This window comes from Hetaerina americana, unplaced genomic scaffold, assembly GCF_022747635.1.
Source record: "Hetaerina americana unplaced genomic scaffold, ioHetAmer1.1.p SCAF_14, whole genome shotgun sequence".
NCBI lineage: Eukaryota > Metazoa > Arthropoda > Insecta > Odonata > Calopterygidae > Hetaerina > Hetaerina americana.
This window is the reverse complement of record NW_027286514.1, coordinates 7,948,924-8,021,012: the sequence shown is the minus strand read 5'-3', so window position 1 is coordinate 8,021,012 and position 72,089 is coordinate 7,948,924. Positions and strand designations below refer to the sequence as shown.

Here is a 72,089-nt window from a genome sequence, read left to right as displayed (position 1 = left end):
TCTACTACGTGGATGTGCTGGAAAGACTCCGAAAAAGGGTCATCAGGATGAGAAAAAACATCTCGGCTACCTGGAAACTCTATCACGACAAAGCGGCTTGCCACAATGCGCTACAAGTCCTCATGTTCCTGGCCAAACTCCGGGCGCCAACGCTGCCCCAACCCCTATAGTCCTGACGTGGCCCCAGTAGACTTCTTTTTCCCCCTCGGATTTAGGCACCCCTGAAAGGAACCCATTTTTTAGAGTTTATCAGAATTTTTACCCATGCATTCGTTTGAGAAGTAGCGCTTATAACTTCGAATTGTACTCGCACTTCTCGTGTGTCTTGCGGTCTAGTGAAAATTCTTTTTCAAGTTCTCCCCGATAAGAGGTCAGATACATTGTGCCATTTGGCCCATAACACGAAGTAAGCCAAGTGAAGAGGTCACGACGATTTGGTTTTCCAGGACATGCCCATCAACGTGGATTATGAATAATTTAACAAGAAATTTCATTCCTACGCGCACTTCGTCCCCCGTTTCACACCACAAATAAGTCATAGACGCCTATCATATCTCTAATAGGGAAAGTTGTGCGGGATATGACGGAGGACACAGAAAACTTCTGGGGACTTTAAGGTGAAAGGAAAGGATTTTAACAGAGAGGAGAGGTTAAAAGAAGTGATTGCAGGATAAGTAGCTCCGCGTAAAAATTAATGAGGGGATCGGAGAAGGATATGGAAGGATACTTTGAGGCGGGGGTAGGGGTCAGGATTAGAACCATTGAAAGGAGATCCCGAAATGGAAGCTTCCAAGACTGCAATTCTGAAGGCATGGAACCAATCGCCTTACTACCCCTTTTATCTCCACCTTTCGTAGAAATTACAGTTTCATTTTGGCACTCCAATCTTCTTAACGTTTCCTATACTATCACAAACTCAAGAACGACTGGCGAAATCTTAGGGAGGTTGAAAAAAATATTCGGTTTTTGGTATTAAATCTGTTTTACCTTCTTCTTTATTAAATTCCTGTCAAACTCTTGTGAAAAATTGTTCATAAAACCTCCATTACTTTCTCAGTTAGAAAATAAATCCTAATCGCTCTTGAAATTTTATTGCCCCCCTATTTCCATCTCGAAAAAGGGGAAAAAGGTCTAAATTGGATAAAGTGATTCTTGTACGTGGGCGTTCTTGATGGGGGTTAAATGCATTCTATCCGCGCCATCAGTAGTGCAAAACGGGAAGAAATCAAGAATAATAAAATAAAGTGAATTTATTTGACTTGTGAAATGGTTAGCAAAATATTTATTGAGTCAAATAAGGTTCCATGATATTATAAATAGAAAATAGAGAAATGGTCAGTATCGTTTGCGATGGTGAATGCGAAAAGTTGGAATAATGCTCATGTTAAAATAACAAGCAATATAAAATTTTGGAAAATCAATTCAATAAATAACTTTAAACTATAAATGTTTGGCGTGTTCATAAATGAGGAGTGATAGAAGTAGAATTTATTATTAAGTACTATTTGTTCCTCTAATAAAATATAGATGAAAACCGATGCGGCTGCGCCTAGTTTTTTAGGTTGATATTTTTTCATTAGAAGTTTTTAAGCAGTGCATAAACGACAGCATACAGAATTAAACATGGGTATACTTATGTTTCAATTGAGAAAAAATTTGCAGATTTTTCTACTACTCCATCTACATTTACTGTCAAAGACCGAGAACTGAGGTATCGTTATCCTCTCTCCGATTTCCGACTTTCTTTTTCATTTGAGATTAGTTTAATGGTTCTTGACCTTTGGGATATCTGGTCTCTGGTTTTGATGCACTACATCATAATTTCATTTACGGAAATATGTTAATACCTTGGACCCAAATGTAAAATTATGTTGATCTGGGCTATATCAGTGAGCAATCCGTGATTATTTATTACATGAAAAATATCTGAGGTGAATATTCGTGCATACTCATTGAATTTTACAATAACATTAAACTGCGATATCCAATATATTTGTATCCTATTGATGTATTTGGGGTCCACGATATAAGAATAGTATGGGAAATATTTACCGCTGCCAGGGGTTACATTTTTAAATTATGATGACCATTAAATAGTGAAACCAGTTTTATAATGATAAAGTAAAGCATTTCATGTCAAAACCCATAAAATATATTTTACTCTGTGACCCAATGAAAGAATATTTGTGGGCCTTTTAACCATTTGCAGTAATAATTTGTAAAAACTCATTAAGATTATAATATAACTTCACTTGAATCCCCACACCGACTTCTATACCATAGGTTTCATTATAAAGGGGCCAAGGCATTGGGAAAAGTTTGGAGTTATTTATCATTACGTTATGATGAAATCAAATGGGTGAATCATTATGAATCTTTTGAATGATTGAATTAAGAGTCCCTTTAATGTAGTGGCTCCGCTGCTTGATTTTTAGACCTAGGTCCTCTTCAGGCCCAGATTCTAGACCCGGATTCCTCCTTTTTATTTGTGGAGTTATAAAACTTCACAGGAACTCAACCAAATAAAGAATTTAATGATTTATGTCAGCATATGTTCCAAAAAAAGTATTCCCTCTAAAAGTTGGGACATATTTATACCTGACCATGGCCGGTTGTCTTCAATCCATGTTTTATTTAGGATAAGTGTTAAAGATGGTCGATTATTGTGGCCAATAAATTATAGAGGCATTACCATTGAGTACCACTGTTTCTTGAGGTAGTGCAGTATTTTCTTTTTCTCATTCTCCCGTCAGATATATTATGTAAGGAGGTGTTTGAATAAAAATAATGGAAAATATCGGATATTATTGAAAAACAAGCATTGATAAAAATAAGAGGAATGTGCTCTAAAACATTCCTTATAAATATTTCCCAGTGGGTCATTTTTACTGTTTTTGTTGTCATAATTGTATCCCGTCCGTGTCAAGAATGAGTCTCTCGTCGTTTTGAAAAAATTCAACACTAAGTGATAATTGTATATGATTTTAAAATAATTATAATTTGGAATAAACACCCAAAATGGGAAATTTTACCGATTGAAATTCATTATTCGTTATCAGCAAGGTTTTCTTTTCAGTAAATAACTGGCACCATGACGAGAAATCCTTTCCTAGAATTACGAGTAAATTTATATTTTTTAGATACTCTTTTCACCGAAAAACGATGTTGCATTTACTATTTTATGAAAATTCAAACCAGTAATTGGCGCAGTTTTTATTGTATGTCTTATTCTTCCTATTTCAACAGGATATACCACTCTATCATCAAGGTATTTTTGTTCGTTATTCCATACTGCGGTTAAAAACAATACATCTTACGTTAACCCCGACCAATGGGATTGAATGATTATATTATTACATCTTAAGTTCAAGTGATGCAAGAATTATAGGGAATGGTCTGCCTTCTTAGTTAGACCCATATTTGGCTGGGCAACTTGTAAAAAAACTGTGCCTGTGGGAAGTTTTTTGTATTTTTTATCGTTTACTCATGACCATCCCATTGTGGAAAAAAAATCAACGGCAAAGTGATTGAAGGAAGGGGCTCAGTAATGGAAAATTGAGTTACACGAAAATTCAGAGTCGATGAAAAGTTTGTAGTCACTCAATTGTAGGACAAGTGATAGGACCTTCTAGCGTCACTCATAGAGGTATTGAGCCTTAACAGATACTCGAAAGGTGGTCCAAATAGGAAAAAAATACATTGATGCTTTGAGCCGTTTTATCGTGTAAAGAAGCAATTAATCAATGTGGGTCGTTGGACTACAGTAGTCATCAAGGGAAGGAATCTTATAGAACTTGATTCAAAACAAAAAGTGGACCTTTAAACTGATTTTCCACTTTTTGGGTGTAGGAAGTGTCAACAGTTGGTTTCAATACAAAGAAGCAGATGGGGCAAATACGTTTTTGTGAAAATATACGAATGGCTTCCTGAAGTTTCGGCTCTACTTGTCAAAAGCTAACATTGGTAAACCTGATACAGTAAGGATTGAAGGTATAAGAAAACTGGGAATGTAGACATGTCCCCATTTAAAAGAAGCAAATAATATAATCCACCGAGTGCGAACAGTAGTAGAAACAGATATTTGGATGGTTTGCAGAAATTGATAAAGTGCATTTTTAACGAATGATGGTCAGAATTCGGCAGTGTCTTTCATTTGAAATTGGGGTTTCCTCATTTCTGAAGGATAAAGCTTCCCAATGTACATGCAACATACAATCATGCATGTAAACTTCTTAACGCTCATTTTTAAGCTATTGTCGTGCTTAAGCTTATCCTTAGTCTGTGTTGCAAATCAGGCTTGTGGGTCTTGTTTCGACATTGACCATAGAATGATCATGTGATTGAACTTCCTCTCTTTCTTATGTCCCAAAAAATAGTTGTAATTGTGCTTTATGAAAGATGCTTAATACTGTTCTATTGAATCAAAGTTCCGATTTCATTCCATACTCGTCGAGGGTTGGCGCATTGAGGATGTGGTATTGAAATCTGAAAGAGGACATCCTAGAATATTCAATTCTTATATGTTTTATTTTTCATGCACCAAGGAAATAGGCATTTTCATGGAAACCAATTGTTAAGCCTTGCCCGAGTCGTCAGTCACTGACGGTGATAATTGAAGTTACTTCATCCAGATTCTCAGCTAAGAAAGAATGGGTTGATCTCTCATTTTTTTTTATTAGAAAATATTTTAAATTGACAGATAAATAAAAAATATTACTCACGGAACGTTTTGCTCTCTATTTTACTTTAAAAATTTTATTTGCGTGTAAATGAGTCGTTGAGTATTGAAAAACCTTTATCCCGGAGCTTGTATGTTCATAACTTCACCGGCAGGTTTTATACACTCGCGTTCAACACCATACTTAATTTATGCGTTGAGCGCCTTTAATATTTAAGTAATACATAGGTTTCGTTGCAATGGTTTGGTAATTTGTTCAGTTGACAGTGCAATGGAGGGAAAATTTCATTCACAAAGAATGGTGACAATATTTTATCTTTGGAAAAGTGTGAATGTCATAAGTCTAAAAGCTAATATGAAGTCATGAGGAACCGAAAAGATATTGTCACCGTCGTACTCTCCTTTGAAAATTTTCACCTGTATGCTGCAAATTTATTCTTTAAAATAAATAAATTTCTAATTTATATCGAGAAAATTGTGGTAAATTGTCTAATTAAGAATACAGTTAGTTATAATTGAAGACTATTGCCATTAGAGAAGTATAGACTGTCGTTTAGTAATTAAAAGAGCAAAAATAAGGTCATGGGGCAAGATTTGGAATATTTTTATTAGTTTTAGTCGGTTCAAAAAGTCGGTAGGAGGAGACCACGTGACGAGCCGCATCCGGAAAACGAATGCCATTTCCTTCTTCCCATGGCCCACCGCTTATGAATCTCGGGTTTTGGGGTTTGCCGGGCGGGCTTTATAAATTTTTTCCTTGGATGAACAACCTCTGTTCTTTTTCGTTGCTGGCGTATTACTCTTGCGTCAGGACGCGCGCGCCTTTCTTTATCTCCTGCCAACCCATCTGCATCGACCCCTACCTACCACTCCCGTCGTCACCCCTCAGCCCCTTATCTTCCCGTCTCCCACCCGAGAGCTCCACCGTAGTAAAAATTTCATCGCCTCCACCCCCCTTCTTTCTCCCCCTCACTCGCCGTGTGCCCTCGCAGCCATCCCTCTCGGTCCACCCGCTCTTCCCCCCCACGAAATCCCTCAACTTTCTCGCCTATCCTGCTTACATCCGACCCTCGGCGTAAAATATAGTTTCTTGCATATCTTAGCTCATCTGAACGTCATTCTTAAAGTTCCCCCTCGCCCTTCCTGCTTTGCTCTGCTTGGTTCTCTCATCACCTGCTCTCTGCTTTTACTTCTCCTTCCCTTTCGGTATCTGTGCCCTCTCTCTACGTTAAAATGCTCTCTTCCCACCCCATCTATCCCCCGTCCTCCGAGTCATTTTTACACTCCCGGACTTCTCATCTTCGTCCCTCACGTTTCTCCTCTAGTTATCCCGCCAACTTTCTTACTTTCCCCGTTTTTCTTCGCTTCAAAAATCCCAGCGAACGAAGGCAATTTATATTTCCTCACCTTGCCTTCTCATCACACGCTACTTTTTTGATTGTTTCTTATCTATTGTCTTTCTTTTTGCCAGTTATTTCTGCCAATATTCCTCATCCACTTTCATGCATTATTTTTTCTTTTCGTCTTCTGTTATTTTTGTATTTTCTTTTATTATGTATCAAAAGTGTGGAGTCAGAAGGCCATTTTAGTTAAAAAAACATTCCTGAATTGGACCAAACGGGTGGCAGGAAGAACAGCAGATATTAAAAAATTTCTTATTTCATTATCTTTTATCATAATACTATGGATATTGAAGAAATATGTCGACCATTTTGCTTATTTATTGATATCTTAATGAATAAAGTATTAAGAGCAACAGACTTAGTGAGTGTATTTGTGATTGGGAAAGCTTCTATAATTAAATATATTGTCCTGTTATTTTTCTAGAACATCAAGTGCTTTCTTGTAATTTTTTTATCAAGCCATTTACGTAGCTTACAATATATGCGAAATTTACCAGATAACAGCATATTTCCATGATTGTGCCTTTTCTGGTAGTTGCGCGTTTTGGCATAATTTTAATTAATATTCTATTAAAATATAAAATTTTAATTATCGCTACAAGCTTAAAATTTCATGTAACAGGTCTTGTAAAAAATGCTTGGGCTTTCGCTCCTAGTGCTTATTTGACCTCTCCATATTATATTTTTATAAGTTAGAGTTTCATTGAAAAACTTTGCCACCGAATTAAGTTCATTACTGTTTCGTCAATATTAGTTTGCCATAGTAAGCATCGTTCCTCCTTGTCTATGATTTCTTTATTTATCAAATTTTTAACATTTGAAGCAAGTTGTGATACTTATATTTAGTTTTTAGATTTAGATACTTTAGATACTTAGAGGTTTTCCATAGGTATTTCTATCTCTTTGATTCCAACTTTTATTTTTTTTCTCCTCCATATTGCCATTTATTATGTATTTTCAAAGGTTTATACTTGGCCTAATCGTATGATGAATTAAATAAACTATTTCCTTCCAGAAAATTGAATTGGTATTTTCATCCTAAAACACTGAAACTAGGATGTTTTCTTTCAAGAAGCACATCATTATATAAAAAAATACTATCCATTCGCAGTTAATTATTATTTACATGCTTCATACATCTTGAAATATATTTTGAAAGACCCATTCTTCCACACTGTAGTGTCATTTTTCATCTTCACTGAGTTTTTAATCCTGCCAGAATGAGGATACTTGATATATATATTTTTACGGCTGGAAGCTTTATTTGTCAAAAAGGCGTAATGCAGGGAAGGGCAATATGAGCATCTACGACTCATAAAGTGGTCACCGTCGGCAATCTGGGTTGCCCTCTAGAACGAACTGGAAGTGCTATCCCAAAAAAATAAATGTTTCCGCCTCTAGTAGGATCGAAATCGAACCAAAGCCTAATACTAATATATTGTCGGGATTAATACCATGCTCCACTCTCAAAATTGGCTCTGATTTATTGTTACCTTCAGAAAAAAATGTTCATTCGACCTTCTGCCCTTTAATGACCTCAATCTCGCCTCGGACAACGAGGTGGTCTTTTCGTGTGCACCTCCCTCCCTCCCAGACCTCTCCAGCTTATCCTCTCCGCCCAAATCCTTCCCTACTGATCTCATCCCCCTCCCGTTCGAAAGCTTTTCCCCGTCACCCTTCTGTTTTGTCACCCCTTTTCCCTGGGCCCCTTCCAGTTACCTCACGCTCCAAAATATGGCTCCTACCCTTCCCCCCATATTTAAAATCCTTTTTTTAAATCACCCTTCTATGCTTGGTTCTCAATCTCTTCCCGCATCAATACCGTTCCCCTCCAAAAGCCTCCTGATCCATTCTCGTTCACTCTCTCCCTGTCTCCTTTGCTCGTTTCCCTTCTTCTTCGTCACTTCCATCGAAGTCTCTCATCACACCCCATCTCCGTGCGCCCTTTCATTGCTCCTCCCTTCTGGTTCACGTCTTTCCGTTGTCTATATCGAGGCATGCAGCAGCTTTTGCATACGGAATGTTTCGAAACTCCCACCGCGACGTGTCTGGATGAACTCGCGAGTGTGTCCCACACCCCCGGCAGCGGTGCCGGAGGGTGTGATAGGTCGGGTGGGTGGCGGTGGAGGTGGGGTTAAAATGGTGTTTGTAGGGTGTGCACTTAAGTCGCGAAAAATTTCGCTACGTGACTCGAGAGACTTTTTGCCTCCTTGTGTATATGGTGCTGTCTCTCAGGTTGAACATTAACCTTTGATAGATCCCGGCGGCTCTCGCATCCGGGTCGCGTAAAAACCAGATGTCACTCTTAATATCGTGAAAATATTGAGTTTCTTTTTGATTCGTATCACGGTACACAGACCCTCGTAGCTTTTCGACACCACTTTTAAGGATCACTTGTGGTGTTTTCATTTCAAAATCTGTGTTTTGTTCAGAGCATGAATATTATATAAATTGAAAAAAAAAATCCATAAGCTAATTAAGTCAGCTAGATTTATGCCTGGAGGGTAACGAGCTTCGTGAGAAGTATTTTCTGCGAGAAAATCCTCCATCCGCAGGGCAATATATAATAGAACATGAAATAGTATTCGTAAAGATTTAGGGTAAACATTGACTCGAGAAAATATTTTCCCAGAGTGATTTCGGAAGTTGAAACGCATACACGCCAGGAGGTCTTTCTTATTTGCGTGCGCTCTCGATTTTTTTATCAGCCCATGTTGATTTATTCCTGTGATTTCTAATATGATACGCTCTCTTGTTTATAATCAGTACGTATAAATTTTCCGTTGATATAAAAATAGGTCATAAAATTTCCTTTACACCATTTGGTCACGAGATACGTACGTAAAATCAGTACGTACTGTTGCTGCGACTTTTCACCACCGTGCCCCTGAAATTCTCGAGGGGTCAGGTATTCAACTCAGCTAAAATAGGCGGAAATCTTTTGAGACTTGGAAAGATGATATCGTGAATTTTTATGCCACTATTAAAAGTGAATAGCTCCGCAAGTGAATAGCTCCGCAACCTGAGAATGATTATTACCAAGTATGTTCCATTTTTTACGTAGGGTACTAATGAGTGAACAATTATTTAGTTTCCTTATTCTTGTTTCCTATAAACTCAGGCAATATTTCTTGTCATTGAGTGCGCAGCACGCGTAATGCCATCGGTGAATTAAAACTTCCTATGATGTTGTTAATTTTTAGTCATAGTTTAAGAATATATATCATCCTCTTTAGCCTTCTGTTGCGTTCTATCCACACTTTATGTCATGATGGGTATCATTAATTAGATATAATCGACATGAACGAATTTCTGCTTGCTAAAGCAGTATTATTGCCCACGTTTTTTCTTAGAAAAGTATTTCCTCCGCATTAGATTAGACTTCCCTCGTCAACTTTTATTTAGGAGTGACTTACATTTGTAATGTTCTTGGAAAATGCAATGTGAATTATTTTCCCTGTAATAATGAAACATATACGTAGCTTTTGTTTCTGGAGTTCACCATCTAAATGCTAAAGGTCCAGTTAATACTTTTTTAATTGTACATAGTTGAAGGTTTCTCCCAGTTTTCATTCTATATTTGTCGAATCAGAGAATTTCTTAAAACAAATTAGTATTAATAGTATTCTATCGGCTTATTCAGGCCTTAGTTCGATGCAGCATAGGCAGAGTAATATTTCTAAATCCTACCTAACACAGGCTTAGGAATTGTATCATCCTTCACTTAAAATAAGTATTCTTATAGCTCTTCTTTTTATCCTACTTCCAATCCGTACAACATGCTGAATGTTTCCTTCTATTACTTAGTTGATAAATATTTTTCCCTATATCACGGTGTGCAGTATTTTAAAGCCATTCGATTTGTCTCACATTGTTTCCGTCCTTCTTTAAATTTCGTCAAACCAGCCTTTCCCTTTCCCTACCATGCTCAATGGTTTTTTTAGTTATTCGTTATATACAGTTTTTATTTTTCTACAGCCTTATCCTTCTCCATAACTCAAAATTCTCCAATTTGAGCTTGTCCTCTTGATCAAAGGACTTAGTCTCGGCGGTAAGCGAGACTATATCAAAGTAAATATAACAATTTCAGGTTTAACTAGGGGGAATTCTTCATGATGAGGATAGAGCAAAAACTTTGCTATTCCAAATAAAAGATTGAATGCATTGCACAACCATGGTTTTAATACTGCGCATAATCTTTCGATGAACTTTATAATGATGCGCAATATTGAAACCATGGTCGCGCAATATATTTAACCTTTTATGTGCAAAATAAAAGTTTTTATTTCGCTACCCTCATAATATCAAAGTAGTCCCAAGTCTATTTTGTATTTTCACTGTAGGTAGGTCTTTGCCATCAACTGCATACTCATTTAAAAATATTTTGTTTCTTTTAAGTTCTTCTAATTCCCTTACTGGTTTACCCATCTCATTCTAAAACAATGCTTAAAGAAATTCCAAGAAACTGCGAGAGATGCCACAACATTTGTTGCATTTGAAATGCTTGAAGTGGTTGACCGGTCTATCTACTCTATTTTACGTCCACTAATATATATTTTTAATTTGACCTGCTTTTTTGAGAACCTCATTACTTTTACTTTCCTGGCGATAGATTCTTAGTCCAGTCCTTTGACAGTCACTTGTTATTAGCTAAGCAAATGTTGCAGTGAATATTTTACTTCTTTTCACTGTCTCCTCCTTCACTCTTTTTCTCGTAGCAGTCAGTTTTACCATGTGGAGCCAAACTTATGGTTCATTACTACTAGCATTATGCTAATTTTCCCTCTGTTACCGACTTATCGAACGAAGTCTCCTGGCTAAATTTCCCAATAATAAATTCTACGAGTTAGTCCAACAAAACTTTTCCTTCCACATTTTCCCAACTTTTTAGCAACTATAAGGGGACATTATCTAGCTACATGTACCTTTTACATTGCTTCGTTCGTTTTAATTTTCTTTAATGCATTCTCTATCCTGGACTCAAATATGCCTGGATCTATCTAATATCAATTTATTGACTCTTTGTAGATGTAATGCCCTAATATCGGGCTCATATAGTTTCTCTATCTATTCCTCACCCGTTGTCTGGATTAATTTTCCCATTATACTAGTATTCTTCATGTCTTATCTATATGACGTGCAAGTGTTTCTTTTCCTACCTCTAAGTCAATGCTTCCAGTTTCCTGCAAAAATTTACATTTCACCCGTCTCATGATACTCTCCATAACTCCTGTACTGCTCTCAGCATCATGTTCATTTTGGCCTATTAGTTTTTCGCCTTATTTATATGTAGGTCTTGGTACATTTTTTGCCCTTATTCCATTATTTATGTCCTAAAGTTCTTTTTTTCTGTTTTTCTATTGATACCTTATCTCATCTATGTCTTCCTAATCAATTTTGCTGTTACCTTTCATATTTTTTTCTGTATCCTACTTTATGCCTTCTTTCAGATGTTGTAGCCTTTCATAGTACGTTCCCATTCTCTTAATCTCACTCAGAGTTTTTTCAGCTGCTGTCTCCAGTACTCCAGTTATTTTATTCAGGCTTAATATTATTCATATATTACATTGTCTCATCCGGCTTCCCCTTTTTATCCTCGTGAATTTTACGTAGCACGTCAAGAACGCTTAATTGTTTTCTGAGCCTGGATTCCATCCTGGAAAACCGGCCGAATTTCATACGCGTGTCTAAACCTTTTGGTTAACAATCAAGCCAATCGTTAATTGCCATTTTTGAGAATCAATACTTAATACATTTTCATAAGCAGTGATTAAGCTCGCATAATTTTTTATTCTGAAAAATATTCTGGTTAGGAACTTTATGTGCTTACTCGGTTTTGTATATTTAATGTTTTTCTTGTTCATTTTTAAAATATCGTTAATTTGTAAATATTTTTGTACCTCATGATATTAATCATTCCATTGCAGATATGCAGAATTTTTCGAAAAGTCGACGAAAACAGAATAAATCTCTGACAACAAGATTTTGTATCGTTCAATCAACAAAAATAATGAACGGCCTTTGGACAGTTTTTCCCATACTTGTATTATTAACAAATTTCCTCTTTGATAAGTGTAAGTTAATTGCACACATTCCGTAATTTAAGTTTCCGTAAAATTTGTCATAATATTGGAGAATATTATTTCTAATTTAGAGATATTAGGCTAAATTGTGCCATCGTCGCTTCAAACATCGTAAATATGCATAATAAAAAATAATATCAGATGAGTGAATAGCGTAAATAAAGCTCTACTCGGAGGATAATAAATCTGATCAACTTTCATGGCTTCGTTTTAAATTTCTTGAGAACAAGCCGGATCGAATTTTTCATTAAAATACTTCTCCTCATTCAAACGACATAGTTTTTTCATTGTGCATATTTAGTCGTCTCTTTTTATCCTCCTCATTTTTTTCCGTCTTCTTCTGTGATTGGAAATATGTAAATTTATTCTCCCTTAAGAAGTCCTTATTCGCTGCTGCTACAGCATAATGGGCTGAGTAACCAATCGTAGTAGGGTACCGTGACAACTTTAAATAATTTTTTAAATAAATTCCGAAGTCAGTGTTCCCCTGTTTTACTTGAATAACTTGTCTGGTATAAATATAAACTTTCTTCAGCATATAGACTAAAATTTAGATATATTCTAATATGAAAGCGTTGTTGTATAAGAATGGATTACACTGAATTTCACTTAAAGAATTTTGATATGACAAACAGCTTTCACATGATTGAAAGATATTTTTGATGATATTGATTCTCTTTTAAATCTTAATGCTAATACAGTTGCGCTTCATTTACGGCAGAACGTCGATCTCACAAGCTCTCATATGGCCGTCGTTTATAGTTCTGAAGTTTTCAAGTGCGTTTCATTGAAATGGAAAGTATGAGGTCTCTACAATGTTGAATTTTGGAGCTTTGTTTTCTGCATCATGATGGTCGTACCAGGATGGGCTAAACAAGTAATTTCAGCGGTAAATGATTGCCTGAAGAAGGAGTATATTTAGATTCTGAAAATGTGCTATTTTTACGTGAAAAAGCGAGACCATTAATTATGCTAAGGCGTCACTAAGCTTTCGAGAGATTGCAGCCCACTAGTGCTGTTGATAATGAAACGTTTAAAGCTTACAATCTATCAAACTAAATGGCAATTATCCCATATGACAACATTTTTAAACGTATTTCATGTCCATTTGTCGGGGAACTCTGGGAAAGTTGGGATTACGCGGGGCTTTCGAAAATATGGAAAAAAGTCTAATATTCTAGTTCATTGGGAATATTACCGTTGTCACTTAACTGTTTTCAATTTGAAGGATTCCAAAATATGTATTTATACAACTGGTGTTTATTTTTGGGTTGGCTTTTCGGTTCAAATGACAGTAAACAAAACCGTTTTATTGTTTCTAAAGATAAATAATTAATAATTTATTATTTATCCCCATGATTTTTGACGGTATAAATATGGGAATATAAATTCCTAAGGCATGCAAACCAAACCCAGCGTCTGTTGTATTGGGCAGCGTTGAAAATGTTTGTCCGGTTTTCACTGTTTTCAATTCCAGCATCGCTATTCACAATTCCAGGTGAGGTGCAGTAACTAATACACAGTGTTGTAAAGATATTTATGAAAAATTATTAAAAGACTTGTCTAGAGTGACCCTTTGCGTAAAAGAAATTTTCAAATTTCTATTTTATTCAAAAAAAAGTCTCAAAATGTGTGGATTTTATCACCAACAATATATTATCGAGTTGAGAAAATTATTCAAATTTATAATTTACCCATTGGGGCCTATTTCCATGCGTCACTTCGTATCACCAGAAAAAGTGATCATACTTTCCAATATCTATGCAATATGTTTTGAAGCCCGTGCTTCCACTAGCAAGCATTAGACTTGGCCTAAGTCATTCTTGAACATAAACTTTAACAATGATTTACCGGGTAGGTTATTAATTTCGTTATTCTATTCACCACGCGTGTGTGGTACCTAATATAATTCATTTTACCACTCCTCCTGGCGGCTAAAAATAGAAAATTATCGTTGATATTTTTTCGTATCATTTTATTATATTATATATTTTTTTCAGTTTTTCTGAAACAAGGAATTTCATTCCTTTGAAAAGTTTAGCAAGTGTAGCTGTATTATTCAGAAAGGATTTACGAGTTCATATTGGAGCAAAAAATATACAATTATTGTATTTCGCATGATTTTTATTAGAATTTCATCCTTATAATTTTTTTCTGCGATAGCTTTACCGAAAATATACTTGTATTAAAAAAATTAGTAATTACAAAGAAGAAGAAAAATTATATTAGAGAAAAATTGTTCTCATGAATAAATTATTCCAGAATGTGAAGAATTATTATCAATATTTTCAAGTAAAATCTAATTATTGTGCTAATTATTGTGGCTGTATTAATGCGTGTGACTATGGATTAATAATGAGGAGGTTAATAAACCGTCTATATTTCAAAAGAATCAATTGAATTACATTTAGTTCTAAAAGGGGAAAACAGCGACAGGTTCACCTTCGAAGTATTACGGCCCCGGTAAATCGTGGGCCTATTTAATCTCATAGGTCGAAATTCATGTTTTTCTAAATACTTTTTTGTGCAGCATGGGCTTTAAATGGTTCTTGTTTGGTTTTTCTATATAAATTGTGGGGAAATGTACACTCACAGCCCTTGAATTTAGCAGGGAAAGCATACTCACTCGATTCATATAATACAGGGGTAATGTATACCAGCGAACGTTGTGTTTTTCGACATTTTATTCGGGGTATGGGAAATGTAGATCGGAAAGCGAGTGTTGGTTATTTTTTCAAATAAAATGGTCATTGTTTAAGTAAAACGATGGAAACGTTAATCTTTTACTAGCCAGGGTTCGATTGTCTGCTGCAGAGATCGAGTACATATCTTCTCAACCCTAATTGCCACTATCAGAATTCAAAGGAGGAAGTTGCTCTCCTGAAGTATCTCTCCTATTCGCGGAAATGTTGCGCCATCACGTGAGTAAGGTTAGTAATATTTTAAGCGATAAACTAACCAGGTTTGAACGCATATTCCTGGACAAAAGTTGTTCACGAGGGCCTAAATATCAACGTAGATGTCCACTTATGCAGCAGTTTATAGTGTACTTGATACTACATGAGTGTTTAAGTACTTGCATACCAAGTTAGAAAGAGTAGGTGTGACGGACCAACGGACCCCGTTGTGTTCGTCAATTTTCAATGTATATTTTCTTTTCCTTTCGACGTTATAAATATTTTTATTGAAGTATGTTGGAGAAGCTCATGAACAGCATATCAGAATTTGGGATATTTAAGATAGTTGAAGGAACTGAATTATTCTCGGTAAATTTCATAAGGAATTTAGAACTTCCTTAGTTTTTTCTTTCATGTCAGAAGTTATTCAAAACCAAGTCCTGTTAAGAGTTTCTCTGAAAAATCATGTCATTACGATAAGTAAACCATGAGATTGCTGGTCTCTACGTTTTTCTAGTGGGAAGGAGAGGAAGGAATATAGAGCTCCATAGGGTAATTATGGGATTTTGAGGATCCTTCCGTCTTCCGGGAGGGTGTATAATGCGTCGTTAACCTCCGGGCGGAATAATGGTGTGCAGTCGAGTCCGAACGGCATGCTTAAGCAAATACGCTCCTCGCACCTATTTCCGCCCTCCATTCAAAGCTTTAACGTGCTCCCTTTTCTTTCGCACACTCGTTCCAAGTCTTCCCTTTCCTCCCGTTCGCGTCCTCTCTTAAAACAAACTCTTTCCATGCCTTCCAAACTCCTCCCATTTCCAAGTAACCGCACATCCTTTAGACCGATCCTCTCTTTCTCTCTTCCTATCCACACAGGACGATACGCGTTGGTCCTTGACCCCTTTTGTTAAGTCCCGAAATTTCCCTGAAAGGTCAGCATTGGGCACTATCTCGGCTCTCAGAGTTGTTGGTGCCTGCCGAAAAAGGAAATTGGTTTTCTGGAGACACCGCGAAGTGAATGCATGTTCCCCCTTGTGTTTTCTGTATGAAGAGACGGAAATGAAAGAGAGGAATTGCAGGGGAAATAATATAAGTCTGAATAGCCCTTTAGTTCAAGGTTGAGCTTTTTAGTAGAAACATTTATTTGATTTATTCTTCCAATAAGCTATTCAGGCAGCATTTGATGTTTATTCTGGTGTTAATAAGATAATGCAGGAAATAGTATCTCTTCCAAACAAGTGTGGTGGGATATGAAACCTGATGAATGCGCACGAGTATCTCATGCACAACAGAAACAAGAGTATCCCTCCGGATGGAAATTTCTTTACTTTTTCTCTTTCTGTTGTTTCGATAATTTTGGTACTCAGCGAGGTCTTCCCATTTTTAAATTAAAAAGTTCCCGATGTATGAATAAATAAATAAATAAATATATACATATATATATACTATATATATATATATGTATATATATATATATATGTATATATATATATATATATATATATATATATATATATATATATATATATATATATATAGTATACTCACCCTCACCCATATATACCCTCCCCACCCACGCACCCCTCATTTCTATATCCTTCCAAAGATTCACAAGCCTGGGAATCCCGGTCGTCCGATTTTATCCTCCCGTCACTCCCCAACTGAAAGAATCTCTGCATTTGTAGACCACTATCTCCAACCGATAGTCCATTCCCTACCGTCACACACCAAAGATTCTTACCATTTCCTGGAAAGGCTAAAATCAACCTCCCTCCCTCCAGATACTGAGATCATTATGGTCACCATAGATGCAACATCCCTATACACATCGATTCCCCACTCAGAAGGTCTCTCCGCTCTCAAACATTACCTCTCCCAACGCCCTGAGCCACACATACCCAGCACAGATTTTCTCCTTAGTCTTTCCGAGTTCATCCTCACCCGCAACTCCTTTTCCTTTAACGACAAATTCTTCTTACAAATCAAGGGCTGTGCCATGGTAGCAGGTTCAGCCCTTCCTATGCAAACCTCTTTCTTGGTCTCGCAGAGAAGAAATTCCTGTCAAAACAACCACTGAAACCTCTATTGTGGCTCAGATACATCGATGATATCTTCCTCCTCTGGCCACATGGCACCGATTCCCTGAAAGCTTTCATTTCCGACTTCAATGCTTCGTCCTCTATTTCCTTCAGTTCTACAGTTTCCTCCTCCCAAATCACCTTCCTGGATGTAAATGTTACATTAAGAAACCAAACATTTCACACCTCTGTACATATTAAACCCACAAACAAACAGCAATACTTACACTACAATAGTTGCCACCCATATCACACAAAACGCTCCATTCCTTAGTCCCTATCCACAAGAGGACACAGAATTTGTAGTGACCCTGATTCCCTTGATTATTTCCTTTCAAGTCTACACTGTTCCCTCCTCAAAAGAGGTTATCCCGAATCCCTCCTGAACAAAAGAATCCGAAAACATGCGTACACTCCCAAACCTTCCTCCACCGCGGAACCCCACCCTCTCTCAATTTGCACAACATACTTCCCGGGCTTAGAATCTATACGATCAATCCTGAAAGACCTCTACCCTATCCTAAAAAATCATAATGCCACCGCCAACCTTTTTCCCAAATGCCCCTCAGTTACTTTCAAACGCCCCGCCAACCTATCCGATCTCCTCAAATCAACAAATCCACTCCTTAAATCCCCAACCCGCCCTAAAACCACTCCAACGCCATGCAATAAACCCAGATGTAAAACATGCCCTATTTTCAAAACCAAAATCCCATCCCTCTCCCACCCGCTTTTTAACTCTCTCCCACCAATTCCCTCCTCTACTTGCACTTCTAGCAATGTAGTGTACCTTCTGAAGTGCCAACTTTGCCCTGCCTATTATATTGGGCAAACCACCACACCCCTCAATATCAGAATCAACAACCACCGAGCCTCATGCAAAAACTCTTCCTTAATTGACATGCTCCCTATCCCCAAACACGCCTCCGAACACAACACTCCATTTGATAAATGCTATAGTGTATCCATCTTAGCATCCCTCCCACCCTCTGATCCTCCTCTGAAACTGAAAACACTAGAGCAATCCTTCATCTGGCTTTTGGAGTCCTGGAACTGGCCAGGAATCAACATTAGGCACTAATTACCCTGCTTTAATTATATTTTCATCCCCCTTCCACCCCCATCACCTTCTACATTTTCCCCACCCTTCTAACGCTGCCCCTCCAAACCCGTCCCTTCGGAATTCCCTCCCCACCTTCCCCTTCCATCCATCGCTCCAGCCCTCGTATTCCCTTCAGTTCTGTCCCTCTCTTCCTTGATAAAGGTGGCAACGACCACCGAAAATTCGAAAAATAGTGAGTCTCTTTTTTTGTGTGTTTCTGTGTTTTTGTCTGTGTCCACTAGTGCTAAGTGTTATATATATATATATATATATATATATATATATATATATATATATATATATATATATATATATATACATATATAAATATATACATATATACATATATACATTCACATGGAAATAGATATAAGGAAAAGGGATAGGAACACGTATAAAGGTCGATCATAGAACATGATGGGGAAGGCGGCATCGAACAGACCACGAGCGCAAGAATATTTATTTCCTTGACCGGGACTTGAACAGTGGTTCTTTCGACTTGCCGAGCCATCGAGCCGAGCCTGTCGAGGAAAAGTAATTTACATTGAGTTCTACGGGGGCTGTATGCAACCAAGTGCTAAGCTTTTTAATCAAGCCGGACATGGCTCATATTATTAACGTTAGGTTTCATAAAAAGTACGTGGAAACTACTCTTTAGCTCTAAATAGTTTTCAAGCAAACGTGATCCGATTACAGTGGGAAAGTAAGATTTTCTCCTAATCGTGAAGGACACCATGGAAACATATGAAAGGTTTATTTATGCCTTTTTTTCCTCTGAGAGATTTGTCGGGGATTGCGGAATCCTGGAAGATTTTGCTTCTTTGGAATCCGTCACTATTGAAACGCTGAAAGTTAACAAGAACTTGCCTGCGGAAAGGACCCGTTTTCACGGGAACCATCGCACCCTTCATATCTCACTCCTCGTAAATGACACTCCCGACCTCTTGGTCGGTCCGTTTTTCCTTTAGAGCCCTCCATCTCTCATCAGAACTCCTTCAATCTTCTCATCTCCACCATTCCTTGGCCTTTCTCCCGTATCTCCTCACTCCTCCCCCAATTCCCACCCCATTTCCTTCTCTGTCCCTGTCATCCTCCCACCTCCTCCGCCAAAAACTTCCACTTCTTTCTTAAGGCACCGTTTCGTCAAAAACCTTTCCTATCTCCCCCGTCCCACCTATTTCGCCAATATCTCTCTTTTGGCCCATTGCGACGCTTGCCACCTCCGCAGATTCGATGGACATAGTTAGGGGCAGTAGGCGGATCGCTACTTACTTCCGCACTAGGGAGGGAATGTTTTATTTATTCCCGGGGAAGGGATTCCTTTTGCTTCAATACTTTCCCAATCTTCGGCACCTGAGAGTTTCGTAAAGTTTTTACCTTCGAGGTTCTATTTTGTTCATTGAATTGCGCAATTTTACTTCTAAAACCGCAGATTCTCGCTTAATAGTGGCCAAACTTTTTATGAATTGAGGGACTATAATGATTTGCAAAAAAACCTAATTGATTATTCATTTTACTATTCTTAACTTTTTCTTTTGAACTAAAAAATCTAAAATGCCAACGATAAAGAGCCTATTAAGTTTGAAAAATAAAATTAGGAAAATATGACGTGATGTTTTAATGAATAGCTATGAATGCTATTTTATGTATAACTTCCATGATTACAAAATTTTGCCAGGCCTAGGCTACATACTTATTATAATTTATTCTAAAATAATTGTAACCAGTCATTAAATTATTTATCAAATACCATTTCTCATAGATGAACCTGTATAATGGCAGGTATAATCAATTACAAAGTTCCAATAATTTACGTTACTGTGAAACGTTGACAATTCAAAGTTCGACGCTACAGTTAACCGTTTACCTCAAAATCAATGCTATTTATTGTTGATGGAAACTGAAATATATTTTTCATGATAGCTGAACATGGATACAATATTTTGAATAAAAATCGCTCTCTCCACACACGTAAGTGCACCGATACCTTAGAATTTCTTTTACTTACGATAGCAAGAATCGGCTAGAGTCATGCGACTTGCCATTTGCAGTGCTAAAAATTTTAAATATGAAATTCTTTGGAAAGTTACCTTTCCAATCACAAATATATCTCAATGTACGTCTCTTGAAAATCCTGGGTTTTCTCACCCTATAAAGGCAATTTCCCACCGCCCATCAGATTTCGGCTGGATTGCCGACGTAGAGGCAAGCGGTCGGCGGTGGATAGAGGCGGCGGAAGAGGTTCAAGAGGTAAGGGAAGAAGGAGGTGGAAAGGAAGAGAGAGAGAGAGTGGGAGAAAGGCAGATATGCCAGCCCTCGGGGATATACGGAGGATGAGAAGTGGAGAGGATTCGGGCTCCAGATCATTCCGGGGAAATGAGTAAATACTTGCCCAGCCCCGGGGAGCTGAGGGGAGATGGCGAGAGTGCAGGGTGGGGACTTGGGGGGAGGAGGGCGGTGTTAAATATCCTTCCTCCCCGCCGCGAGTGGATCCAAGTGGTGTACAAATGCCAAAAGTCGTAGCATTGTTGTTATCGATCCTTTGATGGCATCAAGGTCAATATTGGAGGAGCAGGAAAGGGTTGCTATCGAGGATTGACTCACCGTAATGGATTCTTTTCATGCAAACCAAAAAGCAAGCACCTCATACCCAAGCTTGTAGGCTCTGTATTTGCTGTTGATTCTCATTAGTTAAGATATCAAAATGAATCTCTGTTGAGACACAAAATTTAATCATTTATTATAGATAAAAAATACTGTTTCTGGCGTGACTTGGTGGAAAATCTTCATATTGAAATTGAAAAATAAACAACTTGGCTTTCCCACAAAGAAATATTTTTATATTTATGAACTAGATGATACACAGTGACGAAACCCAGGTCGTAAGTAAAAACTTTTTATCTGGAAAAGCCAAGTTGTTTATTTTTCAACTTCAACGTAAATTATAGAACATTACGGCGTATTGGCGTTCTCAATTCTACAATTTTGCTCCACTATAGAATTATGTTGCTATATTTATTTGAGGAAAAATTCCAGAATTCTTAGATAAGTTTAGTAATTAAAATTATGAATTCTTAAAGGTTATCATTGCTTCGATAGAACCAAAATCTTTGGAAATATAATAGCTGCGTTGGTCAAATTTAAATGTTATCATACCTCAACCATGCGTGATCTGGATATGGGCTCATCCATTGATTTCTGATTAAATAGATTGATTAAAATCATTCTCCATTATATAGTCTATTATTCGCGTCAATTCCATTCTGTTGAGGTTAATGCAGAAACTATTAATGTGTATAATGTTCGGCAAACGCTCGAGTGAATGACATCTTAAACTCTCAGGTAAAAATTAAATTTCCGGTTCGCTCAAGCGAGTTTAAAGGATAACTGCAACAGTCCTCTAATTCACCTTATATGCATTTTAACTGCAGTGATACTTTCTCGAATTTGAAATTAGGACGTGTGACTTTCGCAGCCCGTTCATATATTATACGAGGGACCCTTTCCGCATTCCTCCCTGCTCCCAGGCTGCCACCTAGTCGCTTCGAAAAGCATAGTTTTGGCACTTGAAAAGAACCTTTTAGCCTTACGCATACTGGTCTGTGATTTAGACCGGATACGTGCTTTGAGAATCGACTTTTGGAATTAATTGAGCATTCATTTTATCCAAATGGGAAACAAATAATCGATATAATTCAATCATGTTTTTACACTACGTCGGAAACTGTTTAAATTGCTTTCTCTGAAAACGTTTCCAACATGCATAATTGGTTATTTATAACCTACTATTTGATTGTTTGCTCAGTTGGAACCGTTTCGTGGCATTTTAAATTTCATTAGAAAATGTCATTGAATTGAGAACTTATTGTATTCTTTTTATTGCCCACCAAAGATTAATTTATCATGAGATATTAAAACTAATAATTTCTGTTCACACTAAGGATCATATTGATATTCGACCAATCTAAAATGTGTTCTATTTTATTCACGAACGCAGGAATGGTGAAATCATTGCCGAGTTATTAAAATTCACGGGTCGTGATACGTTTTTGTTTGCCTGGTGACGAAACATCGCTGAATTGGAAAGGAACACGAGTACATGAAATGAAAAACATTGTTCTTTTTCTTATTTGTGATATTGCATGCATGGTCATGATTATTTTCATTTGAAAACACCTAGGCCCAATTTCAGTTTGAATCGCATTTCAATTTGAGTATTTTTTTCTGAAGGAGAAGGTAATTGCCATTTTCTGATATATTTGTTGTTTCAAATCAAAGTGATAACGAAAACAGCCGCAGAATTTATCACCAAAATTAATCATCGATTCTATAACTAGATCGTTATGGGCAATACGACCACTTTATGTGGAGATCAAAACATCAGTCATCACTCACATTCTTCGAAATTCGGTAAAAGCTAGATGTGTTGAAAAAGTATCGGATATTGGTTTAATGTTTATGCAATGTGTAATGATAATTAATGTGATGTATTTAAGTAAACGTGCCGATCACAAATCGACTGGCAGCCACCGGCCTTCACACTTAATTCCTGGTGAGACAAACCTAAAGGAAAAGGGTGAATCACGGAAAAATATAAACAGAAATCCATGGTTATAAATTCTATAAAAACCATTTAAATAAATTGTCTTTTATTTGAAATCGATATTTTAACCATTAATTTAATATTCACCGTGAATATGTAAGTTAAGAAAAATATACAGTAGAACTTACCCTAGACAACTGAAATTACTTTTTATAAAAATAAAATGTTTATACGAAGACCATGCGCATGGACCTTGAAATGGATCCTATTTCCTAATGGCAGTTATTATACAAAAAGAAACGAAAATGCTTTTTCTCATTCCAAAGGGAAAACTCAGTAAAAATTCATTAGTGATCCATAAATGAGCCCGCGGTTTGCATGGAAGTCTATAGAAAGGAATAAAGTGATCTTTGGCGGGTAACGGTTCTTTCAATGGATGTCAAGGAGAACGATATTTCAAAATTATTTGATTTTTCACTCAGCAAATACTCTATTTTTTGTATTTTTACTAAATCTGTTTCTTCTGTATCGTTATGATAAGCATGTTTGCAATGTAGTTACCACAAGACGACCAAATTACGTTTTGAGGACTGTATGACAAATATTAGCGGAAAATATAGAAAATGCTATCGGTAACTCCTTTGAAGTGAGTGTAAAAGTATACATTTTTTCTTGTTTTTTGTTTTCCCATGTCCATTTAGTTTTCTTACAGACATTCTGTCTTGCTGGAAGTGACCAGTGGAGCTGTCGATTAGAGGTTGACATTGTGTCAGAGTGAGTTAGTGGAATAGGCGATAATTCAAAAACTGTGCATTCAAAGGGTAGAATCCAAAAATCGTGTTGTGCGCGGTGAAGAAGGGGAGTGAAAAGCCTTTTCTTCTATTCTAGGTCTTTATAGTAGTAAGCCTTTAGGGAAAATCTTGATGCATATTTTAACGAAATACGGCGGGAACTAGAAGCTGGAGCTGAGCTATATTTTTATTTTGACGAGATACTATGATGAAAGACATAATTCTAAGTACTCATTTTGAATGAAAATACTTGGTTACGTGTTGAATTTTTTAAATGAAATGAATAAAGTAATTATCTAAATATTATGATTAATACCGGGTATGATAAGGGAGTTAGGAAGCCAATTAAGTGTTCAGGAATAATGAGGAAAGTGAAAAAAATTTAATTAAGTTCTAATTGAGAAAGCGTTTCAGAATTGCGCGATTTTTGCCGCATTATATGAGTGCCTAATAATCCTATTTCTATTCGCTTGAATTTTAATTCTAATTTTTTAAAAATAAATTAGACTCTGTCTAAGGCGTTCCAGGTTGAAATATTTCATACTAGGCGTCAGTGAGGGAAAACTAACGCGGTAGATTCCGTTAGAATTTTCATTTTTCACGGCCATGGTTTCGTCACATCAAATGATGTTGTTAACTTGAAAACATGGTCGTGAAAATTAAAAATTCTAGTGAAATCTGCGGTTAACAAAGTTAGTTTTCCCTCATTGACGCGTTGAATGAATGTTCAAGTCGTTTAATACAGCCCATGTTTAATAACCATTTAAGAGTTAAGAGTTTATTCTTATTGATATATATATATGGAAAATGCCAGGTGACTCAGGAAGGTATCAGCTAGATTATATCCTGGTTAGACACAGGTTTAGGAACAGTGTGATAAATTCGCACAGCTTCCCGGGAGCGGATGCGGACTCAGACCACAATTTAGTTGTTATGAAATGTAGCGTACGTTTCAAAAAGATAAGGAAGGGGCGGCGAGTTAGAAAATGGAATGTAGAAGCATTAAATGGGTTGAAAAGGAAGGAATACAAACAGGCGGTGGAGAAAATCATGGAGGATGATAAAGGGCTTAGCACTATCGAAGAAAAATGGGAAATGATCAAGAAAGGGTTGTCTAAAGCCGCAAAAGACACTATTGGAACCGTTAACGCTAAAAGGACTAGGAAACCATGGACACGGATGAGATGATTACAAAGATGGATGAGCGGCGAAAATGGAAGAATATAAATACAGAATTAGGCAAAATGAAGTACAAAGAATTGAACAATAAATTGAGGCGGGCAACAAATTAAGCAAAAGAAGCATGGTGGAAGACGCAGTGCGAGGATATGGAAAGTCTGCAGAGGAAGGGTGAAATCGGTGCGCTGTACAGCAAAGTTAAATCGTTATCGGGAAGTAAGAAAGGAATAGCTATGCTAACAGTTAGAGATAAGGCGGGTAAGTTAATAGTTGACGCAGGAAAGATCCAAGAGAGATGGAAGGAGTATATAGAAGAACTGTATAGTAAAGAACTCAGACCAACACAGTTAGACATTGAAAAAGAAAATGACGTAGAGGAAGACAGCTTAGGTCCAGGCATACTAGACAATGAGATAGAAAGGGCATTAAGGGAGATGAAACTAAATAAGGCCGTGGGGGTAGATAACATTCCCGTGGAACTTTTAAAATGCTTAGGAAAATGTGGGAGGAAGAGGCTATATGGGCTGATCCGTAGCATTTATGAGGAGGGAATCTGGCCGGAAGACTTTGTGAGATCAGTTTTAGTTCCGATTCCGAAAAAGGTAAAGGCCACGTCATGTGAGGACTATAGGACAATTAGTTTGATATCCCACGCAGCTAAAGTTGTTCTCAGGATCATAAACAAAAGGATAGAGGGTAGGGCAAATAATTACTTAAGGGAAGTTTAGTTTGGGTTTAGGAAGGGGAGAGGTACGCGTGATGCCATTGCAGTAATGAGATTATTAATCGAGAGGAATATAGAACACAACCAGGAGGTATTTGCCTGTTTCGTAGATTTCGAAAAAGCGTTTGATAGAGTGAATTGGGAAAAACTAATGAGTATATTGCAGAAAATAGGAATAGATTGGAGGGAAAGGAGGCTAATCCGCAACCTGTACATGTCTCAGACTGCTCAGGTGCGGGTGGGAAACGGGGAGTCAGGATGGGCAGTGTTAGGAAGGGGTGTAAGGCAGGGTTGCCCATTATCACCGTTGCTGTTCAGCCTGTATGCAGAGGAAAAGATCAAAGAGGCATGGGAAGAACTAGAGATAGGAATGAAAGTGGGCGGGGAATTCGTAAAATCAGTTAGGTTTGCTGATGACCAAGCTTTAGTTTGTCAGTCAGCCAAGGGCCTGCAAGCATTGCTGAGTGAATTGGAAATTCAGTGCGACAGGTATGGGATGAGAATCAACATTAATAAAACAAAGGTTATGCGATTTTCTAGAAAGAAAAATGCTAAGCTTAACATTAAAATAGGAGGGCAAAAACTAGAGCAGGTAGAACAGTTTACGTATCTCGGTAGTGTTTTGGACCAACACGGTCAAAGTAGTAGGGACGTAAGGAGAAGAATTGCGCTAGGCAAAGAGGCTTTCACGAGGAGGAGGGAGTTGATGACGGGGACTTTGAGTAAGGATGTTAAGAAAAGACTCGTAAAAACTTTGATATGGAGCGTAGCTATGTACGGCGCGGAAACGTGGTCATTGAAGCAGGAGGATAGACGTAGCCTGGAGGCTTTTGAAATGTGGGTGTGGAGAAGAATGGAGAAGGTGAAATGGACAGAGAAGAAAACAAATGAGGAAGTACTTGGTATGGTGGGCGAAGAGAGGGGTTTGTTGGGAGCAATCCTATGGAGGCAGGAAAAGTGGATGAAGGGGGTGTTGACCGGCAGTGGGATGTTGAAGACTGTGATAGAGGGTAGAATGTTGGGCAAAAGAGGAAAGGGAAGGAACAGGATAGGGATGTTGGACGGGATGAAGGGCGGAAGAAAGTACTCAGAGATGAAGAGGGACCTGGTGTAGAGTAGAATTTAGGGTTGTGTTTTGTTAGTAGTCACAAAATATTTGTTTGGTAGTTGTGTCCATCGAAAAACCTACCTTAACCGGTAGATTACCTTAAAATATATATATATATATATATATATATATATATATATATATATATATATATATATATATATATATATATATATATTATTTAGTATAGTTTTCATTGGACTATCATTATGCTCTCACGGAACAATATGATGGCATTAAAAATGTACATGACGATTGCAGTCCGGCTAAAACTCCTGTTTCTTTCGCAGTCATTCATTTGGAAATAAAAAAGTAATGCTTTATTAAACAAATAAGTTTTGAGTATACTGCATAAGATTTTTTCTAGAGTTAATATTTTCGCTGAAATGTTGGCGTTAATGGATCTCCATCTGGCTATACATTTTTGCATTCTCGTTTTGCATTTTGCAACGAACGGTGATATTTTGCACAAAAGAATTAATTGAGAAATACCATTTCATGCATACTATATATGTATGCATGTATATGGTCACCTTCTACTTTTTAATCGTAATTCAAGAAGAGAAAATACGAGAGCGACCTAGATACGGAACTTTCGATACACGCCTGAATGTAAATGGATAACTTACATAATATATAAATGATATCATATCAGAAAATTTTCATCCAAATGATTTAAAAAGAATAAACATGGATATCTTTGATATAATTCCCATTAAAAATAACTTTTTTAATCATTGCCTCACAATGAAGTGTACTTTTGACAACACGTTAAATTCCAATAGAACTGAGAAAGAGATACTCTGAATATTTTATTTCGATCGTGGTATATTATAGAGGCAAAATACGGATGGAAAATAAAGAGTACATCAAAATTTTTTAAAATATGATTGTGGTGAAGAAGGGATGAGGTTAAGTGGAGTGATGGACTGAGAGATGAGAAAGTGCTGATGAGAACTGGAGAGTGGAGATAACCGCTGAGAGAAATGAAAAGGAGGAAGACATCTTTGTTGAGGAATGAATCACGCCAAAATATCTTGCTGAAAAGGAAGTGATAAATTGAAGGAAAGAGAGGAAGGGGATCAAAAAGGATTGAAATACTTGATGGGATAAGATATGGAAAGAGTTACAGGAAAATGAAAGAAGATCCTCTAATCCAAGTGCGATGTAGGTCATCCAGTTGAAACCTGTCAGAAGGTGGTTCCACTTAAGAGATAGATATATAGAGGAATAAAACTTAGTGCTTCATAAAAATATTAGCTTACATAATATTAAACAAGTTTCCATTATTTACAGATTCTATTAATACTTTACGACGTGTTACTTTGTCTTGAAATGGGAAGTAACTTGAACGTGCACCATAATGTGAACATTTATAAAAAAATGCTAACACTCGCACGATCCAAGATCCCTTTTTAGAAAAGCTAAAAGCTGTTGACTCTACTTCCGATGGCTATATACGCCCGGAAAGAGCAGCCATTTTTGTATTTCATGCTTTTATATAGAGTGTTTTCGTATTTTTTTGTAAATATTCGCATTAATAGAAAAGATCTCTTTGAAAATAAGATGTTTAATATTATATGTGTATGGAATTGCCTTCTTCTGTGATTTCTGTCTGAATATCGCATTAATTCACCAGTATGACTTAGCAAATTCTACGGTATTTAGTTATTCATCATGTCAGCAAAATATCAAAATAGTACCCCCAAAACATTTTGAATTGACTTAAACTCACGGTTTGGGATCCTTTTTAAAGTGGACATTTTTCTTGGTGTGAGATTTCTGCTAACGGTGAACATATAGGACGAGATAGGGTCCCTTCAACCATTAGACAACGAAATAGAATAACATTTCGGAACTATATAATGATTTTGCAAACCCCAGTTCGCACTGATGTTAAAAGGAGTGGGGAGCCGGGAGATGACTATGTTAATCTTCACGTTTCGATGGTACCTATTTGCATCAACCTTTCCTAAGCATCTGCATATACTTGATAGTATCTCATTGGTAAATATAACTTTAAGTAATGTATTAAAAAATTAATACCAATGGTAGTACTTATTAAAATCCCAGAAACGTTTCCTGAATTATGCAACCTCTTGAGAAATTTAGCCTTTTTAGAGCCAAGCATAAAACATCCATCTCCAATTCACTAAATTAAAGGGTCACATCCAAAAGTGGTAGGACTGATTTTTTTACAAGAATTTTATTGACGATATACTTACTTCGACTTAATAATCGTCAAAGTATGCTCCTTGAGCTGCTACACACTTAGTATAACGTCGCTCCCATTCCCCGTACGCCCGCTGGAAATTTTCTTTCGGGATGCCGTTCATGACCCTCGCCGAAGCCTCTTAAACGGCCTTTATCGAGTCAAAACGTCATCCCTTGAGCTGTCTTTTCATCAGGCGGAAGAAGAAGAAGTCCGGTGGTGCCAGATCGGAAGAATAGGGCGGGTGCGGCAGCGTGGCAACGCCGTATTTGGCCAGGAGCTGTCTGACGACGAGCGCGCCATGGCAGAATTTTCGGCACCATCTTGGCGCACGGCCAAATCCTGTGAAATAATGCGTTGGACGTTGGATGCAGACAGACCCAACTGGTCTGCAATTTCTTCACTGTTTAAGCGTCGGTCTGTGTTCAGCAGTGTCCTCACTCTGTCCACATTCGTGTCGGTTCTTGCCGTCGACGGCCGTCCGGATCGATGGTCGTCTTCAACGAGCTCCCTACCCTCTTTGAACAACTTGTGCCACTCAAATACTGTGGAACGGCTTAAGGCAGTGTCCCCATAAGCCTGCTTGATCATATCGAGGGTCTCAGTTGCCGTCTTCCCGAGTTTCGCACAAAACTTCACGGAATAACGTTGCTCTAAATTCAGATTCATTTTTTTTTTCGACGCGGAAAAAAACTTGCTTCACTAAAAACGGTTTCCCCACTCAACGACAGCCCGCAGGCAACTAAGGCTGGTGTCGGTCTGTTGCTAAGAGCCCCCTCCACCTTACCCTGCCAGACAGACCCCCTCCACCGCTCCGTTCGCGCCAGAGAAAATCAGTCCTAGCACTCTTGGGTGCGACCCTGTACTCTTCAGTTCCTAATATTTGTACCAGCTCAAATACCCATAATTTTAGCCCCTATATTTTGAGCAAAACCGATTAGTTTCCCCTCCATAGTTCTTCAGCGTCACATACTTCTTTCGCCTTCGGATTTAAATACCTATTGTTTTGCTCTCTATAAACCTTCCTCTTCCTCAACTATCAGAATCCCATAGCCTTTTAATATCTCCTTTCCACTTGTCCTACCTCTATTTTTTTAATTAATATTAATTTTCTTTATCCAAGTCGTGTATTTATGCTTTACTATTTTCTCAAAATCGGTGGAAATTGATGAACCGAAATTTTAAATTTTCGAACGCCTAGTGTACACTCCTTTTTTATGGTGCTTAAATTACTGCCGTTCTTAGTTGAAATTTCATTATTCTCTATTCTGATTGGATTTATTAAAGTCTATATCTCACCCTACTTCTGTATGTCTTCTGTAATTAACTAGCTGAAATAACATCAGCATCTGAATGCCCATGGAAACACATCTGGAGAGCATTTCATCAGAAAAAATTAGTGCGTCGTCTATTTAGTTCGACCAATGTTCTCCTCTGTTTACTCAAATTCCGATTCACATTGCCCAAAATATCAGAAGATTACTATGGTAACCTAAACATATACTCAATCTCGTTGGCCAAAATCTTTGGCGTTCCTAATCACTGTCGAAGTAACGATATTGTGGATCCAATTAATAGCATTTGTAGTCAAGAATGGAAAACTACTTAACAATTTCATTTATGAGTTTATGAAACCAATTCCTAAAGAATGAATTTTATAATGGCATTTAAACACAGACCTTTTGCTTATCTGATCTTTGAAAGAAAGTTAAAAAAGAATAATAGTAGGATTGCTCATGTTGCTTCGTGTTTCGACCTCGTCTGGCAACCCAGAGGTCGCGGGATCGATTCTTGCCTTGGTGGGTTATCGCCTCTTCGAGTTAAGGTGCTTTTTATTGCCTTTAATGATATGTTATTAAAATAATTTCGTGGTAAAGGATAAAAAATAAGGTTCATTTTGGATTATTACTACTCAAAGAAAGTAAATAACCCTGACAAGGTTATAATCCAATCAGTAGAATTTTGCTAATTCCTAAAATATTTGAGGCAATATCCTCCTAAATAATCACGCCTTTTTGCCAACATGACATCTGTGTTGACCGGCATGGCTCTTCAAAAGGGATATTCTCTACTTCCTAATCTTATAGCACTTTTTCATAAAATCTGAGACATAATAACCTGGTTAACTGGAATAAACTATTTTCACATATTTTACAAAGGTATTTTATAGTGTGTTTGTACTCTTTTACAAAAACTCTCTGCTATACGTAAAACCCTCGCCTCTACCCCGTGTTGTCATACCTTTCCTCATCTAAAAATAGTTCTTACTCTATTTCAATTAATAACATCATTCTGATCATATCTTTGTACTCAGTTGTCTTATCGAAGGAGATCATCTGGCTCCAATAATTTTTACTTCAATATTCCGTGTCTCCGATCCGTAGAGTGCCATGCTCCACACGAACGTTTTGACGAACTGCTTCCTTGTTTGCAACATTATGTACTTTGAACATACTAGTTACTTCTTCTCAATGGACGCCTTCTTTGCTTGGGCTATTCTTCGCTTGCTGTCGGTCGAGCTTCTTCAATCCCAAGTTATACTGCTGCCCAAGTAGATGAAGGATTCCACTTGCTCTAGTTTCACTCCTCAAATTGTGATATTTGCATTCAGTTTCTCTCTTCCACACACAAGGATATTTGTTTTTTTCTTGTTGATGACCATATTTTATTCCCCCAGTTTTTAGTCCGCAGTATTCAGGTTTGCTTCCAGGTCCTCTAGCGTATCTGCTAATATTGCAATTTCGTCTGCGAACGTCAGAATGTTAATTACATCGCCATTCACCTTGACTCCTTTGATGCCCAATTTTTGTGCTTCTTTTATTGCCTCTCATAGATATATGTTGAATAGTGCTTGTGAGAGGTTGCATCCTTGTCGGACTCCTTTTTTTATTTTGGTTTATATTATCCTTCCGTTTTTCATTTGCATGGTTGTTTTCTCATTCTTGTAGAGATGATATATCATTCTTCTGTCGTTGTAGTCCTTTCCAAGCGCTTCTAGTATCTTGAACATTTTGTTCCATTCGATATTGTTGAGGCCCTTCTCCAAGTCCACGAATATCGCATATGATGGCTTGTTTACATGGATCAAATTTTCAGCCAGTACCCTCAAGCGGAGTATTGCTTCTCATGCTCCTCGGGTTTTCCTGAATCCGAATTGGTTTCCTGAAATATTTCCTTCTATCCTTCATCCTCTTATACAGCTAAATTTCTGAGTAAGGATTTCCGATGCTTGAGTCAACAGGATCAATGTTCTGTGTTCATCGTATTTATCTGTTCTAGGTTTCTACGGTATCGCAATCAATATACTCTTCTCGAAGTCCTCTGGTAGTCTTTGATGTATCTTTCGTTATTTCAAATAGGGTATCCTTTGCATTGGCCCCAAGTGCTTTGATAATTTCTCCGTTTATTTTTACTCCCGTTGCCGTCTTGTTCTTCAGGTCTCTCACGGCTCGGTCGAATACACTTCTCAATATCTCCGGGTTCCGTTCGTGTTCTTCTATCACGCTTTCTCCTTTAAGTGAGTCACCTTCAAGTGGTTTCGGACCCTTGATAGAGATCTTCAATGCATTTCTGTGCCCAACGTCTTCATCGTCGGTCGGTATCTTTACATTAGCATCTTGGACGTTCTGGGGTTTTGTTTTTCCCACTCCGAATTCTGTCTTTACGAATGTATCAGCAGTCTCACTGTTTCCCTTACTTAAACTGTCATTTGTTTTCTCGCAGTAGTTTTATATATACTCTTTCTTGGCCTTCTTGCATTCTCGTATGGCCTGGTTCCGTAAATTCGTGTGAAGAGATTCATCAGTTTCATTTCTTCGATTTTTGTATGTTAGTCGCTTTTATTTTTTCTATCTTTCTGTCAATGTTCTTGGTGAACTTTTGTCTTGCCTGCTTTTCCTTTAACATTGTTGTGTTTCACCTGGGTTTCTGTGTCACTTTCTTAATTTTTTTGTTCCGCAGTTGGCTGTCCATTACCACCAGGTTGTGGTCGCTATTTATATCTGCACCGGGGTAGCTCTTGAATTGCTTAACTTGGTTTCTGTATCTCGATATCACGACGACGTAAATAATTTGGTATCTTGCCCTATTCCCTGGCATCTACAGGCGTATTATCTTCTCCGAAGTTGCTAGAAGAGGGTGTTTGCCACTATCATGGTCTTCTCGATGAAGAATTCCATCAGTCATTCTCCCGCGGGGTTCTGTTTTCCCAATACGAACTGTCCCGCGCTCCTTCCCTCTCGGTCCTCTCCAACAACACCGTTCCATCCTCCCATCACGATTAGGTTCTCCTTCCCTTTTGGTGCTCCTATAACCCTTTCCAGTTGTTCGTATATTTCTTCTATTTCCTCTTCTGCATGGCTGGATGTAGACATATAAACCTGCACTATCACTTTGTTTGTAGGCTCTCCCTCTAACCTTATAATCAGAATCCTCTCACTGTATTACCAGCACAATTTCACTCTTTTTGCCTGCTCCTTCTTGAATATGATGCCCACTCCTACAATTCTCCGTACGTCTCCTGAGTATATCACCCTGTATTCGTCGCTCCAGGTGCCTCCCAGCCCCAGCCAACTTAACCTCGCTCACTCCTAGGATGTCGATTCCCAATGTGTCCATCTCTATCTTATAGGGTTATCATATACAGGGTGCGGTGGTTATCTACAGACAATTTGAATTTCCCGCCATGTTTTAGGTCCACTGGAAGTCGCGATTGGCGTTCTTGAAAGCTATATGCATCTAGTAAATTGTCATAACCTCAAAAAGGCCGAGATGCGAAATACATTCGAAGAGCCGCTATTATCGAAAGTGTTCACGCTGGGCGTTTACCCAGTGAAATTGTTAGATTCTTCGGGTAACCCAAATCAACTGTTTACGATATTGTGGCTAAGTATGATGCTTCGCAGAAATCTGGGGTAGGTTTCGCTGATCCGGCGAGGAAACCCCATTCGAGGAAACGCGTGGCACGAAGTACGCGTGGCTATTACCTCCTCGAATGTTTTACTCCTGTCTACATCTCTGCCTTTCTCATACATCTTTTTTTCATTTCACAGTATTGATTATAAGACATTATCAGTTATGTATTTATTATTAATATTCTTTTTATTAATTGATTACTTTGTAACCTCTATTTCGATAAAACAGCGTTTAAAATGTTTCTACAATTAGATTCTTGCCTACATTACTGATTTCTTATTTCTTTACTGAATTTACTCATTTGTTTCCGTACGCACCGTCTCAGGTTCCGATGGGATTAAAGTCATGTTTGCAATATGCACTGTCACTTTACAAAAAATGGACCTCAACAGATTTACCCTTTGTCATTGGCTCTGAAATAGTTCTTCAATGCTAAATCTTTTTATCTATTTACTGGTCGATTCGTTCTAGGAATAGAAGTATTATGCGTGATTGGCCAGGTTCACGTTTATCAATGTAGCAGCCACCTAACACTGTACCGCTGGATTACAAACCGAGGTTCAGTAAGTAGTATTGCATTGCTAATTCATCTGAATAGGATGTGGGCATTCCATGTAGGCAGCTGATCAGATAGACTTTTAAATACTACCTATGTGTCCATTGCTCTGTTCTCTTCTAATGACCGCTGGAGGAGTGATTTCGATTAAAAAGATATTTACGTGTTAAGGGTGCGTAGTTTGGACACAATGGTTGTGGTCGACACACAATGTGAAGTAGTTTTGTTGCTTTAGTTTTTTTTTTTGTTTCAGTAGTGATTTATGGGATATCATAAAAATGAAGGAACTGTCCTAGCTGCCTATTTTGAAACATTTTCGCAAATTGATTAAATTTAAGCACATCTGTCTTTAGATATCAATGGAAATGGGAACTCAACCATCCATTCCATGCCATAGATATTTAATTTTACTCTAATAACGAAATTAATTTCAATAAATACGCTTTAAATCTTTTTATTTTATTTTTAATGGTACATAATAGCTTCATTAAAAAAATAAAGTAAGTTGAATTGTATATAATAATCATAAGAATAAGTGATTTTGGATATAACCACATTCTCTGCCATCGAAGTCTCATATTTTAAGAGTAGTTGGAATAAAACTTTCACAGAGAGCTCAATAACATACAGCCGGATTTTCTGTACTTCGGATGTGCATATTATTATAATTAATCTTATTATTATTTAAGAATTACGTTGCAATTAGGCGATTTTCCTGGTGGCAACGGTCAAGTTTGGTCAAAGATCACTCTTACAACGAAAAATACATACATACACGCACTAGAAAAACAGATAAGAGAAAAAATATTCTTACATACAATGACACTTCCACATCACGTACAAAATGCCGTCCACATCACATACAAACAATATTTTAATAACTGCAATGAAGTTTATTACCCAGTGGCTGCTTTACATTTATACTTAAAACTTCTCCTAAAATTGGATGGAAAGGGCTCAAACAAACCTCCAGGCAGCTGGTTCCAATCAATAATAGTTCTATTTAAAAAAGAGTATTTTTTCTTATGTTTTTTGCGTCCTTATTTTTATTTTGAAACTATGGCCGTTTTTTCCCTTAAAGTTAGGTTTTCTATCTCTTCCCATAAATATTCCCCCGCTTCGTCCTTTTCAACAATTCTATACATCGCGCCTAACCTACTCCTTTTTCTTCTATTTTTCCAACTCTCCCATTTCAGTGTATCTCTCATTTTTGTAACACTAACTGTTCTTTTGTACCTTCCGAGTGCATATCTTGCTGCCTTTCTTGGATCTTTTTCTATCTATTTAATATGTCCCACCTCATATGGACCCCATACTATAAGGTGGTATTCTAGGATAGGGATCCAATGCAATGCTTTAAATGTCTTGCGTGTCAAATTATCTACTTGGACTCCCCACCCAAGATCCCTAGTTAAGTAAATGCCTAAATATTTGCATTGACCACTACATGGGATTCTTTCTCCAAAGAGGGTGTAAATTTCCTTTTCTGCATTCTTTTTATTTGAAAAATGTATATGCTTACTCTACTTATATCAATGCCCATATTATTATTTGTAACCCAGTCACCAAGGCGATCGATGTCATTTTGTAGTATTACGCGGTCATTTACTTCCTCGTCTGTATATAATGGAGTCATCAGCTAAGAGTCTTATTTGGGAATGTAAATTGTTTGGTAGATCGTTTACGTAAATTAGGAAGAGGAATGGCCCTAGAACACTGCCTTATGGAACTCCTGCTAAAACGCTTGCCTCATTTGAAAATGTATCCCTTAATTTTAATTTTTGAGTTCTGCCTCTGAGAAAATTTTTTATCCATTGTTTAACCCTCAAATCCAATGGTAACGAATCCAACTTTAACAATAATTTATCGTGAGGCACTCGGTCGAAAGCTGCCGAAAAATCAACGATTACTTCATTAACATCCTTTCCTTCATCTATTGCGTCGCTGATATATTGGCTAAATCCCAAAAGCTGCGTTTCACACGAGTATCCCGTTCTAAACCCATGTTGGTGCTTGAATAGCCATTTATCTCTTGTCCATCATTCCCGAATGTAGTCAGCGATTCTTTTTTCCATTGTTTTGCAAACAACTGAGGTTATGCTTACCGGTCTATAATTGTTGGCAATTGTGTTATCCCCTTTCTTGAAAATTGGTGTAATATTTCCTTTTTTCCAATCATCGGGTAAGGCAGAATTATTTAAAGTTACTTCGAATAGAATACTCAGGTACAAAGCTATCGCGGTGTCACCCAGTTTTAGAATGTCAATATTGATATATTTTCCGGTCCCACTGACTAATTTTTCCTCATCTTCCTAATTTTTTTCACTAAATACGAGTCCTCCCCGATAATACCGTTTGTCGAAGGCAGTGAGATATTTGGTGTTGTTATGCTGGTGAAGTTCTCTGTCGTTTCTGAGCTATTTAAGCAAGCCTTATTTTCCTTTTTGTTTTCTATTCCCCGAAAAACATCCGTAAAGCAGGAGTTGAACATATTTGCTATTTCTATAGTGTCTGTTACAATGCCATTTTCCTTAGTTTTTAATATACTATATTCACGCGTTCCCTGTTGTCTTTACTCGTTCTCATGTATCTATAAAATTTCGTTGCACTGTCTTTCGAAATTGCATTATTAAGAAAATTTTCCTTTGCCTTCTTCTTTTCCCTATTTAGCTTCCGGGCCAAGATGTGGTAATGGTGTGGCATTTCTTTACTTTCATTCTTTAATCTGTGTGCTTTTCTTACCGCTCTCTTGAGTTTTTAATATGGTTTTGTTGTAGTACTCCGGAGCCGTGATCTGTTTCAAATTTTTTATGGTTAAATACTTCATTTTCCCTTGCCAAGAATTATTTCTTTGAATGTTTCCCATATTTTCTCCACGGACACTCCACTACCTGCCCATCCAGGAAACTTGCCCCTTAAAAATTCCTGAAACCCTTCCCTATCTGCCCAGGCATATTGCCAAATTCTCTTTTCAATCCCCATACCTTCTTTTGTTGATCTATACCAGTCCATTTGAACAAACACTGCTGCGTGATCACTTATTCTCGGAAAGACATCCATACTAATTATAGGCTTTGGAGGTCTAAGTAGAAAAACGTCGAGGGTATTTTCTACCCTAGTGGGCTTATTTACTACCTGGGTAAACCCTCCTTCGTTAATGAGGCAATTTACCAGGTCTTGTGCCTGCCCGCCACCCGCTGTTTTTCCCCCCACCCTATTACGAACGTGAGTGACTGTGGGAACGATAATTATTGAATTAAAACTTATTTTCACCCAAAGTATTACAGATACAGTATTTAAGTTCAATGCACACCTCGTTAAAACTATCATGTTCCATATATTAGCGCATGAAGCGTTGCTCCTGGGAACTATACTTTCGAAAATTTCGGTGCTACATGTTTGAGTATTTGTACAACATAGGACTCTAACAGATATTTGTGAATTCAGGTAAATAATGAAAATACTTCAATACCATATAGAGATTTTGCGCAGAAACTAGTGGTTTTGCGAGTAATTGTGGAATTGCCCTATTTTATTAACCAATGCTGATAATGTTAAATGCTGTTGGTAACTGTCCATAGTTAAAAAAATGTGTTGCCTCCGGCGTAACTTTATGGAATTTGCATAATATATTGAAATAAAATGAAGTTATTGAAATTAAGTCAGTAATTTCGTTTAATTTAAAAATGCCCATAGTGGATTATTAGAAATGGTGGATGCTGCGGAACCCGGTTTACATTTTGTTACGCTAGCCCCTTGACCTCTCAATTCATTCTGTTTAGTTCCTTTTATTATAACGCTTTCAGCACGATCATTCTGGAAGTTTACAACGCGTGCGCTATACCTGTCTCTTTATCTAGTCTCTGCGAAAAGTGATTTGAGCCATTTGTTTATCTTTTGTTCAACTCTTCTGGTTGATGTTTGTATCTAAACGCCTCTGATTCCTTGCATTGTTATACATGAGACTATAATAAGGCAATGTTGCAGAACGTGGACAATTTTTGAGATTAAAATAAAAAGAATAATGCGATGACTTACAGCAATGGCATCATTTTCCCTCAAGTTTGGAGGAAACTAACATATTGCAAATTCTGGAAACACCAAGATGAGTCGAGCTGGCTGGAAACATCTGCGATCGAAAATTGCGAAGGAAAATGGCATTTTGAGTAGCAAATGCGATAAGGTACCGGAAAGAATGAATGTTTACGCTTATGATCATGCTACTGTTTTGTATTGCCCTTCGCCCTTTCACAGATAACTTCCTTGTCCTTCAAAATAAGTTGATATTATTGCTTTCGTATAGAATTCATGGTATTCTCTTTCCCTATTCGCTAATGCTCCGGAACTAGAATGAGCCTCCTCCACTTTTTTTCGTTGTTTATTTTTCCGCTGATAGATGTCGGTAAAAACGTGGTTGTACTAATTGCTAAGGAAATTATGACTAAAATTTTGTTTCCTTTTGACACATGGATTATTTTAATGCCATCATGCTCATTGTTATGTATTTCCATCAAATACTTCAAAGACTAATGAATGTATTATGATGAATCATTATTTTTCAGCACTATAAACTTCTTCAATATTTTTAGAATCATTGGCTAATTTTTTTGGAGTTAGCTCTCATAAGTTGCAAAAATTCCCAAAAGCATTCCTTAACTGAATGTTTAATTTGTATTCATTTTCATTTAATGGAACGCCTTAATTATTTTCTGTGGCGATTTTGTTTTATTATTATGTTTCAATTGTATTTTTGTGGGGACCTACCTCTGCTAGATAGATCAGCTTAACATTACTCTGCATCAAATATGTTTGCATTCCTTCACATTGTTTCTTTCTTTTCGGTGATTACCCTTCCGACTCTTTTAATTACATATCAAAATATATGGTGATTTAGTTATGCTGTTTTTCAGTAAATTCATTCAAGACCCTTCTTCTTCTATTCGTATGGCTCTCGATAGCTATACTTATGACTCATTTAATACATAGTAATTTATTCTGTGGTAGTCTTAATTTGATTTCAAATATTTTTTGATCGTAGTCTTCTCTATCTCCTCATAATATTTGACTACGGGCGAGCCAATGGCAATCGCTCTCTCTCTAATAGACTTAGTTGTCGTAAGCTACATATATGTGGAGTTTGATTCTATAAGGGAGACTAATTTTCCATAAGCCTAATTGAATTTTGTTCTGTCTATACGCCAACAAAAATTAGCTTTACTCATGGGCATAGAATTACAAAAGCACTGTGTCGTAAGATAAAGGGACCTGATATTCTTATTATTTCCCTCTACATGATGACAATAGCTTTTGGTTTTCAGCGATACTGTTTACCGTCAGAGAGGGTTTTGTTTTTAAGTGCTGCCTGGCATTCATTCCCATTCTCTCTTCAGAATTGGCATGCTACCCTTTTGGAAAGGGCAATTCTTGTGCAAGCGCCGCAGTTACAATTTCCCCTCCTCTCTCTATCCCTCGTCGACACGCACCCTGCTATTTTTCTCCCATTTCTTTCCCCCTCCTTATTTTCTCACCCGCCTACCCTTTCCTCCCACAAGAGAGCACTCTCCAAGCTCCTCCACTCCTTCCCCTAGCGCCACACCCGCTCCGACCCATCTACCATTGTGCTCAAACAGTCCACCCTTCCACCTCCTCCGCAACATCCCGCCCTCCCCTCCTTCCCCTACCATCCCCGCCTCACCGGACCCACCAGATCCAATACAGACCAGTCACCCAGAAGTCCCCGAAGGATACAAGGCGTCCGATAATTAAATTTGAGGCTTTTTAAAGGGCCTTCCCCGGTCCCGTCCTCCACGAGTATGGGAGACCCTCGTGGCAACTGGGGGCATTTGGTGAAGACCATTCTTCTACCACAGCCACCACCCATCCAGCCCCTACTCCTCCCAGACCACTATTTCCTATTTCACTTTCCCCTCTGTCTCCCGTTCTTTTCCTTCGCCATTCGTTACGCCCAACGCCTCCCTTCCTCCCTCATCGCCGATATATAATTGCATGTATCACGCACATGCATACACACATCAAATGCATGGAAAGATGTGATAAGCGCTTTAAAAATATCTTGAGGATACGCGACACAGGGAACCGTTGTAGAGAAACAGGGAACAAAAGGATAAATTTATAAATTTTCTCAGAAAATATATGGTAGAGACCGCGTATGTATATATAAATATACACACGCGGTATTATTTATATATATATATATATATATATATATATATATATATATATATATATATGCATATATATATATAGTACAATACACAGTAACACATAATATAGAAACACAAAAAAAGAGAACACTCACACGTATTTTCTTGATATTTCGACGGAAACAATCCGTCTTCCTCTGAAGATATAGAAGTACTTCACTTCGATATTCTTCTTCGAATTTACTTCTATATCTTCAGAGGAAGACGGATTGTTTCCGTCGAAATATCAAGAAAATACGTGTGTGTTCTCTTTTTTTGTGTTTCTATATTATGTGTTACTGTGTATTGTACTATTCGGCACTTCCGTGTTACGTCTATGAAAGCATATATATATATATATATATATATATATATATATATATATATATATATATATAGTATGTGTATATATTATACATATATATAATACATTAAGTTTACATTTTTTATTATCATACATATTTTATATGATAGTACATTTAAACATATGTATGCATGTGTGTATGTATATATAGATGTATACACACACTTACATATCCTGGAAACGCGTAAATTTACTTATCTATTTTGTTCCTTCTTGTCCTTCCTTCCTGTACATATACACTTCCTATGGGTAATAGGGAAAAGGGAGATAACTACAGATAAAGATGAACACATGTGTGGTGGGGAAGTTGGGAGTGTGTAGATTCGTAGCTGAACAAAGTCTACTTGACTGGGATTTGAACCGCGGACTTTAGCATTACCGGGTCGACTCTTCACCAACTAAGCTTAGGGCAAAGGTAAATACCACTGAAATCTATGAGAGTTTTATACATCCAAGTGCTCCCATTCTTCGATCTAGAGATGGCATTTGAGTTTTTCACCCACTACTAAAGGAATAGATGGGCACACAGGAGAGAAGGATAATAGAGGGAGAAATCATTCAGTGGCATAAAGGGTCGATGCAGTATGTTTAAAGGTATGCTTAGCCAGCAGACGGAAATAAGCCCTATTGACAAAGAACTCATGCAAAAATGAAAACCCACCAGTGGTGAAAAAATTCATAGAGAAAAATAGATATAAGGAAAAGAAATGGAAACATATTGAACTCCTCTGCTTGACTGGATCTTAAAACTTGGACTTACAACTTAGCAATGTGTGCGTTTCTACATGCATGTGTAATTCTATTCCTTTTTAATATGAATCCTTTCCCACATGAATAGTTGTGTGCATGTGCTAACATACATACAGTTAATCTCGTAAGTACTTCGCATCCCCCACGGGTTCACTTATTAGTTTAAACGGAAAATAAATAATAAAGGGATTTCGTGAAAACCATGGTAACAGAATGGAGGCACGGTTATCAGCAGAAAAAGAAGAGGATACTAAAGAATTCAGAATTGGAAAATTATTCTTCTAGTGATTAATTTGGTCTTCCTGTTCCCAAAATGTAAGCCTAAATAAAAACAGAAAGACGAAGTAAGGGCATTCATGAATTATTTTGACATTTTGATGTCCAGGCCGCAATTTTCAGATACGTATTTGTTTATTTATATGTGTATCTGTGCCTTTTTCTCATGTCTCCCGTTTTTCTGCCTCCTTCCTTCAGTCGTATTGACCTCGGAAGAGGGAGGAAGGGTTGGAGGGGCGAAGAATGAGTTCGAGGCGAATCGCTGGAAGTATTTTGCGGATAGGGGGATGCTGGGACATGTTACATCTCCCGGCGGACTTCCCGGTCTTCGAGACCCTGGGAGAAAGATCAGGGAATATATCCAAGGAGTTGGGTGGGTGGGAGAGGCTGTGATGGAGAGTGGACGAGGGGAACGGCCAAAGGGGTACTGGGACGAAGAGAAAGAGGGACAGAGAGAGTGAGACCAAGAAATGGTAAGAAAGCTCGGGATTGGTGTTAGTAATTGAGGGAGCATGGCGGCTGAAAGAGAAGGAGAAAGGAACAAGACATGTGGTGTTTTGCTTTTGCCAGAATGGATGGTGGATTCATTGGAATCGTAAGTCGAGGAATAGAGGATGGCAACGAACAAAAGAAAAATAAAAACATAAGGGGAGATGAATTATTCAATGTAGAAGAGCAAAAACGAGTCCCGGTGAGTGTTTTTTCTGCTGGAAGTAATCGTAGAGTGGATGCTGATAGGTAAAATCTGTGGTATTGGAAGCCGAAGTCACGAATGATTACGCTCGCATAATATGTGAATGAATAAATATGTGTTAAAATCTATCAGATTTATACGCAAAAATTTCGACTGTTATACTATAATGGTAAAATTTTCTTCACTTATTCGCGGTGCTTGAACATTTAGAAAAAATCCTACGGGTCACCTAAAAAAATATCTCCTTTAAACCCTGCTACGTTTTAACTCTAGCAACATGCGGATGATTGTGAAATTACTGTCACAGTCTGAGAAATCTCGTCGTAAATTTGCACCAATCGTGTTTTATGGTTTCTTTTAATGATAAGAATGGAATAAACTCACGTTTTTAAACAGAAAGAAGGCTCGCTGAATTCCAATCGGTAATTGGTCCATTCAAATTGTGCCCTTTTTTTCTTCAAAAATAGTTTTTCATCCCTAAATTCAGCGCGCGTAGGTCATCTTCCTCATCACTGTTTATATATCCTATTATTGTTTTGTAGCAGCTTACAACTCCATTATATTTTGTTCTCACCTTCCAATCCCTGAATTCCCTAGCAGCTCTATGCGTCGGTATTTTGTCTACTTCTCGAAGTTCATTATTTGCCATCATCTGAAATTATTCCAAAATTTTTCAAGTGCAATGTTCATTAAGCGTTCATGTATCAGGAAGTGTCCAATGCCCCTCTTAATCTTGCGTCTTTCATATCCTTTTCTCTTAACCAATTTCTCACCACAAGTACTCCTACGTTTTTGCTTTGTTCAGTTTTTCCATCTTTCTTTGATAGTACCAAATTCATTCATCGCCTCCAATTTTCTTATCTCTGCTGTTCCTATCTTCTACGTCTCACATCCATATAATAAGAGACTCTTTATATGAATACTAATAAATTATTTCCTGATGCTCTTGCTAGTATGCTATTTTTTTAGTATTCATTTCCCCTGCTAGGTAGCCTTCGTCGCCATGACTTTTACCTACTGCTTATCATACCTTTCGAGTTTTTTTGTTGTCAGTTTTCTTGCTACTTATGTAATGAAACTCTTGCACCAATGAAATTGAACAGTTAGTAAATCAAAAATCGACTCAATGTTGGTAAAAATTATTCGACGGAGTTATAATTAAGAACCTGAAGATGGTTTAAAATATTACGACTTTGAGATTTATACAATTTCTGCCGTTACGTTTTCAATATGGGTTCTAGAGTTTATTGATTCGATTTGCTACTCTGTCAGCATTCGATATATATAGAGAGAGACAGACCCCTGACGTCAAAATCGGAATGGGCGAGATCATTTCTGAGAAATAGTCCCAGGGAGTGAATAAATCGTCCTCCCTGAACAGAAGAGCACACCCGGGAGACGGCGGATTTAACGCCTCGCGAGTCAAATTCACGTGTAGCTCAAGTGGGGCAACGCATGGAGGAGAAAGAGAGGAAGAGAGGGATTCGTATTCTGGGGGCGTGATTTCTCAACATACAAGTGGGCGTAACGGGTCGGACGCGAGATGTGGGAAATCAAACCCTCGTCTTTGAGAGTTGACGGCGAGGCTGCGGGTTCACCCTTCTCATATTTCTCTCTATCTCTCTCTTATGAATATGTAGAGACCCCGATTGCGAACGAAGGAGGCTAGACGATCGCGAGAACTGCATGCTATTCAGCGGCGAAAAAGAGACAGTTGGCATGTGCTTATAAAAACGTCGGCGTTTGATCGAGCCAGGGAGTACCTCTGAATAATAGAATCATCGCATGCAACTATAATATAATTTTCATAACTAATCGGTGCTCTGACTGCATGCGTCATGAATTTAAATCCTTATATATTAATGGAGAGTACTGGTTTCGTGCTCGATTAAGTTTTTATCACATCATTTATATGCGGGCCTTACCACGTAAAGCTCAAATGATGTACACAAATTTCAACTAAATAATTTCAATTTTATGATTTACAAAGGTAAAGGAATACAAATTGGTAGAAATTCAACGCTTAGATGTTTTTGGAATTAATTCGAATTCATTGTTTAGGACAGCCATTGCGTTTGCTTTGGGATGTAGGAAAAAAATTGTGAGTAAAGTCAGGTATTAGAAGAAAAAGTCTGAAAAATCCTGAAAATACAAAGAATAAATGATCTGAAAGGAATAAGTATGTAATAAATAAATAATAAGCATGTAAAAGAATAAATACTAAGGATATATTTGCTTATGCGTTCACCTTTCCTTGGATCCTTCATGACCCAATGTATGCGTTGTCTTTAATGAAAGAGAGTGATCGAATATTGAAAGTAATATACCAGTTGATGCGATATTCTTAGATTTTAAAAAAGCTTTTGATAAAGTTCCTCATTGCAAATTACTCGCGAAGTTGGAAACTTATGGAATACGCGGGAGTATTATATGCTGGATTAGATAATTTTTAAAGATAGCGTTCAAACAGTCGTCCTGGACGGTGTATCATCCGATACCGTCAAAGCCACGTCGAGTGTACCACAGGGAAGTGTCATAAGCCCCATCTTGTTTCTTATTTACATAAATGACCTCAGTACCGTGGTTAATAGCAGGCCTAGTCTTTTTGCTGACGATGCGGTGATTTATGGGGACATTCGAAGCTGCGAAGACAGAGTCGCGTTAGCTAACGACCTAAATGTAATTCAGTCCTGGTGCGATATGTGGCAATTGGAATTAAATTTGTAAAAATGCGTAGTAATACATTTTTTGGAAAGGAGTAATTCCCTCTCATTTAGTTGCAAAGTGAAACAAACAGAAATCGTGAGGGTAGATTCCTTTAAATACTTGGGTGTATTAATTACTCACGATCTGTCCTGGGGAAAGCACATGCGAGAAATATGCGGTCGTGCTAATAAAAAATTGGGATTTGCAAAAAGAGTGCTGGGTAAATGTGACGAAAAGGTGAAGGAACGATGTTTTTCTGCCCTATTCAGGCCCTATGTAGACAATGCTGCCAGCATATGGGATCCTCAAGAGGAAAATTTGATTTCACAATTAGATCGGATTCAGTGGCGGGGGGCTAGATTTGTCAAAAATTGTTATGACCAACGCAGTAGCGTAACTACTTTGCTAGAAAATTTAGGCTGGGATTCCCTAAAACAGCGGCGTTTACAATATAGATTTAACTTATTAAAAGCATTTAAAGATGGGTCCTTTTCCGATGACACCAAGGACATAATTATAACTCCAACGTATTACGGGCGGAGGGTTCACGAATATAAGATTAGAGAGATTGACTGCAAGACTAACAGGTTTAAATGATCATTTTTTTCCAAGACAATAAGAGATCAGAATGCTTGTAATCGAAATCCTCCACTAGTCGGGTCGACATAATAAGTATTAACCTAAAAGGTAGCGACTGCGCATGGTTATACGAGTATATTTATATATTTTTTTTGCAGGTTCCCCCCACCTTTCCCCTTCCATTTGAAAAACCCTAACCCCCACATCCATTACCCTTTCCTCCTGGTGCTGCACCCCCTGCCACACACCTTTTCGGTGGCTCGCAGGGTATTGATATAGATGTAGATGAATATTGTAGGATTTAGAGTTGCGAGTGTAGCGAAAAATGGAGAAAACGATTTTAGCAGTAAAGATAAGCATTGAAGCTTTGATTGTGGTGGGTGAAGAGAGGAAGTTGCAGGGGAAAATCAAAATGGGGCAAAGAAAGAGGGTAGAAGAAATATTGAGGGACAGCGGGATGTTGAAAGTAATGATATGGGAGTAAGGATTTTGGGTAAGCGGAGGAAGAGAATAGGCTTTTTAGAGGTCATGATTCCAGGCAAATGTTAGAAAGAAATTATTTAGGCTCGTAACCCAGGGCAAGCAAAATGTACTTCTCGTGTTACGCAGAAGGTAACGATTAGGGATCCTTCAAGGGTCATCTTTAGTAAGTAGAATGCTTTGAATAGATCAATAATTCGTAATGGAAGGGCAACAGTTGGTACACCCTTTTAATTTTTTTCTGCCTATGAAATTGAGCCCTTTGAATTAGTGGTTGATTTTTGTAGGAATAGGTGAATTACTGCAAACAAAACTCAATGATTGTAAAATATACAATGCCCGATTTATTCATATTTTGAGTTCCCTCTTTTGTAGATCTGATTGGTTTCGAACGACGATATATTTACTATATAATCACGCAGATTGACATATAATTGCTCAGGGGACAACTTGTTGGATTTGTATCCGTAACGCTCTCAACAGAATCCTAATGCCCTTGCAAGTATGCTGCCCTTGCAGCTATTAATTCTTAGATATTTGCGCATTTTATATAGCAAATTAAATAATATCAACGACATCAGATTTTTTTAAATTTCTTAAAAAACCAGAATAGTACCAAATTTACGATTTTTTAGACAGTGAATTCGTACCTTATCCCTTTTACAGTAATTGTAAAATGGCAAGCGATAGTTCAGATTAAATATAAATGATTCGTGAATAGCGGTGGTTACATCTTCTTCAATTAATTGCTAAGTAAAATTACTCAAGGAATTTATGAAGCCTGTCTCGAATTTCTCAGTTTCGAGATCCTTGAACTAGCCGTCGGACAGATTGTATACCTTAATGACTCGGACGGCTTATTACCGACGTATTTTTAATTATGCCCAAAAGATGGTTGTCTGGGAATGTGATTTAATTGATCGATTCGAGCTGCCTTTACGACTGGAAGCAGCCTCTATAATCAGAAGCGACAAAATCTGATATCACGGCTTAATTTCATTTTATTATGGTGGTGTTTGCTTTCTCGGTCCGTCTGAGTTTTTTAGCGTTTTTTTTGCTCCCGGACGAATTTATCATTTTCGAGCATTTTGATTTTTCTTTTCTCATCCAATTTCCAGTCATCCTGAAAAATTTAATAATTTGAGGTACGTTTCGTTTGCTATGCTAATTTGTCTGCTCTGATAGAAATGGCATTTGCTCAGATACAGACTTAAACGTGCGAAAACCTCAACTAATAAATATATATGCCCAGCAAAAATTAAATAGTGAAACAAACCTATGCCTCTTGTATTAATTTAAAGTATACTGTTCATAGTAATGATTAAATCTATAATAAGATTTTTAAACAATGTATGCATTGATTTTTATTGTATTATGTTGTAAATATATAAAGTATTTAAGATAATATTGATGATATTTTTGACTGCCGAATACTTTAATATAAGCAATAATCAATAAGTATATATGTAATGTTTCTCTCCGGAATAGAGCGATTCTCAATGTACTTTGCATATAAAAGTTTGTTAGATATGAGAAATACAATGAACTATAGCTCAGATTTGGAAACTATTTAGCAGATGAAATTTAGTTGATACAGGGCTGTAATATGATGCAGGAATTTTTTAAAAGCTAAAGGTTTTAATAATTATCATAAGTCTTCTTCTTTTGCGTTTTAGTGCATTCGAGATTTATGAAGTGGGCTGGAAAGATCTTCAGTCCCGTTATATTTCCGGATGATTAAACGTTAGTCAAAAGTCTTAGATAAATATTTAAGTAATTGAACATAAATTAGAACATGTAGCAAGTTGGATATAGAGTTTTAAGTGTTGATTGTTATTAGATTATGGAACATATTAGAGTTGTAGGTGTATTACGTTGTAGCCGTAGTAGCAGTAATTATAGAACAGTAACAGGGACACAAAAAGAAGAACTATGTCAGGCAATGAAGGGTTCACGAAGATGGGAATAGACACCTTGAGTAAAGGTATCTTCAGAGGAAAAATAAAGATACCTAAAAGAATGGGGGGATACCCTATATAAAGATGAGAACAAACTTGATCATGGAGAATAATTTTGCTTGATGAGAATCTTGGGTCGTTGAGGCTCCAGTATAAGCGTGGGTTGAAGGCCCTCGGGATGCAGATGTGGAGAAGAATGGAGAGAAATAGGGCTCGATAGATTAGTGAAAAAGTTCATTGCTAACCATTCATTGTAATTTATAAACAAATAATTATGAGCTAAACTTAATATATAAATGATTTTGTCCACTTATTGAGTTGTTAGTGCTAATTTTCATCTCCAAAAGGGAAAACATAAACAGATGTGAAAACCATATAAAAATAAATTTTCTTTCTTACGCCGCTGAAGTAGTCGTTTTAGGTCATCAATTAGAGAGTGGTGAGCAAGGAAAATGATTGCTCAGGGAATAACCATTTTGAGTTCAGGAAGAGGAGAGGCACGCTTGACGTCATAGCATTAATTAACTCAGTAATGGAGGGGATCATAAGGAGTGCAATCAGGATACAGTTCCAAAGAAACTGCGGGAGATGCCGCAACAGTAACTTTTAACGGAGTCATCCGCTAATGTGCATTTTTAATGCAACAATTTCAGAGCGTAAAAATCATTCGCCTTGACTGGGACTCGAACCCAGATCCCTCAATATCCGGTCGAGTCCCAGTCAAGGCGAATGATTTTTACGCTCTGAAATTGTTGCATTAAAAACAGGATACAGTTGTCTGTTTCGTAGATAGAGGGTTATTTGACAGAATAAATTGGGTACAACTAATGAATGTAGCATAGAAGATTGGAGTGATTGATGACATCCGTAACCTACACATTTGTGTAACCCTAATTGTGTTCAGAATTGAATAGCAGATGGAGAGTAGGGATGGGCAGTTATAGGAACATCACGGGTATCATCCGTGGTATTCTATGCATACGTAAGGGAAATGGTAAAACCGTTTGGCAAGAATGATTAGTTGAGAATGGAAGCTTATGGAGAATTCCTTAAGTCAGTTATGCTGATCATTGGTTTATTTTTCCAGCTAATCCTTTGTTTAAAATCATTCCTGGGCAAATTAGAGAATCAGTATGACAGGTACTAGGTGAGAGACAGTGAATCAATGTAAGCAGATGAAAGGTTATGGGGTTTTTGAGAGAGGAAAACACGAGGATAAACGTTAAAATGGGAGAGCAAAAACTAAATTTGATGGAACAAATAAGCCTTCTAGGCAGGGTTTTGTACTAAGATTGTCATAGGAGGGACATGAGAAGTAGAATTGCCCTAAGCGAAGAATCCTTCACCAGGAGGAGGAAACTGATGACAAGGACGTTGGGTGAGGATGTTAAGAAACGGCTCAATAAAACTAGGATATGAAGCGCTGTTTCGCATGTCGCTTTAACATGGTATTTGAATCAATTTGATGGCCTAAATGGGAAGCTTATTTGGGTGTGGATGGAAAGGTTACGGTAGCCTGAGAGAAAAGTTATCGAAGAATTACAATGAAGGAGAGATGATTGTTGGAACAATGGGTACAGAAAAGGACGATGCAGAGTATCTGGATTGGTGATGGATAGAAAAAGTGAGTGAATGATAAATGAACATAAGACCAGCGGTGAGGGGGAGGAAAAGGTAAGCTTTTGGTATGGAATGAAGGGAAGGTGGAAGCACGAGGAATCGAAGAGGGGTTTATTTTAACGTCTGGCTTCTGGTTATGTTTCCTTAGAAGACTCTAAGAAATGTTTCGATGATCATCTTTGTCAATCCAAAACCTGCCTTAAATGGAAGACTACCAGTAAAAATAATGTAATTTTTAGTCATTCAATTAAAGTATCAAGTATTAAAATTCACTATATTAAAGGCCATTTTTTAGATTTATATTTTTATGCGAAATGCTTGAGTGGTAAAAGTATCATTGGTTTGGGCCGAGTATCGTTTCAGCAGGAGCTGTTGACAATTGATATTCTGTTTTTGACTTCAACAACGCTAGACATAACTTGTGGCTCTGCTTGCCTTCCTCTCGTCTCATCAAACCGTTATCTAAGGTATATGCCATGCAACACAAGGCTTAGAAATAGTCTATTTTTTCGTACACAATGGCCTGAAAATTTTATCAAACGATTATTGAGGGGATACAATCGATTGCGAAGAAGTTTTGATCAGTCACTGTTAATACAGAAGCTATCAAGGAGTTACCTCGTGCCCCATATCTCAATGAAGGAGTGTCGCTCCTCCGTAGATCGGTCGATTTGATGGTTGTCTCTCAGAGTAAAGGGAAGGTAACGCTTAGGCGGGCATTGGACTCTGCAGCGGCAGTTCCTATTCCCATCTCTAATAGGTACCAGGTGCTGTCGGAAGAGAGTGCTAGTTTATCTGTAGCCCCTAACAGTACTCCGAGGGCTCTGCCTACGGTAAGATGCCAGCGAACGGGAAGGTGCTCCTCCTTGCTTTCTGTAACAACGAATTAATTTTCAATTTTAACTTGATTTTAATTAGATGGTTTTCTATTACGTTAAGGAGCCTTTCATACAGAAAATTTTGGCCAATTTTGGTTTTTCATATATGTAACAGTAACCGAAGGGGGCTCCTATGCTCGGACATAGGAGCCCCCTTCGTCCACCTAAGGCCAACCCTCCGATCGTGCAGGATTCCCCTGAACCGATCTCGGGCTAAACGGCTAAAGCGGCGAGTAAGGTAGCGGATAGGATACTCGAACACTGTAGGCCTTTTTTAGGATGGAGGGCAGGTCATTTAGTGGGTCGGTAACATTTGGGGCTAGCGCATATAATATGATTAATAAAAATATAAAAGTAACCGACAACACGGGAATTGATGCTGAAAGGAATTTGACGCGCACTTCTCCACAAAACCGTCCTAAATAATCAGTCTGTCACAAATAGAGGTGTTATTCAAAACAAAAATAATCTAACTATCTTGGTAATAAATTGTAGCAGCCTCAAAAATAAAACAGCGCATCTAAAGCACATAATCCGAAGTTATTCCGCTGATATAGTATTAGATGCAGAGGGTTGGCTATGTAATGATATAAACGGCCAAGAAATTTTCCCAATATACGTCAAAGTTTACCGACACGATTGAAGTACAAGACCGAGAGGAGGAGTTTTCGTTGCCGTTAAAAGTAATTTGGAAGCAGGCGATTTGTATTTACAAATAATAACATAGAAAGTGTTTGGTGCACCTTACTGCGATCTAATCTACCCAAAATTAACGTATACTCTTTCTATAGACTTCCAAAATGAGAATTTATAACACTTCATACCGTCAATGAACAAATATTAAATTTACGCGTAAAAGTAATAACAGCATCAACATAATTGGTGGTGACTTTAACCTTCCTTGCTTTGATTGGGACAGCGATATCGTTAAATCTTGGACCCGCGATAGCAAATCTTGTAATTTCTTATTAAAATTGGTTCCAAGAAACTCGCTCCATCAAGCAGTACGCATGTCCACCCTTGAAAAGAATATTGGACCTATTTCTTACAAACACACCTTAACATATTATTAGTGTATCACTGACCGGGTCTTGAGAGTCCATAAATCAGTTAATACCAACTTGGGCGTATAAATAAAAAAAGATTGTTAAACCAAACAGAAAACTTTATAATTACCATAAAGTAGACTTTGAAACGTTTGTCAGTCAATTAAACTCTTCACTACCAGAGTTCAAAACGCGCTTAAGTCATGCCACCGTGGGAGAAACTTGGACTCAATTTGTCAATATTAGGCAAAAAGCCATCATATATTTCATCCTATAAAATACATTAAAGCAAATCGTGACCCCAGGTGGTACAATTAAGGCGCTAGAAAAGTCCTTCGAAAGCAGAGAATTTTACACTCTAAATTATAGAAAGTAGGCGGGAACAAATCATCCTCGGAGAATACACAGCTATTGCCAAAGTATAGATCCTCTAAAATTGAAACCAAAACACAATTACGTTGCGCCTTACTAGAATTTAAACGGAAAGTACTTTTCGAGTATTTTGACACTGACCTTAAAGCTTTCTGGTCATATGTTAGGGAAGTAAAAATTGGCTTGCTTAAGGGATCGTAGCTGACAGTGAGGGTAGAGCTTACGTTCTAAATTCATTCTTATAAAGCGTTTTCACGAACGATGTTGCCACCGCATATCTCAAAGAAACAAAACATACTCAACCTATGGAAAAAATAACAGTGGAACAACAAGGAATTCTAAAATTGCTCAAAGAGATTAAACCCAACAAATCCCTGGGTCCCAAAAATATACCAGCTAGGGTGATAAAACATTTAGCTCCTAATAGTGTCCCTTACCTTGAATTTATATTTAAGAAATCCCTCACAGAGTGATAAGTCCCTAAGAATTGGAAAAACGCGCAAATAACGCTTATTTTTGAAAGTGGAAACAGGGAGGACCCCAGTAATTGCAGACCTATATCTCTCACTTCTATCTGTTGCTAAATTTTAGAACACATAATTTTCAGTTCCATGATGAAATAGCTTGATAGCATTTACTTTTTAAGTAACAATCAACACGGATTCAGGAAACCCCGCTCATGCGAGACCCAATTACGATTATTCACACACGACTATCTTAACGGGTGAAAGAGGTAGGCAAGTGGATGCGATCTTTTTAGATTTTCAAAAGGCATTTGATAAGGTTCCCCATGGTAAACTTATTCATAAATTAAAGTTCGAGGGTATAAACAAGGGCGCAATAAATTGGATTGCACACTTTCTTTCAGATCGGGAACAGAGGGTAGTCCTTGACGGCACTAGTTCCGACAGCGAACGAGTGACCCTGGGTGGGTACCTCAAATAATGTAGTCCTCTTAAAAGTATTGTTTGTGCTTCCAAATATCTTTTTAAGGTCCCCTTCCATCCTATGTTTCTCTCCGTGGGGGGACCCTCCCGCTACCTGCAGCGTTTGGTCACATTCCCTACCTGTACCCTTGGGGAGGATACCGTTTTCATCTACATCTACAAAATACTCCTCCACCCGCCGCAAGGGCCTGTGGCTGGTGGTATTGAGTCACCACCCGTCAAAAGGAACACCACCACATGCAAAATCAACACATAAATGCAAAACTATACCCACAGTGGCACATACATTCATGCAAAGATCTTTTCATTCGACTTTGCACTCTGATAGGGATTTGTTAAATGTAAATGCTAGGTACGGGGCGATGTTAGGATGCGATGCTTTATGTTGCATGTCCATGTGGTAGTGGCATTTTGCCTTCCTACTTTTATAATTGCACGTAATTGGATAATTTTCTTGGTGCATCCTAAGATGCCACTGTTTGTTAGATGAAAGTATATGTATTTGCATGAATGTATATGCCTCTGTGGGTGATGTAATGCATGTATGTGTTTATTTTGCATGTGGTTGTGTTCCATTTTACAGGTGGTGACCTAAAACCCCCCGCCACACGCCCCTCCGGTGGCTTGCGCGGTATTACATAGATGTAGATGTAGTATGTTTTAGCCCCGCTTCTGTAATTTTGAGAACAGATCGTCGAGTAACTTAAAGAGAATTATTAAAAATTTCACTTTACACCATCTACTCGTTGGAATTAAAGAAATTGCGTTTGAGACCTGCTCATGTGTTTTGAGTTCCTCGAAACCCACTGCGAAATAGAAATTACTTCGTCAAAATCAATAGAATATACACTCGTCATCCTCTCTGTAGCTGAACCCTAGTCCCATGTGACTTTTTCTGTTCCTCAATATGGTGAAATACTCTTGTGGAAAGCATTTTTAATCATGATAAGGCATGAGTGAACGAATGCCTGTTGGCGAAATGAACATGTTTCGATTTAAAACGACTGCCGTTTACGCTACGCTTTAGTCATGCGTGAAACATTGACCACATATATAAAATATGTGTCGCTATAAATATAAAATAAATTCAAATATTGCATATTCATTTTGTAAAGTAAAAAAAGTGTGATTGCTTTTTATTGGAGGGCGTCTGTGTTTGAAGGACATTAAAGAGAAAAAGCAGTCATGAAATTAGGCAGTATTAAATGCAAATTTATGAATTTTCGTTGAAAATGTTTTTCCAATTTTATAATTAGTGTTTTTGTTCATTACATTTATTAATTAAAATAAAAATTTATTTAAAATAATGCGTAAAATTATTGGAATGTATTGATTAGAATATGAAAGTTTCATTATTAGGGTTGTATTTAGTGGGATATAAGGGTTTAGCATCGACTACAATAATTATTTAGAAACCCAAAGCAAGTCTCATGACTTTATCTACTATCTTATTTAATCAGTAATATAGTCATGCTTAGCAACCAAGTAATGTGGACTCGTCTCCGTTGCAAAGTATGATTTTTTATGAACAGTCCACTAACAGTCACAGTCCACCTTTAAGCATAGAGAAGAGCTCAGTATTTAATAGAATGTTAGTGTTGAAAATTAGCCATGTTGCGGGGCCGCATGTAGTTTGGTAAAACCGAGGCTTTTTGGTTGGATGTTCATGTATATACATCATACGACTCAGCACCCAATAAATTAATCATGGCTTTGACTAGATTGCACGTATTTTTAAGAATTTTTGAAGAAGGTATTTATCAATTAAGATACTAGGGTAAACATTTTAAGCTGATTAAGAAATTATTAAATTTCGGTAATTATTAGCGCTATTATACGAAGTTAAGGTGCGTTTTACAAGTAGATGGGCTTTGTCTCCCCACACACCATACTTCTAAACTGTTACGTATATGACAAACCAAAATTGGCCAAATTTTTCTGTATGAAAGGCTCCTTAACGTCATAGAAAACCATCTAATTGAAAATCAAGCTAAAATAGAAAATTAATTCATTGTCACAGAAAGCAAGTGCCAAAAGGTTTTAGTGAAATGTAACTAATACTCATATTAGATTTTGAGGTTTCTGATTTAGACTGTTTTCATCTGCGTTAATCATCAATTATATTTTCGAAATCGTAAACTTTGTGTTGGCTCCATTGGATTCAGCAATCTCCGGCCTTATGATATCTCCAGGGGACACTCTAATATGGGAATTACGTCTAAAACGTACTTGATTTTCATGGGGATTAAATTGTTTTCTCATCATCGTCTCCAACCTTGTTTGATGTTAGCACATTTTACAAAATCACACAGAAGTTAGTCATCTCAGCATTGCGACTATTAAGAGGGGAGACATATGTGCGGGTAGGCAATGGTAAAAGGGTTTGGTAAAAATACCAGCAAAAAGGGGGGACATATGAAACGTTTCCGAACGGGGAAGAAATAAATTTTAGTCGAGGGTAAGCGTGACGAGAGCATGACAGACAATGGAATGGTTGTACGCGAGAACGGATTCCATCCGGAATTCGAACAGTTTTAGGGGAGGGAGAAAAAGAGAGAGATCGAGAGAGTGATACTAGTATCCTGAGTGCTGCAAAATTGAAGGGATAGTTTGTAGGATCGCGAGGAACAGGGAACGTAGAAAACGCTGTGAAGGCGGACAGTGTAGCGAGCAAAAACACGCACGTCTGTAAATTGACGCCTTTGAAAGGCGTAGGTATTTCGTGGAGAACGTTGGAAGGATGGAGATATTGCTATCTGCACGAGGGATCAGCGTGATGTGTTGTCATCAACTACAGGTTAAAACAAGTTACAGAATTCATACTCGTATTTTCCCGAAAATATTTGGATTGGTGACTGGCAAAAACATTTATTTAAGTTTTTCGGGAATGTTTTTTAATTTCTAAGAAAGTGTTAATACCTTAAAATGCGTCACCCTTTAAGGGGTGAATAGATAACTTTATGCAAGTGCAACACAAAAACTTGTAATGCGGGGAAATAGAATTAAAAACTGAATGGTCATAGAAAAAAAGAGAATGTGTCATTAATTCTCATTGTTGTATGAATAAGTTCATTACTTCGTAATTGTCCATTCATTTCTTTTTTAAATCGGTCAGAGATGATTCACGTCATAGCGCTCAATCCAGCCAATCCGCTTCTAATTATTTTTGGCTATCTTAAAATGCCAGGAGCAACTGAAGTACAGTCGTGCATTACATATATAGGGGATCAATGCTGACTTATCAACGCCTGAAAAGTTCGTCTAGTGATGCGACTGAATCAAATGACTTTTAGCAAAAGTTTTCCAAAATCTGTGGACATTTTTGGTTTTCATTATTTTTTATTGATTATGATCAGTTATATAATTTTACTTTTTGTTGCCCTTTTTTACAATACCTTTTTGTTTGCCCTTTTTTTATTGAAAATAGGTGTTTTTCGGCAGTGCCAATTATACAATTTTTCGACAATTGTTGTCGAATTGTTTAGGAATCGTTTAGAGTCAAAGCAACTTCTCAGGGTTGTCTTAAAAAGCAGATGAGCTAAAACTAAAATAACTCAAACAAACTTCCAAATCACCGCCTTTGGCTGGAATCTAAAAAACCTTCGCCAATTTGGTTTTGTGAGAATAATCATATTTGGAGCAGTCAAATCCGTGGAAACATAATGGCCACTCTGTAAACTGAAAGAAGGGAAAAAGAAGCGTGAAGTGAGGGAAAAGATGAGAAGAGGGTGTGTGCTTGATGGAGATAGAAAGAGAGGAATTACGAGGAGAACAAGGGTAAGGGGGGGGGGATAGGCTCCGAGGTGATTTGGTCCTTTAGATGTTCGAGGAGAATTCCATGCTCGGGATAAATGGCTCAGGAAAACGTGGCGGACTGAAGGTTCTCCGCTGCTTTGATTTACGTCCCAAAAACCTTTTTCTCTTTCTTTTTTTTATTCCCTCTTCCTGAGTCTCCGTATTTGCAAGTCTCAGGGAAAATGAAGAACTGATGAGGGGATTTCGGGATCATTTGGACGGCGAGGACGAAGGGGGAAACATTCCAAACAAAGGACCCATCGTCAAACAAATACAAAATTGCAGCCTTTCCCGTCCTCGTTTCACGCCCAATCCTCCCGCCCGCTTCCTTCCCACCGCTGTGGGACGGACGCGGATTCTCCGTGATCGAGCGCGCGTGTGTATGCCCGCTCTAACTGCAAACGATCCTCCCTCTCCGTCCATAGTCGCGCTGGGTAAATGGGGGAAAAAGCTAGAACGTGTCCTTCGGCAGGGAATGAGTGAGAGAGAGAACGAGATGCGACGGATGCGGAAGGAGGGGAGGGGGTAAGGCATAGGCCTTAAAGAACGGAAATCCGTAATTAACTCACTCTGTTAGTGGTTTCATTGCACTTTTATGTACACATTTATTGACGTGATTACACTCCTGTGTGCAGAGGTTTCTTTACGACTCATAGCTGATTTTTTAACCTCAATTTGAAATCGCGCATTAGTGCACCACTGAAAACCGTTTATGTACGGATCGGATTATACGGTAGGGACGATATTCTGCCGGAATAAAATTTGAAGTGTTTTTTTTTCATAGAATACATTGCCATGCACATTTTATATCTCTCTCCGTCAACAGGGAGGAATTATACAGATTTTGTTCCTCCTCTGATAATAATGTTCACTTACTTTCTGGGTAATTACATTTTATTTGCGGAAAAATGTGCAAACAAGGTCATGGGATATTTGCGTTTCAAAAGGTCAATTGGAGTGTTACAAAAGAAAATGATAGTCACGGTTAATTAATTTTAGCTTTACAAAATTAATTTAGTTGAAAACACATACATAGGAAACGTATCGTTTTAATTTTATTAATATAACTCGCACAGGATTGAAAAAGCTTAATGTTGCCCGCTCATTTGAGCAAATCAATTTGATCGTTTTTATTGTAGAATTAACTTGATCTATTTATGTTACCAATCAAATTAAAATTTATTGGTTTTTGTTGCATTTTTTATGATTTTGAATATCGCAGCAATTTTGCATGAATATGAATTTACGTGTGAAACCTTCAAAATCTGTTCTTCTGTCTCCCGTGACGTATGATCGTGCCTAGGAAATCAATGAACAATGTAACGGCCTTTCCGTGCATTCATTTAGTGCGGCGATGAACTTATGGGCAGATAATATTTTCTCCTACGCATAAAAGCCCTGGCAAAAAAAAATAACGTGGTACCGCTGCTACACTCGCGGGGAAAGATCCGTGTGATCATTCAATTCTTGCGTCGTTAATATATTTAAATGGAATCAGTGAAGTTGGTGAAGTGGAAAAGAATTTTCATCCCTAAACTGGTGAATTATTAAGATACCACCAGGAGATGAACTCTGGTTAAAGCGGATGCTCTTTCCTATTGCATGTCGCAGGGGCTATCCAAAGTGAGTGGGTCCTAACTGGAAGCCGAATTTCTCCGAGTAGGTCTGCTTTAATCTCCACAGAACGGACTAATACATGAACACCGCTCTACAATAAATGCATTTCCTGCAAAATGAAGTCTTTGCAATTGCTGGTCCTGTGACCTAAAAACGCTGTCTTTAGGCTAGAAGCTCCTTCAACATCTCAGGGAGCTGCAGTTGAACTACGGAATGAAGTCGGACCTTGAAATTGCATGTTAAGTTCAGAAAGATATTGATCCTAGCCTCAGGAATCATTGGGATGGTTCGTCTTTTCATCAGTTATCCTCTATTGATCTTGATCTTGCTGCTTCAAGTTTTGTTTTAATCAGAGAATCTTCAAATTTTGCTTTTACACAATTTTTGAAAGGTAAGTTTAATAGATTTAATCGTATATGGTTCTAGTGAGCCATTCAAAATATCAAAATACTGTAATTATTCCACCAATATGACACTATCAAAATCTTGTTCTGATTTATTCTTAAAATCAGTCCCAAATGACAAGGATAACTGAAAATAATAATTCACACATTTATGGATGAATATATCTAGCTTTATACCTATTATACATAAGAATTATATTTGTACGCAATGTAGGTATACTAAATTACTATATTCAATCTATTTCACATAAATAATAACAGGACGATACATATTTCCACTTTCATGTGAATAAATTAAAATTGGCATAAAAAAGTAGCGAATTGAAGTACACCAGCAGTAAGTTCTTACTTTATTACTTAATTTATGTGTCGCGACAATTTTGATTCGTAATTTGCTCCGTAAATAAACAAATGATATTGTTAAATATATTTAAATAGAAAAATTTCGAGTTCTTATCCTATGCTTAGTGGGTGGAAGCTTAAGTCATATGAGAATTATTTTACAAATTCCGGAAAAATAGCCCGGTAGTTGTGGTAGGTATTATTTATTAGAAATAGAAGAGCAAGTGCATTGATGACTAATCTCAATACGCACTTGAGGAGTAGGATTAAGGCTAGCAGTACTCCTCGTAGAAACTTAGCAGAAGCCAAATTGAGCTGGAAGAAGGGGTTGTTAGGACCCAGTTGGCTGATTATTTAATTGATGGTCTGGAATGAAAAAATCCGCTCTAAGTCTAGGAGAAGCCGCTTCAATAATCTTTACATGAAATCAGGAAGAACGGTATAATAGGATAATTAATCCTAGAAAAGTCTCCTCCGTAGTCTTCTCACGAAATGTCTGAATAGTGGCATAAAAATAAACAGAAAAGTAAGGAACGTAACGGGATCTCAACCAAAAGTAGGGCATGTGAAGTTAAGGTGATATAAAATTAGGGATGAATCCAAGGTATGGGTCATTGTGGCCATGGATCTCTCCTTGTATATATTTGCTTAAATTAAATTCAGGATAAATATTACTTTATCTTTTAAGTTTTTTGGACGGAATGTTCAAAGTAATAAAGAAAAGGAACAAAAAATTACGTTAGCCAAAGTGCCTTTCACATGAATGATGAAATCGTTAACAAGGACGCTGAGTGAGGATGTTTAGAAAAGATTAGCGGAAACTTTGATATGGAGTCTGGTTTTGTTCGGCAAGAAAGCATGGCCATTCAAACAAGGCATAGCTGGGGGTTAGATTGGAATAGAACAAACAGGCGCGGATATGATGTATTTGTAATATGGGTGTGGAGAAGGATGTTGAAGGAGAATTGGACTAATGGGGGAAATAGTACTAATAATGGATGGGAAAGTTTAAATGGACGGAAAGGAAAATAGACTAAGTACGAGAATGATGGGGGGAGAAATGATGGCTTGAAGAAATTTAAAGGAAGCGGGAAAGGACGATACAAATCTTGATTGATGATGGAATGTTGAAGACTTTGAGAGAATGTATACATTAAGGTAAGCATAAAAGGGATAGGAATAGGATAAGATTGTTGGACGGAGTGAAGAGATTAAGGGGCGTATCCATAATTGAGGAAGAGTTAATAATGAAGTTGGCTGTCAGATTGTGTTTCGTTGGAAGAAGCATAGAAATGCATCGTTATTCAGTCTATTCCCATCAAATTTACTTTAAACAGCGGTCCACCAATTTGTGCATGCCCAAAAATAATTTTGATTGCCAGCATTCCACATAACATAAAATAGTACCTGCTGCAGGGTGCACTTTGGCCCTTACGTAATAGCGATTATTTCCCAATTTCTCACTTTACTTTTTCAGTGGGAAATAGTTTATAACAATGTTAGTTAAAGTTTTTAAGTGCCCACCTCTTATTTTAAGATGCCTAGTTTTGCTTATTTATTAGGGTTACTCCCTCATACATCATAATGAGTTGAAAGAAGCAAACACATCTTAGTTTCATTCTATGATACTCTACATGAGTGACTCCAATACTACCCATCACGCGTGCCTCTTATATTTCCAAACTCAAACTGATCCTACCCTAAAAATTCATATGGCTTCCTCTCCATCATCTTATTGATGATCCTAAGTACCGCTGTAGCTACATGCAAAATCAGACTCATTGTTCTTTAGTTCTCACATATGGCCTCATTCTTTCTTCCTTATTCCTCCCTCATAATTTCCACGAATTAGTACATAAAATAGCTTCGTCTTACGCTTTACTAAACCTTTAAGTAGTTCCACAGGAATTGAGGGGCCCTCCCTGGTTATTCTCATCGATGTCAAATTCTCTTTCTATTTTTAAGCCTGTTGGTCTATTGTCCTTGCCATACAGTTATTCTATGTATTCCGTCCATCACTCTTGAGGCTTTACTTATTCTACTTATAATTTTCGTAATTTATTTTTTATCGTTTTGTACGGAATTCCCCTCTTTACTTCCTGACAGTACTTTTGTCTTCCTGTGCAGTGCACCAATTTCATTCTAATTAAGTAAATATTCCTTATCCTCGCACTTTGTCTTCCTTTAGGCTTCTTTTGCTCTGTTAGTGTTCCGTATGAATTTATTATTCAAATATTGGTACTTTCTTTTATAATTACATCGTTCTACATTCTTTTTTTCCCTGTCTAACCATCTCGTCTGCAATTCATGTTTTTTTTTCTTTTCCTTCTTACATTTCCATAGTTTCGTTTTCGACTTTCGATGTCCCTTTATCGATATATTCCGGTATTTCAACAATTTTACCTTCCTTATTTTCCTTATTCATTATTTATCTATCATACGCAGATACTTCTTTCTTATCGTCCCAGTTATTGATTCTAAAATACATTTTTTTATGCGTCTTCCCGATTAAACTCTCTATAATCTGTATTTACACTGCATTAGTACTTAGTTTCTCTGGATTTGCATCGTCTTCTGGAAAATTGTGAACATGTTATGTTGTTCCTAAATCGGTGCGGTGTCACTTACTTAGTATACAATAGATACTTAGATAATACTTATAGTAGTGACTGATATCTTCCTGAATCCCTGGGAATTTTTCATGTAAACCTTTGCCCTTTGTGGTGCTCAAGCCAAGTGTTCGTTATTATTAAGCCCTGTCTCCTGCAGAAATCTATTGCTTTCTCCCCGAGGTCCTTTCTTGTTCCTAAACCGTAGTTTCTTTCCTCACTACGATCTCTTCTTCGTCCTGCTGTCATCTTTTAATCCCCTATCACTTTCAAATATCTCCCTGCGGGAAAATCGGAAATTATACTTTCTAACTGATCGTCCCATATCAATTTTGTCTTCCAAATGGTTGCTTGATGCCCTGTACACCTGTGAAGCGGCCAATTTTATTGGTACAACTTTTTCTTCTTCTAATAATATTCCATCTCTCGCTTGTTCTACGATTACCACGCTTCTTCCTTCCTTTGTTTTTGATATTATTGCCACCCCTCGATGGCCCTCTCTCAGCCCTAAAATGAACATGTTTATTATTCATCTATAAATCTCCCGCTTAATATTTTCCAGTTTCCCTTCCCTAGTCATTTTCTGGGTCCCGATCATAACTCCTTCGGTGTTTTTTTTTCTCCAGTGCAACTGCTGTCGATTTCGCATCGATAGGATTTTATGAGATAATGACCGCATAAGTCTTAGCTCTTTCACAGCCAGGTACGACAAACGTCTCGGCGAGCTGATTCCTGTATTTGTCAGGAGTCATACTCTGACCTCAGTCCATATCTTGGGATAAATAATTGAGGTGGTTTCTCGTTGCCTTCATTATTAGTGTTTTTAACTTGACTGCATTGCTCAAACGCCGCCCCTTTTGAATCAGACGCCTTTACGGCCGCCTCACTGAGAAACAATCGTGGACTACATTTTGTTTTACTCCTAACCTTCGACCTATCTGGCAGGCGTGACCCTACCAGAAGCAATCATCATCGCTAGTCCAAATTTAGGAGTCATAAAAACGTACATGCCCTGCCACCAAGAAAAGCTTCTAGTCCATAGTGAAGAATGAATATGTGTGCATGTATAATGAATATAATTATAGGAAATCTGCCGGTTGAGGTAGATATTGGGTGGACACAACAGCTAAATAATTCTCTTGTTCCGCCTAGTAAAATAAAACCCAACTTTCTCCTCTACAAAAAAGTCCCTCTTTCTCCCATATTCTTCCTTCCTCCCTCTATTTCGACCAAAATCCCTATCCCATTCCTGCCCCTTCCTCGTTTTCCTATCATCCCCCTTTTATCACAGTCTTCAACATCCTACTTTCGTCAATTAATATGCTTTGCATCCATTGTTCCTGTCTCCTTATGATTGCTCCCATCAATAACTTCTTCTCTCCCACTTTGCCTAATGCTTGCTTGTTGGTGTTACTGTCTGTCCATTTCACCTTTTCCATCCTTTTCCACGCGCGAATTTGAAAAGCCTGCAATCTACACCTACGAGGGTCATCCCAGAAGTACCCGGCCTGACCTAGAGGTAGTGGTAGTTATTGAAAACTTGTCACTGCATTGGAAAGTATGCAATCTATATCCTGCATATGTTTCAAGTTTGAAGGCACCACGTTGTTTAGTATTTGTTTCACAGCCATCAATAGTGAACGTTTTCAGTGAATTGGTGAATTATCGTTATGTGACACAATACTTAAATTTGAAAGACCTCAATCCAACCAAAGTAAAAGCTGAACTGGATTCTACTCTGCGAGAGTCTGCTCTTTCGTCCAAAGCAGTAAAATATTTGGCAGCAGAGGTTAAACGAGGCCTTACGAGCTGTCAAGACGAGCATCGCATTGGTCGACCAAATAGGGTGACAACTCCAGAAACGGTGAAGAAAATCCACAAAGTGATACTGGATAATCATCGACTGAAAGTGCTTGAGCTAGCAGACATAGAAGGCATTTCCAAAAGTGCGGTACATCACATATTAAATGAAAATTTGGACATGAGAAAGGTATGCACAAGATGGATGCCGCGTTTTCTCTCACTCGAGCAAAAACAGTGTTATGAAGATATATTAATTGAGTGTTTTGCAAAGTTTCACAGCAAAAAAGCAGATTTTTTGCGTCGTTTCATAAGCATGGATGAATTATAGGTCCATGATTTCACACCCGAGACAGAAGAACAATTAAAACAATGGATTCAAAATGGAGAACCGCCTCAAAAGAAGTCGAATACATCATCATGTACAGGCAAGGTCATGGTGTAGGTTTTTTGGGATTATCGTGAAAAAGGAAAAAATATCAACGGCAAGTATTATGCGAACTTATTGCAAAGTTCGAGCGAAGAAATTAAGCGAAAGCGGCCGATTTTGGCTAAGAAAAAAGTGTTATCTCATCAAGACAATGCACCAGCTCACAAATCCGTTATTGCAATGGCCAATATTCTTGAATTAAAGTTTGGAATGCTACCTCATGCAACCTATTCGCCAGATTTAGCCCCCTCGGATTATTTTCTGTTTGCAAACTTGAAAAAATGGCTCGGTGGTCAAAGATTTTCCAACAGTGAAGGAGTGATATCGGCAGTTAATGGCTATTTTGAGGAGCAAGACAGTTCTTATTATAAAATGGATATCGAACTTATTGAACGTCGCTGGGTAAAGTATATACGGCTGAAAGAAGATTATGTTGAAAAATAAATAAATTTTTTTCCAAAGTTTATGTATTTTCTTTGTTGGGTCGAGCACTTTTGGGATTGCCCTCGTATCATTATGCTTCAATGATCACCTTTCCGCGTCGTACATAACTACGCTCCATATCAAAGTTTTAAAATTTGGCGTGATATCTCACTGAATGCAAAAGCAAACAGACGTGCGAGGATGCAGATATTGGACTGGGATATCGAATCACTGAAATGATCGAATAACTTCAAGCCATCGAATACATGTACAGGTATAAGAAGGGGTAATGATATACACGTACAGGCACTAAATGAGAGGTAGACACTCTGTGCAAGCGTGTGAAAGAATTTTGAATAGGTAAAGCTCGTAAAACGAGGCGGATTATGATATATTAATTACTCATTATTTTAATGGGACCTAATGAGATTCGTGTAATGTGGAAAAATTTTGGAAGAAATTATTTAATGGACGTCTCGGCGTGCCGTTAATTTGGGAGATTCAAGGATTGTTTTTATTCAAAAGGAGAAGCACTAGGAAAAACGGAGGCAGTACGGGAGATTTTGCCGGCTGAGAATTATTCTAGAACGTTGTTTAAAATTAAATTAAGTATTTTGTTTTTTCTGCCGTGGCATTCAGTCATGGGAAAGAAATGTTTTCATAACACTTTGTTGAGCGGACTTAAATCTTAATACAGAAAAAAGAAGAAAGTATTACTGTGGAAGAAATAAGGGAAAATGAGTTTAACTATCAATGACAAAAAACATTTATGATGGTCGTTGTATAAAGATAGCACAGTAGGGAAACTTACTTTTACTTCAAGGAATCAGTATGCATAAAATAAGTGGAATGAAATGCTTGATGTTTTCGCATTAACTATACACGAGGTCTGTTCTAAAACTATCGCGAATTTTGAATTTTCGCGGGTTACGTACATTTAATTTTCGATTTTTTTGTGGCGTAATGTTGGTACGTATGTCTCTCCCTTATGCCGAAAGGTTCGGCCATTTTGAGTGTTCAGTTTATTGTTGGCAGCTGTTTTGCTTGGACGTGTTTTGGCTTTTCTTCGATTTTTGCCTGTTCCATAATATGGATCAAAGAATCTGTATCAAATTTTGGTTGAAAAACGAAATGAAGTGCGGGGACGCATTGCTAATATTATCTGTGGCAGATGGAGAAGCTACCTTGGACCGAAGCTACGTTTATCGGTGGTAGGAAATGTTCTCAGAGGGCCGAGAAGATGTGAACGACGAAGAGCGTGTCGGACGCCCGAGCACGTCAACAGCAGACGAAAACATTGATGAAGTGAAGTGGTATAGGCCAATCGTCAAATCACATGTTAAAGAGACGTTCTGAGGACATAATCATATCTATGGGCTCGTGCCATTCAATTTTTACCAATGATTTGGGCATGACACCGTTCGCCGCGGAATTCGAACCAACAATGCTCATTTTTGACCAAAAAAAGCAACGCATTAACATTGCTAATTAGGTGTCCCAAGGTGTGACGACCCAAATTTGCTCCAGAGGGTCATAACTGGTAACGAATCATGGGTTTATGGTTATGACGTGGGCACTACAGCTCAATCATCCCAATAGAAGCTGCAGCACGAGCCAAGACCGGAAAAAGCACCCCAAGTTGAGAAAGTTTTGCTTACAGTTTTCTTCGATTGCAGGGGCGTGGTGCATAATGAGTTCTTGCCACAGGATGGAACGGTAAATAAGGAATATAACATGCAAGTTAAGCGTAATTTGCGCGAAGCAATCTGCCACAAGCGCCCGGATTTGTGGAAGAACAAAATTGGCTTTTGCATCATGACAACGCCCCTGCCTACACATCGTTACTGGTGCGCGAAGTTTTGGCCAAAAGCAATACACTAATGATGCCGCAGCAACCGTTTTACCCAGATCTGGCCCCCAGTGTCTTTTTCTTGTTCCCGAAACTGAAAAGGTTCGTGAAAGGACGACGCTACGCTACGATTGACGAGATAAAGACTTCATGGAAGGAGGAGCTGAACAAGATCACAGTAGATGATTTTTTGAAGTGCTGCGAGGATTGGAAAAAACGTTGGCACTAGAGTAAACTGTCTAATGGGGATTACTTTGAAGGGTACAAAATAGATATTCATTAATACATAATTTTTGTAAAAACGCTATAGTTGCGATACTTTTTGAACAGACCTCGTATATATACTACCAAGACTAACCATCTCCTTGTACCTGCATTCACAACCATTTTGATCTCCAATGATATGAGGAAAAGACGACATTTAAAATCTAACCGATCTACTATCTACTATCTCGAATCTTCCTGTTTTTAGTTAGTCGAAGCCCGTAATATGTCTTTAACATCCTTACATAAGTTACCTTACCCAAATTACGCGGTGATTTTAACCTTTAACCTTCAACGTACGGCTAACTAGTGGCTACCATCTTAATTATTCCAATAGTGTCGTGACACTGACTCCTTGTTCAAAATAAATTTTCACTATAGCGGCCTAACAAATACCTTCATTCAGAAGCTATTTGATAGTGTATTTTTTCCGCGATCAATTTATAATTCAGCCAATCAAATAAAGAGGAAATAAATCAAACTTATAAATACTAGAATGGGGTGATCTATACAAGATACGTATATCGTTGTTAGATGATGTTTGGAGCATTGTTTTAGTCCGGTGAATAGATTATTAAAATTAAAAGCTTTAAAATTGTCGAACATTGAATTGCAATCAGGTGACAAGTGCTGCACCACATTTTACCATCAAAAGACTCGATAAGGGCATTATTATAAGTAAAGGTTTGTTATTAACTCCACGCACAGTTGGCAAAATGTGGTCGTAAGTAGTTTTCCGCGTGTCATTTGTGGAAATCATGGAATGTAACGAAATTAACATAGATACCGTAAATTAAATCCGTATCTGATTATGACAAAGATTTATGAGCCGAATTTATACATAAACTTGCCGTACCCGGCCACGCGTTGCTGTAGCTCATCTAGTTCAATGGAAAAGAAAGAAAAGAGAACGTACACGTTTCTGGTGTGTTAAATTTCACAACGCTTGTTGGTAAACAATATTATATGCAGGCTTGCCAACTCTGGAACACGCAGCATATAATTGTCCATGTGGTAAGCAATACCTGTCTCGATCTAAACCACACAATTCTTAAGGTTTGCCATCAACTTTGTTCTTGGCAATTGCGAACGCCAATCGAATTGGGGATTGCAGTCCTTTAAATAGAAATGACATATCGGTTGGAATGAGGACATCTTATTTTTACTTTTGAAAGGCCCTGTCAAGATAATTGGTTCTATGACGTTGCTCATTAAATGTTTTTACTGCATGTTTCATGCCACTGCAAAGTTTTTGCTGGTTGAAAATACGCTCCGACAAATAATTATATTAAAAAGAAAATATAAGTTATCAACGAAATATTTCAATTCAAACGCAAATAAATTGATACCACGCAATTCCACCGCCAAATGCACTGAAACATCAGAAAAATAGCAGACAAACTGAAAATAGTATCGCCTTCCATAGGTCTTCACTATCCGCTTTAGCTGTGTGCTTTACGTTCCTCTTCTATGGTATCCTCCGTAACCAATGGTAAACTTCTGTTGCCCCGGCTTATCTTCCTATATTTAGTATAGCCTGTGTTGCCTTTATGTCCAACAGATGGTGCTGCCTGTCACAGGGGTGAAAACGATATAAAAATTACTAGGTATATAAATATTCAAATGCAACGCTGTGTCAAAGTTTCAAAGCAATCGGTGAAGACGTTTAGGATATTTTAGATTGTTCGCAAACGAACATTCAGATTTTTATTTATGTAGCTATAAAATGCTCTTACTTTAAAGAAATATTGTCCGCTTAAGTTCTGCATACAAATGAAACACATAATCCAATACTTGAGCGTGATTTTGATGAATTTACCGTAGCAAACATACCGCGGTGACATGAATATTTCTATTTCCGCTGTCGTAAGTTTGATAAATTAAAATTACCACATATATTTTCAAAACAGCGTTCAAACCAAATTGCATCAATTGATTAACGATTTCAACTTATACCAATATTTATTTGTTGACATTTATTATTTATGATGTAACCGGGTCAAACTATTAAGCAAATTGGTCAAACAAACTGTTAAAATAACTGCGAATAGAAGAGCTTTTATTTGCACATTTCATACGGTTTTAGTGTCGATCTATTTGAATTTAAATACTTGCTTGTGAGGGAATGTATTTAACTTCTCCATAGGATAAATTTATATACTGGACAAAAATTACGAGGGCTCTTCAATAGAGAGAAATGATATTTTTATTATTCGAATATGTCATTGTTGAACATTTTAATTTTTTAAATAATTTATTGAAGTCGCTAATTCGTTATTTAATACAAGTTTCATTGATATGACTAAAGTATTACGTCAGAGGCAGCCATTTCATGTTAAAATGTTCATTTCGCCAACGGCAAACGATGAAGGCAGCGTATAATGCGACGCTGCATTGAATTTTTGCTTTCGCCCGAACAAATTGTCTGTTGAGGTCTATGTAATAATAAAGAAGGCTTATAAAGGGTAGGCTATTCACGATATCATAACTATAAAATGGCTCTAAATATTTGAAGAAGGGAGACTGTCAATTTCAAAGGAAAGTGTACACGTTGGCCTCCAGGCACTTCTTTTACGGGAGTAAACATAAACACCGCTACTGCCATTGTGGGAGACTATCGTCAAAAAAACGTTTAGCAAAATATCCTAAATTTTATAAATTTCATCCGGGGGAACGTCTATTGAATGTTTGGGGCATAAATATTGCACATGAGCCATGCTTGTGTACAGTGGATTCCGAAAAAACCACCGCGATAATTTTGTTTTTTATAACTTTTTATCAGTAGTAAATATTGATATTAGTGAATTGCTTTTAGGTTTCTAGAGATAACGTTATTTCTTCCGATAATAATCGGAGTAGCAGTTGTTAAGTTATTCATCATAGGTTTTTGAGGGTGTATGGAGCCTTGTCCTTTAATATATATATATATATATATATATATATATATATATATATATATATATATATATATATATATATATGGCCAAAAGCTAGAAATTAAATTATTGCATGCATAGAAATAGTCATTTCTTTACCCAAACACCATGTTAAGGAACTCTATTGAAGCTATAATCTCCGTTATAATTTGAATAATATTTTTATACTTGATTTTGTATTTTATACTTGTAATCCCATATAGCCTTAGCTGAAGTCTGATTTTTTTAGATTCGAATTTCTCTGCAGGTTATTGTCATTTTGCGTCCAAAATGCAATGATCACGAATTATCCTTCATATTTTAACGTTTAATTTCGAATACCTCAATAGGCGAGGATTCAATAAGTGAGTCTCCTGATAGCCGTTTATCAATAAATACATTGCTTAAAAGAAAAGGTATACATACATAACTTGTTAATATTATGGTTCTTAGCTAAACGTTTTAAATACACTCCAAATAACAGTCTGAAGAGTAAATTTTCGAAAACAGCAGTTTTAGTAGAAATATACAGGTATTCCCACGGAATGTATAGGAAACTATGGATATGTGGTTTTACCAAATATATTTTTTTTAAGCTTACATTAAACTGCATTAAATAAGTGAGTGTGTACAAGTTTATCTGAAGAATTGTCAACATGAATTATACACTTTGAAATTGTAATTGTAAACTCCACCAGTATACTATAATTGTATAAACTAAAGCCGCAATCCTAAAATATATGTGTGATAAAACGCATGCTTTTCAGAGGACATTGAAGAATTAATGAAAGGGACTTGCTGGTAAACACATCTTCAAACATTCACAGACCAGCGGAATTCACGCTTAAAGGCTAAAATTGTGACCTATTGCAGTTGATATTTTCGCCATATCGTTCGTTCTTCGTGACTTGTTGGCGTGACGCAACAGATAAGGAGTACTTTTCGAGTACGTTGGCTTAAAAGAAAATTAAATTCCGAATCCAAATGAGGAAGAAAAATAGCCTTGGAGAACGGTGCAGTCGTCTGCTTGACAATTTATTTCTCCATTATTCAAGAAAAAGGATTCAAATCGGGAAAAGATTTTTAGCATATGTATTCTCAAGAGGAGACCGTACTACCGAACATCTCACGAGGCTTCGTGTGGAGGGTACAGTATCTTTCACGGAGAATATTGAATGTATTTAATTTTAAAATTTTATCCTTCTTCCCTTGTTACAATTTTCGTTTCTTTTTAGTTTTTTTATTATAGTATAAAAGCCAGGGGAACGAATAAGAGAGTTGATGATACGTGTTTATCAAGCAATTCAACTACGTTAACGAAAGCTTCGTAGACTCAGTTTGCCTATTCATCTACGTTTATCATTTACGTTTACTTGTGAAGGCTAAATGCAGTAATACTTGTATGGTAACTGTTTGAATCTGCACTGGAAAATAAAATAAATTCCATAAATATATTTTAAAACTAATTTGGGGCACTATGCCAGGCTTAATTATCTGCCATTCGGTCACCAGTATCTTTTGCATTAATTATGCTTGTAAAAATTAAATAATGCTTATTTTCATTAATTTTTGTGTACCGGCGAACCCTTAATCTTTTTTTAGAGACATTTGCACCCAATAATTCTTAGAAATTAGGGATTAATTTTTTAAACAGACTAAGGTAAGCTGTAATGTTATCGTAGTCCACATGCCTTTCCACAGTTCATAGTGAAATACTGAACTTAGTGGATTAGGTGAAAAAAAGATTTCTTTCTCTCTGAAAACCCTTTGTGATTGGAATAAAAACTACATTTTATTCCCCTCACAGTTTTCGGGACGATCCGTATTCCTATCACGTGCTCTCAACATATGCCCTTCTTGACGAACCGTTCTCTGATAAAATATGCGCTGAGGAATTTTTAATCGGGTAATTTATCACTCAGTATTTCACCTTGTCGCCATGTGTTGTGGAGCACTTATCCGCATTAATCTTAGATCAAGTACAATGGAAAAGGTGGCCCAATGCGTAGCAAGACTCCCCCTTCACTCTCCTGTTCATCCTCCTGACATAGCCTTTTCTGACCCTGATTAATTGACCGAGACAATTTTCCATTTTGCGCCGGATAAGAGCGTGTGCTTGAAGGAGATGGGAAGAGCTACCATGCGGTCTAAAGTAACTGCTTTAACCTTCCGCGCGGCTTGAGATATCTCCTCCGGTTTTTGTCGAGTATGTGCGTAGGCAGAGGGGAGAAAAGGCAAGAGAGTGGGGACTAAATGGAGAACAGAGTAGTAGTCTAGAGGGAATAGGGTGGGCCGAGGAGGGGGTTGGGTATGAGGGAAGAAGGAAAACAGGGTAAGAAGGAGAAGACATTGGATGGAGCGGAATAAATGAGGTGAATGAGGGAAACGTGGAAAGAATTCTGATGAGCAGAAAGATAAAGAAAAACGAGAATTTCGAGAGCATAAAATGATGGAACAATTCTTTTCCATTATTGCTCTCGCAAAATGAGAACTAGGTGCCGAA

General features: G+C 37.5%; 1 protein-coding gene across 1 annotated transcript; it reads right to left on the bottom strand.

Annotated features, from left to right (window-relative positions):
* Positions 1-32,976: 32,976 nt before the first annotated feature.
* Positions 32,977-33,412, bottom strand: LOC139686394 (craniofacial development protein 2-like). The gene is made up of 2 exons (XM_071583586.1): positions 33,234-33,412; positions 32,977-33,154 (listed from the first exon to the last, which is right to left on the bottom strand). Exons 1-2 carry the CDS (start codon positions 33,410-33,412, stop codon positions 32,977-32,979), a joined length of 357 nt encoding a protein of 118 aa, XP_071439687.1.
* Positions 33,413-72,089: the final 38,677 nt, after the last annotated feature.

Coding starts and splice junctions, on each gene's coding strand:
- LOC139686394 (XM_071583586.1), bottom strand. CDS start 33,412: ATGGACACATTGGGAATCGACATCCTAGGAGTGAGCGAGGTTAAGTTG. Junction 33,155..33,233: donor GAAATTGTGCTGGTAATACA/GTGAGAGGATTC, acceptor GTCTACATCCAG/CCATGCAGAAGAGGAAATAG.